We start from the raw sequence: 70,118 nt of genomic DNA on the forward strand, positions 1-70,118 counted from the left end.
AGAAGACCAGGACCTGGAGACGTCTGGTGACATAGATAAGACGACATGGTGAGCTTTGCTCCTCTGCCACTGGGCATGTGCACCTGTCCCCCACTTCCCCCCGCCATGCCCAAAGCTCCCCTCTTAGTCACCAGAAATTATGATGATTCCTTATCAAGTCCTGATTTTTCTAGCTTTTCTTTATTTAACCTTCAATTATGAAATATTTCAACCATACAGAAGATAATATGATATTACTAAAGCTACCACACCGATTTAAAAAATGTGAACATTTTAAGATTTTCCTCAGTTTTTTTAAAGCTAACAAAACGTGATAGGTAGAACGAACTGAACTCCCACATTCTTCTCCCTTCCCTCCTCACAGATACAATTATCCTGGTGGCATGCTGTGTTCTTTCCACTTGTGTTTTTATACTTTGACGTGTACACTCAAATTTATAATTGTTTTGTGTGGATTTACATTTGACATAAATAGTATCGTATCGTATATTTCCTTTTGCAACTTGCTCTTTTCACACAACATTGTGTTTCTGAGGTTTATCCAAGTTGATACATGAAGATCTAGCTCATGCTTTTTAAAGCCTCTATACAATTTCATTATACAAAAACGTATAGATTTTTCTTTATGTTTCCTCCAATAATGCATTATTGCATTATTGGTTATTGACAGTTATTTTTTGCTGCTTCAAACAATGGGGCAATGAAAAATGTCAGTATGTATCTCTTCGTGTGTTTGTGTAAGAGTTTCTCTAGTGTATATACTTGGAAGTAGAATTACCAGGTCATAGGGTTGTGTTGCTTCTACTTAACTATTGCCAAATGCTCAACAAAGTGGGTGGGTGACCCAGTCATGCTCCCACAAGCAGGGTTTGATGTCATTCCCCATCCTCCTGGAAGCTGCATGTTATTAAACTCAAAAAGTTGCCAATCCAACAGGAATGAGTTGTTCTGTTTTGCTTTTGTTTTTTGAATTTGCATTTTCCTGATGACTAGTGAGAATGGGGCTTTGTCACCTGTTTCCTGACCATTTGTGCTTCCTCTCCTGTGAACCACCTGTTTCTGCATTCTGCCCATTTTTCTGTGTTGTTTACTTCCACGTACTGACTTGGAAGAATTCATTACATATTCCAGATACCACTTCTGTGTCCGTTATAGGCGATGCATTTATTTTTTTCATGCTTTTTTATGGCAGCTCTCATCGTACAGGTGTTTTAAATTTTAATGTAGTCAAATTGACCTCTTTTATTTTTTTCATTATAGCTCTCCCTTTCTGGGTCTTGTTCAGTGATCCTTTCCCTACTCAAAGTCCTAAGGTTGCTCCCTAATATTTGATCCTAAAAGTTTAAGGATTTTAATCCTGCTGGAATTTATTTTTGTATGTTGTGTGAGGTAGAGATCCATTTTCCCCTCCATAAAGATGGTCTGTTGCTCCGGAACTATTGCTAATAATGCTTTTCTTCAATGATACATGACGGCACCCAGGTCAGAGTCAGAGTTCATCTCTATGGAGATATATTTATGCACTCTGTTGTGTTCCACTGGTCCACTTGTCTATACATGCACCAAGAGCACACTTTCCTGCTGACTGTGGCTTTACAATAAGTCTTGATATCTGGAGGACCAGTTCTCCTTTCTTACTCCTCTTCAAAATTATATTTGCTATTATCGGTACTTTACTCTTCAGATAAATGTGAGTATTAGCTTTTAAAATTACATAGAAAGCATCCTTTTTGGGCTCTGTTTCACATTGCATTACTGTATAGATTGCTGGGAAAGACAGCTTTTAAAATGAAACCGAATTTTCTCCTCAGTGAATATGGTATAGCTTAATGAGACAGGCTGGGACCTGGGCCCCTTTGTTGCAAGTGCTGCAGTGCTTGCACCTGGACACCCCTCTCCTCAAGCAACAAAATATAAAGAAACTGTATGGGACTAAAAATAACTGTGTGCATGGTGCAGTTGGGGCAAATTCTGGACCCAAATGATACAAAGAGACCAAAAAAACCCAACTGCCACTTTTTTTTTTTTTTTTTTTTTTTAGCGGTACGCGGGCCTCTCGCTGTTGTGGCCTCTCCCGTTGCGGAGCACAGGCTCCGGACGCGCAGGCTCAGCGGCCATGGCTCACGGGCCCAGCCGCTCCGCGGCATGTGGGATCTTCCCGGACCGGGACACGAACCCGTGTCCCCTGCATCGGCAGGCGGACTCTCAACCACTGCGCCACCAGAGAAGCCCCCAACTGCCACTTTTGAAGAGCCTGGAGCAACAACAGGGCGTAGGGGGCGAAAGCAAGATACTGCACATGCCCCCTCCACACACCACCACCTAAGGGGTGGGCAAAACACCTAAGCCGCCCCTCTGACCCGACCCCTGGACACACCCCTACCCTCACCCCATATAAGAAGCTAGGTTGCCCACCCGCCTTGGGGAGAGAGCAAGCAAGGGAAACTGTTGTTTGTTCTCGCTGCCCCCTGCTGCAGCAGGAGGGGCCCCAATAAAGCCTTGCCTGAATTTCTTGTCTGGCCTCTAGTCAATTTCTATTGATTGGGGAAGGCCAAGAATCCTGGTCGGTAACATCATGATCTGCATATACGTCTTTTTTTTTTGTGGTGGGGCTGCATTGGGTCTTAGTTGCGGCATGCGGGATCTTCACTGAGGCATGTGGGATCTTTCATTGTGCCACACGGGCTTTCTCTAGTTGTGGCTCTCAGGCTCCAGAGCGCGTGGCCTCTGTAGTTTGCAGCACGTGGGCTCAGTAGTTGTGGCATGAGGGCTTAGCTGCCCCGCGGCATGGGGGATCTTAGTTCCCCGAACAGGGATCAAACCTGTGTCCCCTGCATTGGAAGGCGGATTTTTACCACTGGACCATCAGGGAAGTCCCCTGCATAAGTCTTTTTAAAAATTATTTCCTTCTATAACATTTAATATTTTTCTTCATAAAAGTCTTATGTAGCTTTACTTAGATTTAGTCCTAGGTCATTTTTGTTGCTATTGTAAATGGGTTTTATTTCTTTAAATTACATTTTGTAATTGATGACTACTTATGAATAGGAATGCTATTGATTAATATTGATTTCAGATCTAGCAACTTGATTAAACTCTCTTACTTGTTTTAATTGTATATTTTCTAAGTATGTAGTCATATTATTTGCAAATAATCCTGATGTTCTTTCATTTCAATCATCATATTTGTTATTTTTTATTCTTTTATTTTGTCCTATTGCATTGGCTAGAGCCTTCAGCACTATGTCGAACAGCAGCAGTAATAATGAGCGTTTTTGTTTTGTTGCTGACTTTGAAATTATGCTTCTAAAACTTAACCTTTATCTATTATTGGGTTGCTGCTGGTCTGATTCAGCTCTCCATTGCCAGATGAAAGATATTTTCTTTTATTCCTACTTTGGTACTTTAAGGAAAGTCATGAATGGGTGTTGAATTTTACAAAATGCCTTACCTGTTTCTTTTGATTGATAAAACTAAGACTTCCAGCTGTGCTGAAAAGTAAGTTGTCTTCTTCAATAATTGGTTGTAGGGTTGGTTCTATGTCCCAATTATGTTGTTCAAATCTTCTATATCCTTATCAACTTCTGTCAGCTTGATCTAGCAATTTCTGTTAGTGGATATGTTAAAATTTCCCATTCCTCCTTATAAAATTCTGTCCATTTTTGATTTATGTAGTTTTTATGTAGTTTTCTTAGCTTGGGAGCTCCCACTCTACATTTAAAGTTTTTTATCTATGACACTAAAGGATTCCCCTTTCTTTCAAGGTAGCCTATCAAAATAATTGTTGTATTTATTTATTTATTTTGGGCTGTGCTGCGTGGCATGCAGGATCTTACTCCCCCAACCAGGGACTGAACCCAGGCCCTGGCAGCGAAAGCACGGAGTGCTAACCACTGGACCGCCAGGGAATTCCCTGTTTTACTTTAATTTTATCCAACATGTCTGTCCACACGGCTAAAGGAAACCCTAATTAGCTTGCTGTTAGATTTGCCAGAATTGGACATGCCAGACGTGCTTTTTTCAAGTCTGGTCACCTATTGTCAGCAAACACTTGCATCTGTGATATTCACAAGAGACAAGACCACAGCTCCATCTCACTCTCGCTTCTGGCCTCAGCAGAGCGGGAGCCCCCAAGGGCTCGCTTCTGAGCCATCAGCCCTGCCCTGTCTGATCTGCCTGGGAGGGGAGTTCAGAGTCAGGGGCACAGTGAGCACACCGTGGAGTTTTCTGGGCATTGACAGATGTGCCCTAATAGATGTGAGGAAGGCCTAAGCTGGGCAGTGGACACTTCTGTCCTCCTTTGACTTTTACCTTCCTATGGTCTTCATCCTGAGAGTGCTGATCTCCTCTTCTATCTGTGAGATCAGTTCTTTCCAAGCTTCTGAGCCAATCCTAATGATGCAGCTGGTCCACCACCCACCCACTCATTCATCCATCTACTCATTCATTTATGCAGCCAGCCAGCAGCAATATCGTACAAACACTACAAATTGTGTGATCTTGGAACTTCAGTTACATCATCTATAAAATGAATATAATAATAGCATTGACTTCATAGGACACTTACGTGTTTAGAATTAGACAGTGCTTATGAAGCACTGGCAGACACATACTAAGTACTCTATTAATAATAGCTAGGATCTTCATCACACACTCACTGATTCATTCAACTAACATTTCCTGATCACGTACTGCGTATTAGTACCAGAGATACGAGACACAGTCCCTGCTCTCGGAGCTCACTGCCTGGTGGGAGGGCCAGGTGGACATCAGGAGAGAGGATGATATTATGAAACTAACAGCCACAATACACCATGAATAGTACATGCCACAGAGACCTGGCAGAGGTGCTCCAACAGCACAAAGGAGACACAGCCAGTTTAGACTAGAGAAGCTGAGGCTCAGGGAAGGGCTTCCTGGAAGAAGTGAAACTGAAACTCAGCCCTAAAGAATGAGCAGGGGTTTGAAGAAGGATGTAGGGCATTCCTGGCTGGAAGAGAAACACATACGAAACCTAAAATCAGAGCGTGGCTTCTCAGGGCCTTGGAGGCATGTGTGACTAGTGTGTAAGGTCAAACGGGAGAAAAGGTGAGCCATGACTCTAGAAATGCATGGCTGGCCCTGAGGACAAGTTAAAAGTTCAGACACTGTGCCTGCCCAGGGCCACTGAGGGGCTCCGAACAGGGGAGTGGCGAGGACAGGTGTGCAGTTTATAAAGGTCCCGCGTGAGTGTATCAGCCGGGTAAGGGACCCAGATCACGTCCAGTGATCCAGTGCACAGAACCCCAAGTCTTTGGATGTTAATTGAGGTAGGGACCTAAGGCCTGGGACCCATCACGGGCAGTCTTGAACTGCAGCTCACCCCCTTTATTTCCTCCTCGTCCCCCCGCCCCTCCTGCCTCAGGCCGGAACTGTGGGCTCTGCAGCTCCCTCCTCCTGAGCTAGAGCAAGGCAGAGGGGAGAACTAGGTGGGGCGGGGGAGGGGCACGGGGAAGGATATGCCCTTACCCCAGGCCTTAGCACATGCTGTTCCTTCTGCCTGGAACACTCTCCTCCCCACATCCCTTGGGCATGGTACCTCTGCATTCTTCTAGCCTCAGTTCAGCTCACTCCTTCCAAGAACCCCTTGCTCTGACTCCACGTCCTGGGTGATGTCCCAGCTATGTGAAGTGACATCTTTTGGTTTGTGCCTTCACATCTCTCATGGAGCGGCAGTTGTCCGTTTATGTGACCGTTTCTGCCAGCTGGCTGAGAGCTCTGTGGGGAGGGCAGGCATCGTAGCACCCAGAACCATGCCTGGCACACGTCAGGGTCTCACTATAGAAATGTTGGTTGGATGGATGGGTGGACGGAAGGATGGCTGAAGAAATGAGTAGATGAGTGAGTGGGTTGGGTGATGGATGGATGGAAGCATGGGCAAGATGGGTGGGTGAGTTCTAGAGTGTTCTCAAGGCAGGATGACTTGACTTCCATGACTACTGTGGGCCATCTCCCTTCCATGAGGAATTTCCTCACCAGTCCTCTTGAAGAAGAGGCAGGAGGCGTCATCCCCTGGATACTAATCCTCCAAACAGTATCATTCAGTCCTGCCCACCGGGCAGCCCCTTCACTAAGGGTGGGCTACTGAGCTTAGGGGAGGGGGAGGTATGAGTTGCAATCTCAGCTCAGGCTGTGTCTCATGGTGGGTTACTTACCCTTTCTGGGCCTTAACTGTCCCATCTATCAAACCAAGGTCTCAGGATAGATGTCTCTTCAAATACAAAAGGCCCAATTTTGGTGTAACGTTTAAAAATACCTCATGAGTACGGTACATTTTATAGAGTACGGTACATTTTATAGAGCACATTTTCTATTGTTGTCATAAAAAAAATCAAATGATGCCTAACCGTGTAAATAAAAAAAGGTTCATCAGGTTTGTTTGCTATACTTTATGTTAAAAATAGCTCATTCTCAAACAGTGTTCTTGAAAAAACATTTACACTCCAGCATCACGGGAGAGTCCGTGGGCAGTTCATAACATTTAAGAGTCTCGCCAATAACACTTCCGGCTCCAGCATCCAGACCTCTGTATCTGTTCTTTCCCGTAGACCCTGTAAGTTAGGACAGTCACTGCCCCTGCTGGGGCCTGGGCTGCCTAGGGGTGGGGAACAGGGATGGCAGTGACTCAGAGAGAGGCCTGCGGGTGACCTGGTCTTAGGATAATCCTGTCACTGCCCCTGCTTGGTCTGGCCTGGACCCTTGTACATAATCTGATGTGACCTAAAACCGTGAAAGCTGGCTTCTGACGACCACGCCCTCTTCGTGTGTTTCAAACAGATCTCCTTGCTTTGAGCAAAGGCAGCACAACAGAACTGAAGAACTGCAGAAACCAGTCCCTTCTCTGGGCTTCAGCGGTGAGCACTGTGACAGCCCACTTGCCCTGAGATACGGGCTAATCTCAAGCCAGTGAAAGCTCATTCTTTATTCACTAGTTACAACCCGGAGCCTATGAAGTCCTGGGCGCTGCCCTCCAGGGAAACTAGTCTAGCTGTGCAAACAGGTGTGTGAAACGCTGCAATTAGTATGAGCCTGGATTTTTGCAGCAATAGTTAGGGGGTGACTTTGAAAAGGGCTAAGAAAATGTTATCAAGGCTTTCTACCATCCTGTGGAGGAGGAGGTGTGGGCAAGCTCGGGGGATTAAGGATGAAGTCAGTTTGTTTACAATACTTGGGTCTCTCCCCAAAGACTCCAAGAGGCCTCACAAACCTGAGTGCAGAGGAATCACCTGCAGAGCAGTAAGAGGGGGAGCTGAGGTTCTGCAAGGTGGGAAGCATGGGAATGAGAGGGCAGCGGTGGGCGGGGGAGAGAGGAGGAGAGGAAGCAGGCGGAGTGTGAGGCTCAGCGTGGACAGGCTTGGTGAGCTCCTTTCAGGACAGTGGCCGTGATGACAGGAAGGGGTCAAGGCACCAGCAGCCAGGGCCCAAGGGTGTGTCCCCAACCACACTTTCACAGGTCAAATGTCTCTCCCCACCCTCGACTGTGAGCTTCTAGCGCTCAGCCTGAAACTTGGTCATCTCTCCATCCTCGACGGTGCCCAGGAAGTCTTGGGAGGACAGCCTTTCTGAGGCAGGTCGCCTCCCCTTCTCAGAAATGGACCTGACATCGGTCTTCACTCCCAGCAGCACAAGACTGGAGGTAAGCGTTATGAGAGGTGTTTCCTCTTCTACCTTGCTGGGGCATGCAAGCCTCAACTCCAACCCTATCTCGGCACCGATGGGCAACCCACTGGCAAACACAGAACTTTCTGGCCAGGGCCTGCCATCTGGCCCCTCTGGCCCTCTGCTGTGACGATAAGACCTGGACAAACAAGGAGTGTGGTTCAAAGGGGTGATGCTTTCACTCAAGTTTGTGCAACCAGGACAAGACAGAGCTGTCAGCCAAACTGTAGCCCCAGATGGGCATTCTTGCTACCTGCTGGAAGCTTCTCCGCTGTAAGCGTGAGAGGACAACCGGCTCCAGACAAATGACCCCTGTGTGTGCAGTCCAGCTGTCCTTTCTTAGGCTTAGAATAGACTGCTTTATCCCGAGCGTCACTCCTTTTTTCAAATGTTCAACTCCCTTTCTTGTATGAAATAACTGTAGGCAATCGTTTGTGCCGATTTACAATGACTGACAAAATACGGAGTTGGAAACCACGTTAGTCCCTAGTTCTAGAGAGATTTTGCCCATGGCTGCGTGACAGCCAAGAGCCTGGGAACCATCCCGGGCCAGCCCTGCCTCCCTGAGGGCACTGCCCTGCATTTCCTATCCTGCCGCTTCCGTAAATAAATCCCTCTTCCTTCAGAAATGCACCCTTAGTGAATTAGAGAGCGGGGTCAGCCCACAACATCTGAATCTAAGCTTAAAAAAGACGGTGGAGGTTTTCAGGGTCCTGATGTGACATCACAGACACTTTGCAACTTCACTGGAAGTTCATCACACTTCATTTTCTTCCCAAAAAGTTTTGCAGTGACAGCCGTAGAGGACTTTGGTGTTACCTGTGGGCTTCCCCTCAGGGCAAGTTAAGCACTCCCCTTAACTGTCCCGTGCGATCACTTTCTAGGGGCAGGGGCAGCATGGCAGTGCTTTGAAGAGAGAAGAGCTCACGTTTATGGATGACAAAGGAAGCTGCCCAGGATCCAGGACATGGGGGTGACAGCGCCCCGCTCTCTTCTTGGGGGCGGGGGAGGCAATTAAAACGCAACAATCAAACCAACCTTTAAATAGTAACTTTTAAAAATATAAAAACAGCTCATTACAATGACTTTTCATTTTCTCTTTTCTTCAGGAATCAACTTGTCTTCCACCCTCGCCCTCCCTTGTGGGGAGAGCCTTAACAAGAGGTCGCAGCTGAGCATCTGAGACCCAGAGAGAGGAGGGAGAGAGGGAGGGAGGGAGACAGAGAGAGAGAGAGAGACACAGACAGACTCTGGATACGTCTCCCCAGCCTTAGAAAGGGAACGCACCTTGCGTCTCTGCAGCCTCCCATGCCAGGTTGGGGGAGGGGCTCACCCAGGAACAAGAGCGGGGGTGGGGGTGGGGGATGGGGTGGGGGGGTGAGGGGCGTGGTTCACCAGAGCCCCTCCTTCCTTCTCACCAGACAGAATCACACATTATAAAATAATCCATAAAAATGCAGTATAAAAATTATCTTCCATATGCTACATCCATGGAGAGCCCACCACCAGGACTCACGACGCCCTTTAGCTTTTCCTTAGAAGAAGAAAAAATAAGACCAAAAGGAAAAAAGGAAAAAAAAAAAAAACCCCAAAGACCAAAAACCCACCCAAATCCTAACACCTCAGAACATTTTGGTACCAGAAAGTGGCACCTGCAGGAGACGATATTCTAGCTGTAAGCTGTCTGGGCTCCTAAGAGAGACGGGAAGCTACAAGAAGTCAGCCCAGTGCGCCCCCAGCCCAACCCCAAGTCCCCTCGCCCCAGGCAGGGGGAGATAAACCTGACTCACAGCTCTGCAGGTTAAATACACACTTTCCCTCTAAGGAGAAAGGAGGTCAGAGGCAGGAAAGGGGAGAGGAGGCATTTTATGAAAGGACATCACTTCTAATTCCTTTTATTCAAATTAAAAAAAAAAAAAAAAAGCACCCACATCAGTTGCTATTTTTTCTCTGGTAGCTCCCTGAGCTGAGTCGCTATGCTTTCCTCTAACTTCGTGTCCTTTTTAGGTTGTGTCCGAAGATTAAGAAGGGCCGGAGACAGAGTGGCTTTGAACTTCCATTTCTCACCACGATAACCAAATGTGCACCAAAGAGAGATGGAGGTCAGGGTGGGTGGGAGGGAGGGAGGGAGGGAGAAAGGGAGAGAGAGAGAGACAGACAGACAGACAGACAGGGGGTCAGACACCTGAAAGGGGAGCATGGAGCTCAGGGGACTACAGAAAAACCCACCATTTCTGCTGCCGTCACCCGGGCTGACACCCATCTCAAGCTCTGTCAGTCCGTCAGTCTGTCTGGAGCTTGGTCCTGACACGCCTCAATCGATTCCCAGGTCCACACGGAGATACACTTGTCCGGGGGGGTACCTGGTAGCCAACCTGGCTGCCAGCCGTAGTGCCTCTCCTCCACCCCAGGAGTTTTCTCCCCGTTCTACTCCCTCTCCATTCTGCACCCCGCTCCCTGCCTCCCCTTCCCAGATGGGAACTTTTGTTTTTGTTTTTTTAAAAAAAAAAAAAAGAAAAAGCCACCACCACGAGTGGATTACAAATACAGCAGGCGAAATACACGGCTGGCGTTGCCGGTGGGAAGGGGCCTCCTCCCCCCGCTGACCAGTCCGAGATAGGAGTCTGTTATTTACACTTTTCACAAACCTCGTGCGCTGCACAGTCAGGGACGTGAAACCCCCCCTCCCCTGGCACAAACGTGTGGTCCACGCTCCAGTGTCCCCGAGCCAGGGCAGGGGAACACATCAAAAACAAGAGGGGAAGGAAAGATTCATGAGGGCGGCTGTGGGGAGCCGGAGCCACGAGCCCCCGAATAAATCTATGTGTAGCATCTGCCAGGATCGTTAAGGGGAGGAGAGGAGAAATCCATCAGAGTCCGTGAGTCCCATCAATCCACGCCTGGGAGTCCCGACTGTGACGGGGGCACCTTCTCAGCCGCCGGAGCACAGCGCTGGCCCGCTTGCCGCCCATCCTCCACGTCCACGGAGCCCCTCGCCGGGGTCTCCCCGGCACAGCTGAGTCTGTTTCTCCCGGAGTTTGACAGCCCTGTTACAGTCCTTGTTTAGTAGATGACCTCATAAACCGTGGCCTTCTTGTCACCAGAGCCTGTTACAATATATTTGTCATCCGCTGAAATGTCACAACTCAAGACAGATGAGGATTCCTTAGACTGGAGGAGGAGAGGCAAGAGAGGGCGGCGAGAGAAAGGACAAATTCACTTTGTGGGTACTGGACGCCCTCCCTTTCAGTGCTCTCTGAATTCAACCGCCCTCTGCCCGCCCTGGAGCCCACACTGCAGGGCCTTCAAACACAGCCCTTCCCGTTAGAGGGGCCCCTTCCACCTGCTTCCCCACAAGGAAAAGCCCGTTAACAGGGCCCAACGTGATCTGTACAGTCTCTGAGGAGCAAAACAGAACACTTGAGCCTCGTGAGCTTTGATCCTGAGTTTACAAACAGGAAGAAGCTTTTCTGAGCTGGGAGCAGGTGTCAACAGGCCAGACCCTCAGCCTGGTGAGCTAAGAGAAAGGATTTGCACCTGAGTTTTGAAGCATCCAGTGTAACTGGAGACTTGAAAGTTACGTGCGTGACACGCTAGACGCCAGACTTCTAGCCTGAATCCAGAAAGTGGCTTGTTGGCTCTGAGAGCGGGTGTGACTGTGTGTGTGTGTGTGGCACGTCTCTGTATGTGTGCGCGTCTGTGTGACCAAGTGAGAGGGTACAGCATCAGGCCCCAGGTCTTGAAAACTCACAGAAAGCCTCTTCCTTCTCTCCCATCTCCTTCTGGATCTTTCTCCTGCCCCACCTCTCTCCCTACTTGGAAGTGTTGAGATGAAATACGAACTTACTTGAATATCAGACAACACTGCTCAGAGAAAAAGCTGCCCAGTTTGCTCAAATGCCCAGCACCCCTCCTGCGAGGGCTCAGCGTGCAGGCCAAAGCCAAGAGCATGTTTTCACTTCTCCTTGCTCTAGAAATCCTACAAGAGCCCCTGCTTAAAAGCCCTCACCCCGAGGGGTCAGATGCCATTAGCAGCAGAGTGTACGGCCCACGGATGCGCCCAAGTCCAAGCCCTTGCCTCTGGAGAACCCATCCTGGACCCCCGGCAGGCAGGGGCTGGAAGAGGCCGAGGCAAGTTCTGCTTCACCTCCCCCAGCCCCGCCCCCATGGCCGCGGACGGGCCCTGACTCTGGGCAGGATCAGGAGGGGCGCTCGGGTGGCGGGTGGTACCTGGAATATGCTAGCTCCATACGGTGTCCTCCAGGCGTTGAGAAGGTTATCCTTCCCGGTGCTCACAAACCACTTGCCTGCGGGCGGGAGGCAAAGGAAACGTCAGGTTGTGGGCTGCTGCCCTCTAAAGTGAGACCCGCCCCATACATGGCTGGCTGCCATGGAAACACAGTGTGAACCGCTAACCAGTGCTGGGCCAACTCTTCACTCGTGAGAGGCATTTTGTAACCGAGACACGGTAACACAAACATCGACACCCAGAGAATGCCTTCCTCTGCGATCAAGGGGAGGGGTGGGCAGGCTGGGATGGAGTAAGGGAGGATCTGCAGTTAATCACAGGGCTTACACTGCCCGAAAGATGCTTTTTAAAGCCGCTAAGGTTGACTGATCCATCTCGATTCTACTGCTGGAAGACGGCAGGAAGTGCTAGGAATGACAAAGCTCTGAGTGTCTGGAGACCCAGCGGAAGGCGGGGATCGCTGCAGGTGCGCTGCCAGGGCTCTGCCTGCGTTAATGCCCCAGGGCTCCCAGAGCCACGTGGGGTGCCTGCAATTCCTGGTCCACAGAAAGACCGGTCGGGGTTTAGAGAGGACGGGACGCATCAGAGCTGCACAGCCACAACTACTGAGTCCGCGTGCCGCAACTACTGAAGCCCACGCGCCTACAGCCCGTGCTCTCCAACGAGAGAAGCCACCGCAATGAGAAGCCCGCCCACCGCAACGAAAAGGAGCCCCCACTCGCTACCACTAGAGAAAGCCTGCGCGCAGCAACGAAGACCCAACGCAGCCAAAAAGGAATAACTAAATTTTTAAAAAAGTAAATTAAATTTATATATTAAAGAAAAAGAAGTGGGTCAGCAGATATTCCAATTCAGAGCCATGGCCACCAAAGCCTGGGGTCTGAACCACAACCTGGAAGCACTGCCGGCAGGGCTGTGAGTACTGTTCCTTTGCCCCAAGCCAGCAAGCTCTGGCTCTAGCCTGGTCTCACAAGTGCTTGGTACCCTGTGGCAGCATCTGCATCCGAGGATGCAGGGGGGGGGATGCCAGATGGGGGGTACCGGTCAGGGTCAGGGGGCCTGGCTCTGGGACCGTGCTCACTTTGGGGCTCTGGCCCTTCTCTAAGCTTTGGGCCACATCTATGCACAGAGGGCAGGCCAGGCCTCCCGGGGCTCCCGCTCCCCCAGGCTCACCGCAGTAGGCGAATTTGAGGGATAGCACGCAGCTCTCGTGCAGGTGCAGCTGGTACTTGTCGGGCTTGGTGTGGTGCAGCACCTCCACGTTGCTGCTCTCCATGCCCACGGCCAGCCACTCCCCGGTGGGGCAGTAACCCAGCGAGAAGATCTGCGGGGGAGGGGCATAAGGAGCTTAGCATCCTCCAGAGCCACAGGGGTGAGGGTTCTTCGAGGGCCCTGCTCTGGGACCCTGAAGACTCAGCGTCCCACCACTCCTTCCCCCAGCACCTCCCCACCTGCCATTTGCAAAGCCAAGCCCGATAACCCAGGGGAATGGGATCTCATGTTTCATCCCCATTTGATAGGTGATGAAGTTGAGGCCCAGAGAGGTTGCTGGCTCTAGGAAGTAACTGGCAGAGCAAACTCAGAGGTGGCACAGATATTTCACTCTCACAGTTATTCTCTCTGCCTCAGTGACTTCTGCCTTTCCTTAAGAAAAATGTGAGTAAATAAAACACTAACGTCTTGAATAGCAAGATTAAAATATTAAAACAAGTAATAAAACAACAACAGAACCCAGTAACACCTGGCACTTATAGAATGCTTTCTATGAGCCATGCTTACAGCCAAGGCTTTTAGAGGGACCATTTCAGGTGCTCCCACCAGACCCATGAGGCAGCTATGACTATTCCCATCCCACGTAAGAAAACCAAGGCCAAAGTGCTCAACGGCAGAGGAGCTGGGAATCAAATCCAAGCCGTTGGGTCAAGTGTGTCCAACTCCTAAGCCTTGTCGATTCTGTTTCATTGCCACTTCCTCCAGGAAGCCTTCCCAGATGGCTCAGGTTGGTCTCAGGTCCATTTGCAACGACCAGGTGTGAGGGCTCCTTTGTCCCCTGACTCAGCCACTGGGACCTGGGGAGGGAAGGCCCCACGCTGCTCCAATGGAGGGAAGGGGGGGTCTCGGGGGCACACCTGGGAGGTGAAGTCGTGCTGCTGCAGCTGCCGGCCCTCCCGCAGGTCCCAGGAGCGCACGGTGTTGTCCAGGCCTCCGGTCCATAGCTTGGTGCCGTCGTGGGAGATGTCTATGCAGCTGGCCCCATCCGTGTGGCCCTGGAACTGCCTAGGAAGGCCAGGCAGGGATGGGGGTGAGCTCCGGGGAAGAACCGATGCCAAGCGGACAGCCATCCCAGGGGGTAGCCCAGCTCCGCCTGAGCAGAACAGGAAACTGAGGTCCATCGTCCCCCCGGGGAGCTTGCAGCAGAGCCAGGCCTGGGCCCCTCTCCTTCTCTGCTCAAGGGTCTTCGGCAGGGGCAGTTTTGGGAGAGCAGGTACGTAACAGGGGAACCCCCCCCTTAGCCCGACACCCCATGCCTCCTCAATTTGCATTCTTGATCCATCCTTGTCACCCCGCATAAACCACGCGGCTGAGGCCATAAACCAGCTGCATGGCGCTATGACTAACGCAGACGGCCACACTGCACTGAGGGCCGATGCTGGGCCCGGCGCTGGGGTCCGACTCTAAGGAAGGGGCTTCACTCCGCCCGTTGCATGCAAGGGAAACCGGGGCACGGAGGTTAAGTGACCTGCACAAGGTCACACGGAGGCAAGATTGAAACCCTGCAGCTTTGCTCCCGAGGCCCCACACTTAACCACCAAGAGGTACTGCTCCTCCACTCTGGTCTCAACGCCTCTCCTTCTCCTGCCCTCTCCGTGTGTCCCCAGCTCCCCTTCTCCCCAGAGCCTTGTGCAAGTTCCTGGGCCAAGGAGCCCTCCATCGTCTACCCATGTCAGGCATCTGGCACAAGCTGTTTTCTCACCTGGGTGCCCTCGCCCGCGCTGTTCCGGCCGGCCCACAGCACCTCGGACAGGCCAGTCGCAGCAAAGATACCAGGCACGGCCAGCGAGGCCTTCCCGAGGACAAGGACCCCCGCTCCCTCCCGAGCCTAACCTGACTAGGGTCTGGTTGTGCAGGTCCCACACGGCAATGTTCCCGTCGCTACAGCAGGAGAAGCAGACTTTGGCGTCGGGGCTGATGGCCAGGGCGTAGCAGGCCGGAGCCGAGGAAGTCAGCTCGGCCTTGATGCGGGGCGTGGGTGACGCCAGGTCCCAGATGGTGAGTGTGCTGGCCTCGCCGCCCACGATGAGCGTGCGCCCGTCGGGGAGCAGCTTGCAGGAGCGGATGTAGTTGTCCCTGTTCTGGAGGGGGAAGGGGCGGTGTTCAGCACCACCCACCTCCCCTCCTGGGGGCCAGGGGGGTCCACAACACTGAGCACCCTGGCCGCTTCTGCCCACTTCCTGCCCTTACCGAGGGCAGCTGCCAGTCCGACTCGGCTCCTCATTCACTCCTCGTTCACCCCCCTTTCAAACTTTCACTCGCTTCTTCACAGACCCCTGGAGGTCGGCATCACCTCCGCTTACAGACGACGAAAGTGGGGCTCAGGGAGGTTTGCCAACTTGCCCAAAGTCGCCCAGCCAATACAGGGCTGCACCTGGCTGGGGGGATGGGGCTCTCCCCCTGACCCAGGCTGTCCCGCTCTCCTAGACCAGGTGGAAGGGATGCCCCCAGCCCTGGGATCCTCACCAGGCAGTCCAGCTGGGAGATGGGGCTCTTGCTGCCCGGCTGGCTGATGTCCCAGATCTTCACGCAGCCCTTGCCGCCTGTGTAGACGTGCCGCGTGGGGTTGCTGATGGTCACTGCGCACACCACCTCCCCGTGGCTCAGCGTGTTGATCTGCCGGGCGTGCCTGGGGATGCCGGGGCCTGCCAGGGCATCGTGGGGGAAGGGCACGGGCTGCATCTGCCCGTCAGCACTCACGTGGAAGGAGTAGGCTCTGGGAGGGGGAGAACCACACTTCTGCCATCTCCGATCCTCTAATGACAGTTTGCACAGCTCCTGCCTAGTTTGACCGGCACCCGCCCCTGCCTGGCCTCTTTGCCTCCAGGTGTCCCCTCCCCCCAGATCCGAGGGCACCTGGTAACCCCAACCTCCTTGGCCTGGCTCCACCGGGCCGGAAACCGCTGCAGAGTCCAACCTTGGCTTCTGCCCCCGCTCACAGAGCCTTGCTGCAAACCAGGCTGCTGACCCCAGACTGGCCGTGGGAAGGGAGCACCCTTCCCCCACCCAGCTTGAACGCCACCCCTCCTCTAGGAGCCAGTGGCATTGGGGAGGAAAACCTGTCTGCGACCCTCCAAATGAGTCCCAGGGCGCACTTCAGGGCCAGGGCCGAGCCAGCGTGGTCGGCCCGCTGTCTTAAGTGCCAGCTGTGGGCAGAACCCACGGGAGCCCCCAAGGCCAGGGCAGCTCCACGAGAGACCGCAGTGTCCGAAGTGTTCCTTCCCTCTCAGAGCCCAAGGGCCACATCCTCCACCCCTGCCCTGTCTCGTTCCCCTTTCGGAGGGAGCCTGGGGGCCGTTCAGGAGCGCGGCCAGGCAGCTTTGCTGGGGTTGCAACCCGGCCTATGGGTACCCCGAGAGGGGCAGACCCCTTCCCTCAGGGGAGGTCCACCAGGGCAGGGGACGGATGGGTGGGTGGGTGGTGTGCTCTCCCCTGCCCTCCCCAAGAAGCAGAAAACAGCCAAAGCTTACGGTTTTCCACCAGGAATGGAGGCGAGGCTGGAGGGCAGGCCCGTGGCCCGCATTGGGGGGTGAGGGTCAAACCCAACCTGTAAGGCAAGGCCAGGCCAGCCCTTAGTGCGGGGTGCCGCCATACGTCCCCCCACCGCACATCCCCCTCCACCACCTCCTGTCCCACCCGCACGGCGCTGCCTCTTCAGAACCCGAGACAGCTGGGCAGAGCACGGCCCCTTGTTCCAGAGAGAGCACGAGCCCAGGAGGGCCAAGTGCCTCGTCCAGGACAATGGCAGGAACAGGATGATGGTCCAGACCCCGAACTCTGAGCCGGTTATCTTCCACTCCCACCCCCAGCTCATTCTCCCTGCTCTGCAAGGCCGAGCGGGCCCCTCCTCACTGTGTTCCCTCCCCTGGTGTCCCAGGGGGCTTGTCATGTGGAGAGGAGGCCAACCTGGGTTCAGGAGATCAAGAGAAAAACCGTCTCCTGGAAGAGGACCCACCTCTCCAGTCTGAACTGCTCTCAATAAACGGCAGACAAAGCTTGGTATAACGGGCTGCCCCGTTTGCCAAGTCCCTGCCTCGTGGAAATCACCCGACTCGCCGTGGGATTCCCACCCCCACAGAGCCCAGAAAGAGAGGTGTCAGCCCCGCTTCCCAGACGGAAAGGGGCAGCCCAGGGAGGCTGTGTTGTGTGAGGTCACGTGGCAACTGATGGGCAGGCGGGGTGGGACCCAGGTCTGCTGACCCCCAAGTGTGTTCCACTCTTATTCCTAATAAACACTCTACCCCAAAGGCAGCTAGCTGCCTGGTCGCTGGGCCCAGGTCCCCTTTGGTGTGCAGGAAGGGCCACCTTCACCCCCTCCAACTCCCCCGCTCCTTACCCAGTCCCCCCAAAAAAGGAGCCAAAAGGTCTACGTACAGCTCCAAAGCTCACCATTGGCGATCGGCCATAGGCGGCGGCAGCAGCGGCGGCAGCCGCGCTCATCTGGGGTGGGATGTTGTGGAGGCCGGCGTAGGCGCTGGGGCTGGTGAGGGAGCCGTTCATCTCATGGTGGCTCATCATGGCAAAGGGCGCAGCGTAGGAGCTGGTGATGGAGATGGGCGTGCGCAGGGCCGAGGCTGCAAGGAGGCGGCCGTCAGCCGGGAGAGGCCACCAAGGGGAGTGGGCCCCACGCCCCCATCAAGGGCAAAGCTCAGGCCACCAGGCTGCCTCCCTGCCCAGCAGCAATCCCTCCTGTGTTCTAAAGCTGCCTACTCCAAGCAGTCCTCCTGGACTGAACCCACCTACCAGAGAACCCCATCTTCACAGCCTAAGAAGGTTCGAGCTGAGAGATGTGACCACCGCTTTTTATAGAGCAGGACTCGGAGGCCCAGAGGAGGGGGCTGTTCAGAGCCTCACAGAACTAACAGCAGAGGCAGACAGATCATTGGTGTCCCGACCTGTCTGAAGCTCCTTCCACACACCGAGTGCACAGCGGCTCCAGTAAGCCCTGACATCGGTGCTGAAGCACCAGGCACTCACCTTCTCCTCAAACCTGACCAGGTCCCCCAGAGACGGGCCCTGGGAGAGCCCTGACTCTGACCCCCCTCCCTGGCCCCCATCCGTGAGGCTCCAGCCCTGGCCTGGGGCAGAGCCCCTCCCCTCACACATGGTCAGCCCAGCCCCATCGTGCCTACCCATTATACCTATCGGGTCCATGCCTGGAGGCTTGCCCGGCATCGACCGGAGTCCTGGGGTCGTGCTGGTGCCCGGAGTTGGGGCATCGTTCCTTGGGGTTGGTGTGTTGGACTTGAGCCCAGGGGTGGAGGATTTGTCATTCTGAAGAGGGTAGATGCAGAGACCAAGGGAAGCCATGACGATTCCTTTCTCCCAAGAGCTGGGCACCACATGAAGCCCAGTGCTGGACCCAGCTCTGAATCTTCTGCCCCACAGCTCCTCAATTCTTGCCCAATCTTGTTTGGCAGGGACTGTGGTAATTGTTCCCATTTCATAGATGCAGCAACTAAGGCTTAGAAACGTTAACTAATAATAAGCACAGGGCTCAGCCTGTAAGTGGTAAAGACAGGATTTGAACCCAGGCCAAGCCCCAATCCGTGTACTTTCTACTCCAGATCCAGACCCTTTTCCAGAACGTTTTCCCTCTGCCCCCACGTTCCCCACCCTCTCCCAGCCTCTGCGGCGCCAGGGGCAGACCCCACATACATGACCAAGGTCTTTGGTCTTGGAGGAGGGCGTGCTGCTGGAGGAGGCCACCGAGGCGGGGCTGGTGGGAGCGTCCTTCTTCAGGCCACGGGCCTTGTCCAGCCCATTTTCAGGAGGGGAGTGTGCCGGGCTGACCCGGGGCGTCGCTGGGTCCTAAAAACACAAGTGATACGGGGATGTGCCGAGCAGTGACGAGTCTGGAGTCTCTCTGCTCTGGGGACGGGAATGGAGTGGGCACAGGGCATGGGAAAAGAGCCTGGTCCCAAGTGGGGACAATGAGTTTTTAATGACCTAGTCTGACCCCTTCATCCCACAGATGGGGGGAGACTGAGGCCTGGGTGGGTGGAGGTGACCTGCCCAAGATCAAATACAGGTTCAGGACTCCAAGCTGGGCAGCTGGGCCTTGGCCCTGGGTAGGTCCTTTCCAGCTCCCCCTCCCTCGCTAAGGCTGACCCAGGAGGCTCACAAGCCCAAGATCCCAGGGGTGGTGGGGAGAACAGAGCTGACCTGGAGGACCATGGTGACTGGGAGCCAGCCCTCCCCTGGGGTCTTCAGGGGCCTCTCTCTGGAGAACCAGCCTAGGAACCCCAGCAGTGTGCACGAATGCCCAGCCACCAGGCAGCCAAGCCCTGCCCTCCTCCTCCTGACCAGCTGGATGCCCCAACCCCAAAGGCCTCGTCACCCAGCTGGGGCTGCTGGTAACGGTGCAACAGCTGAGACACGACAGCTCCCACCCAGGACAGGAGCAATCGTCAACCACCCTGCACAGGGACAGCCGCCCTGCGACCTGGGCCGGCCCTTACCTCATTGGAAACGTCCACCACCAGATCGTCACTCTTGTCCCCGTCACTGTCCTGCACGGAGAGGGAAGCCAGTGAGAGGCCACGCCCACCCCAGACTGAGCCCAGACCACGCCCCTGCTTCCACCAGCCAGGATCTGAACCCCGGCCAAACCCCAAAGTCCATGCTCTCCCCACTCAGCCCCACCAAAGCTGACCTCTTCTCCTTGCTGTTTGCTAGCCCAGCCCCCAGCCCCACGGTCACTCTGCTCCCACGCCCACAGGCGGCCTCACCAACACCTGCCCAGTCATAATATTTCTAAGGCTGCTTTAACATGTCGCTCTGGAGCCAGACACCTCTCTCCAGCTGGCCTGATATCCACCACCATTTGCAAGTGAGTGCGCTGATCTCGTTCCATCATTCCCATCACCGTGTGTGTGGGGAGGGGATTAGCCTTGTCTCCCAGAAACGCAGCTGAGGCTTTGGCTGTGCTACGTGTCCGGAGCCCCAGAACAGCCAAGGAGCTGAACACGGAGGGCCGGGCCCAAGGGCACCAGGTCCCACACTGCACTGCCCCCTGCCCTTTGCCCCAGCTCTCAGCCCTGCTCGGCCTGGCACAGAGCAGACACCATGACCAACTGTAGGGTCGAAGTGTGGGGATGCCAGGAACGGTCCCCAGAGCAGACCGGAGGTTCTGAGGGGGCCGTGACGGCAGCAGGGGGTTTTTGGCCCATCGGGGGAGGTGCCCCTAGCTCTCCCCAGGCCCTACGGAGGCTGGGATGACTTCCCTGTCCACTGCCTCCTGGCCACGGTCCGCAGGCTCACAGGACATCGGTCTGTGGACGCTTCCCCTGCCCGGGCCACCTGCCCTCCTCAGTGCGGCAGTGTCTCCTGCCCCCACCTCTTCCTGACTCTCCCACGACTCAGGCCCCGTGGGGTCTCCCCCAGCCCAGCCCACCCAATCCAAACCCCGGCGGAACCCGCCGCGCTCTCAGACGTACGTATCGGCTCAGACTGTCCTTCTCCTCTGCTTTCCGCTTCTTGGCTTCCATGCTGTAGTCGGCGGAGCCCCGGTGCTTCTCGCTGGCCCGCAGGCTTTCCGAGGGCGACACCGAGTTATTCTGGAAGCAAGGAGGAGAGTGAGCATGAACGTTTCATGCACATATCGACATAGCTAAGTGACTCAGAAGGTCAGCTGAGGTGTCGTGTGTGTCCTGCAGGTCTCAGCTCCATCGGAGGTTCCCCAGGGACGCCTTCCCAACTCCCCAGACTCGGTTCCCCTGGGAGCACGACAATTCTCTTTTATAGCTGCTGTTAGATAATTAACCCAGCACGGGCCGTTTGCCTCTGGCCTATGAGACTGCATGCCTCATGAGGGCGGGCGGGGGGCACGCCTGTGTCCCCAACCGCCCATCTGTGCCTGCCACATATATTTGCTCAAAGAATGGATAAGCTCAATCCGCACTGGGTCTCGAAAGATGGATCTGAGCCGACAAACAGGGGCCAAGTGCAATACTTCACCTGCGGAACCCGACAGGAGCGGGGAGACTGACCGGGACGGGGATCGCCGGGGTGCCAACAGGCCTCCTAAGTGTAGGTGGGCGATGGGGCATTTTGTGCGAACACCCTACAACTACAGCATGGCCTTCTACAACTTTAGAGAAACTCCAGAGTTATAAAGAAACAGAAAATGCAATGTCATGAAGCCTTTCCCCTCTTAAGACAGGAAAAGGTATAGAGGACAGGCAGACTCCCCCGCTTTGTAATGACGGGAAAGGAGGGGCCCCAAGACAATGGGCAACGTGCCCAAGGTCCCCCAGCAGCAGGCAACACGAAGGAAACCCAAGTTTTTCAGGCCTGGAAGAGACTTAGCAAGTTCTCCCTTCAACTACAAAGCAAGTGAGAGTTTGGAACTTCAGGCCTGGGAAGAGGGAAGGTGGGCCAACAGGCGAGGCAGGAGAAGCGCCAGCCAGCGGGCCCGGGGACGGAGCGGTGCTGGAAAGGGGAGAGCTGCCCGCAGAGGAGGACCCTGGCTGGTGGTGTGATGGGTAACCAGGAGCGGGCTGGGAGCAGGGAGGGAGGCGCTACGGGCAGGGGTACCTGCCAGCAAACCTCTGTGCCGAGAGAAGAATACCACAACCCCCTCCAGGGGGCTGCCGAGGCTCGCCCCTTCCTGAGAGACCACGCGACCCCGTCCCCGCTTCGCTCGGCACCCTCTTCAGGGCACCTGCCCTGGATCAGGCCTGGGGCTGGATGCCAGGCGTGGAGGAAAGAACGAGACACAGTCCCTGCCCTCCAGGAGCTCACAATCCAGCTGGAGGGAAGGCCAAGTCCGCTTCATCCCCATCCCCAGGGGTGTGTGACGAGGCCACATGGGGACCCAGAGGGACGTCTGCTCAGAGGAGAAGGGCATCAAGAGGCAGCTGGAAAGTCTCCCCACGTCCCCAGAGGCCGGGGACGGTGTTCCGGGGTGGGGTGGGGGGGAGCGGTGTGGGAACCAGCCACAGGACTTTATTTCCTCCCCTAAGCCGGTTTCTGGGCAGCCCTTCCCTGCCAAGCTTCTGCCTGAAGCAAATTAAAATGGCAGCGTTATCAAGCCTTGAAGAAAATATGGAGGTTATAACGGAAGTGCAGCTCAACCCTCCCCGCAGCCGGGCAGGCGCGGCGGCGATCCACGCACAGCCGTGATTCAATTAGCCGGGGCGAGCGCCGGCAGAAAAACCGCCGTCATTTCATTTCAGTTCCTCTGACGGTGGCCACCCCGCGCTAAGCAGAAGCGCTCCCAGCCCCTCTGCTCTCGGGTGGGCAGGCGGGGAGGAAAGGGGGGCGCGCGGCTGCTCGTGTTTCTCCCCGCGACCAGGGCCACGGCTCAGAGAACAGCAGGCTCTTTCTTCTCCTGCAGTCAGGCTGAAAACCCTCGCTGCTACCGGAGCAGAGTCCTGTCAGGCGTTTAGCGGCATCGATCCAGCCCGCCTCTGGCTGGCAGGCGGCCAAAAAACTAAGTATTTTTTATTGCTTCGGCTAGGCAAGGAAATATGAATGAAGCTACCTCTAATTGGACTCCAGACTAACCCCTCTGGGACAGCTTCCAGCCCATCCAGCCGGTCCCCCTCCCACTCCGACACGGCCCTGTCTTTCCTGCCGGGGCCTCATCTGTTGACAACCTGGTTTCCAAAGGGCTGATTACGTTTGTCTACACTCCCTCCGACACCATGGCCGCGTGCACACATGTGAGCCCCTACTGCCTGTCCCCGGGACGCCCCACACCCCCTCCCGGCCCAGGACGGCGTCCCGATTCATTTCCACGGAATTCTCCAGTGGCCCCTCTGCCCTGAGTCTGGGTGTCGGCGAGCACTGAGGAGCGAAGAGCCCAGCTCTTAGGGGTTCCCCATGGGTTCCTTCTAGCAGAAATCGTTCACAGATGGGGGCACAAAGCCAGAGTCAAGAGCGACGAGGACGAGCATGAGAATGTGTGAAGGCAGGGAAGGGGCCGAGCACCCACTTCTCTGTGTGGCAGGTCCCTGTTAAGCAGGTAAGCTCCGGATCCTGGGTCCCGTTCTGAGCAGGGGGTCTTCCTAGCTAAGCGGAGAGGCTGGCTGGGCAGGAATGTTGCCATGTTACAGATAGAGAAACTGAGGCTCAGAGAGGCCAAGAGGACTACCCAACGTCCCATGAATCTGGGACCAGACTGAGCCTTGAGGTGTCCAGCCCAGCCCTCCAACAAGGCCACCTACCAGGATCAACACGAAAGCAATCAAAATGGATGTACAGTTTCAGCTGTTCCTTTCTTACGCACCTAGCCATTCCTGGGCCCACATGACCTGGATTTCTGAGCACACAGGCAAGTCGAGAGGGGACGTGAGCACTGCTGCTAATGGGAGGTTTAAAGTCCGCCCGGGTAGAGGGCTGGGAAGGGGAGGTGGGTCGGGATGGAGGAGCTGCCCAAGGAAGCTGCTGTCTAGATGGTTAGTTAACTGCCTGACCTTCCAAGTCCCACTTAACACGAGGTAATAACCAAAGCCATCCTAACAGATTAGATGGCCCCAGATACACGGACGGCGATGAGGAATAAAATAGCTGTGTTAATCGCGGGAGGATTTTTTTTATCCAGACTCCACTGTGCTTATTCAGAGGCTTATTCACTTGAAACAGAACCTCTGAGCCTCCATGTGCTCAGAAAGATTTACAGCAAATCTCAGAGCTGACAGACACGCAGGCAGCCTGCCCTTAATGCTCGCTTGCTAGCACTTTCTCAAACCGAGTTAAAGCCTAGAACAGGAAGAAACCTCAGGTGTTGGGAGGAAATGAGGAGGATATAGGATCATACAGGGGTCAGCCAATCTGGGGGGCAGGGAGGCACTCCGGCCCCAAACAGGGGGGGGACACCAGGGTCCCGAGCTCTGGGTTCAGCCTGTGACTCCACAACCCCCCCTTGGAGGGCCCAGGGCTGGCTGGCTGACCTCTCCAGTAATCACCTCTCCTACAAAAGGCGTTTGGTTAGCGCGCACTTAGCCCAGCTCTTCATTTAACAAATGATGGCCCTGAAGCCTGGAGAGACGAAGGCTTCCCCAAGTGCAGGTCACTCAACAGGGGACAACACCCTCCTCCCAGGAGCCCACACAGGGTTAGGGCTGACCCTCCCCCAGCACCCAACCCCCCCCCCACACACACACAGGTTCCAGAGTGCTGGACTTACCGTGCTGGATTCTCTCTCTTTGGGGACAGAAGGCCAGGACAGGAGGAGGGTCACGTCCCCCAAGACAAAGAAACAAAAAAGAAAGCAAGGTCAGTATCGTCCGGTTGCCTTTTATGCTTTGCTAGTTCACGGGTTTTAAGACGGGCAGCGGCCTGGCTCTCTGCGTCACCGCGGGTCAGCCAAGGTAGGGCTATTAGGTGACGTGTCTCAGTTTGGAAATTAACCGCCCCAATCCCAATGCTTCACTCGGCCACCAGGCCCCGGTGGGGCAGCAGGGGGGGGATCTGTGGCCTAGCTCTCCCTGACATGCGGAGAAGGGCACCAAGATTACTGGTCAGCAGTTTTTAAAGCCGTAAACTTGGGAAGGATCATGCTACGCAAAATAGCCATGGGATCTGGGAGTTGAGAACATTATTGTTATTATTTTTTTTTTAAAGGAATTATCAGAGTGGTATTTTGGTGGTGGTGTTTTGCGGTACGCGGGCCTCTCACTGTTGCGGCCTCTCCTGTTGTGGAGCACAGACTCCGGACGCGCAGGCTCAGCGGCCATGGCTCACGGGCCCAGCCGCTCCACGGCATGTGGTATCTTCCCGGACAAGGGCACGAACCCGTGTCCCCTGCATCGGCAGGCGGACTCTCAACCACTGCGCCACCAGGGAAGCCCGGTGTTGATGTTTAATTAATACTCTTCTCTGTTTCTTTACCAAGACGCCCCAGGAAGCTGAGGCCTCTGATTATTTGCCCAGCCAAGCACTAGCTCCCTGATCCTCCTGTCTGTTGTGGGGAGGCCCTCTTCCTCTGCCAGGAGGACCATCCTACTGCAGGGGCAAAAAAACGTAGTCTCTGGTTCCCACGACCTGCTACTACCGCCCCATGGCCCTGGCCAGGGCAGGATGGTAACACTCCAAGCCCCCCGTGCCCAGGGCCGGCTCATAACGCATTGGCCATGTGCCCCAGTAAGTATCTAAGGGCAAATCAAACCATCACATGGTGCACCTTAAACAGGGTAGTATGTGCCGACTGTATCTCAATAAAGCTATAAAACTAACATCTAAGGGCAGACCACACAAGGTGGCAATCTTTGCAGAGGGTCTGCTAGGAAGCCAGGCCCTCTCCTTTCCCGATCAAACTAGGCCCCCTCCCGAGGCCCTTCTCAGCACAGCTTCAGGGGTCTTCGCGGGACAGGCTGGGTTAAGGGTAGAGGACGTTCTCATTCCCAGTCTTCCCAATCATCTCCCTGCAGCAGTGTCACCACCACCTCTACTTAAAGACAGTCCCCTAATGAGGCTTTACTTGGAGCACCAACCGGGTATCTTTTTCAAAGGACGTGGTCCTCAGAGGACTAACGATCCTGGTGAGGAGAAACCACTTTCCAGGGTAGGAAACAGAAGAACGGTAACAAAGGGCTCCGTCTTGGGACCCCCAACTCTTGAACTCTTATGGGAATTTGAAAAGAGAACCTCAGCTTGGCCAGGAGGGCATCCTGCAGGGGTGGGACTGGGGCTGGCCCTTGGAGGGTGGACAAGGTGTGGCTAGGAAGATGTGAAGGTATTCCAGGAAGAAAGGACAAGATGTCTTCCAGGGCAAAGAAGAGAAGGTACACATCAGGGATTGGGGGGTGGGGCTCCGGCTTCCGTGGACCAGGATCTTAATAGATGGCCCCAAGCCTTTTGCTAACTCCTGGTCCTAGGGTGACAGCATCTGCTGTGTCTGTTCACAGAGGGGCCTCCAAAACCTCTGCCCCCAGCCCTGCACTCTGCCCTCCGCCCCTGCCCCGGGCCGCACCTCTGTGATCCAGTTCATGGTGGTTCTTCTCGTCCTTCACCGACAGGTGGGCCTGGCTGCCCAGGGCACCAAGCGCCAGCAGCCCCGAGCTGCTCCCCGTCACCGGGGGGATCCCTGGAGGCTGGAGGCCTGACGGGTGGGGCGGCAGCTGCACCGGGGGGCCGTGCGTGGCGTGGGAGAGGTGCTGCGCCTGGAGCTGCTGTTGCTGTAATGAAGTTGGTGGTGAGCGCGGCTGAGCGGGGAGGGCCGGGGAGGCCTGGGCCAGCCCTCTCGCTCCTCCAGGAAGTGCCGCGGGCACATGCCCCCCGTACCTCTGCCCCCAGCTCAGGCCACACATGCTGTCATGCTGGAGGAAGTCCGGTAACGGACCGCAAGTGAGACACAAGATCTATGATGGCAAACGCTCCACCTCCTCTCCAACCCGTCTCAGGACAGAACTTCTCAACGCACGTCTCCAAGCCCAAGATAAATACAGCATGCGTTTAAAAGCCAGTCGTCGGGGCTCCCTCTCCGTTGAGGGCGATCCACTTTTACGCTCCCGACGGCCACAGTTTTGCTCATGCTTGCATGCCTGCAAACGTCAGCAGCCAGCGCTTCCCACCCTGAGCCCGTACCCTGGGGAAGACTCCCTAATCCTGAGGAACTCCACGCCTGTCTTACAAAGCGGAGGCAGGACACGGCAGAGGAGTCCCGAGATCGAGAGGAGTTTGGCGCCAGTGGAATGAGAGCCGACGTCACCGGACATCAGAGTGGAGAACAGGGTAACAGGAGAAGTGGGGGCTTTGGAATCAAGACAGACCAGGATTCAAATCCTGGCACTCACTAGCTGGGTGACCTCAGGCAGGTTACTCACTAAGTGATCTCATAACGATAGCTAAACGTTTCCCAGAGGCCCTTCCAAGGCTCCCTCCCCTTCCCAAATCTAGTCGTGCATTAAGTCACTTACTATCAATAGCAAGGGTAACAATCCCTAATTAAGGATTCTGCTCAGCACTAGCCTCAGTCTTCTTTTCCCCCTTCCCCTTGTGCTCCCCCAGCAGCCAAGAAAAAGCGCCCTTTATCATTCCCAAGATTGCGTCAAGAACCACGGGCACTGTGGCGCACGCTACGCCACGGCTGCATACTTCATAGGGACTGAAATACGTCTTAGGAATGGCTGGGCCCTTGGGTACACATACATCTTTCTTCTCAACGAGCACAACAGGAGGGAAGAGAAATTTACTGAATGCCTGAATCAAGGCCGGGGCCCTCTCCAAATATTTTCTCTGACCCTTCCAACTACCTGGCAGAATGGGCCAGAAGGCCCATTTTACAGATGGCAAGCTGGCACCTAGGGGCCGGAGGGGGCGGCCAGTAACTAGCCAAGTCTCACCCCTAGTGTGGTATCTGGACTCAAATCCGTCAACCACCGACGTCAGCCAAAGAACGTTCCTAAAGAGACCTCCTCCCCAAAGCAAGGAGAGTCGGTGGGGGTGACAAAGAGCTAAGACGTGACGAGCTCGCCTGTCAGTGTGGACCGTGGCTCTCAGGCCACTGATGAACAGACAACAACACACAATGCAGGCCCACAGCTCTGGACAGACGCGAGGCTCCGAGAGGCAATGAGTGTGTCTGAGGTCAGGGGTTAAGAGCCCCACTCTTCCCCAACTAAGCCGCCAACCGCCAACCTGGTGCACCCCCAAATTAATGGCACCCCCAGTCACACCACACTCCTGGCCCCAGAGAGCTCACTTCTCAGTTTGGGGAGAAAGGCTGGGACCCACGGCCATTGCTCCAGACCTAGGACATCTCTTGGTGGGCAGTTTACAGAAGCCGCCGGTGGGCACTGGTCCAGGTTGCAGCCTGACCCCAGATCTGCCTCGAGACGCCAGAGCAGAAGCGAAGCCGAAGGGCCCCCTGGAAGCCCTCCCCATCATCCGGGTCAGAACCGGTTCCTCCTTTCTGAGAGTTATGACAGCTCAGACTCTGGAGCCAGACAGACTAAGGAAGATGTCCCGCTCGATCTTTTATCAGTTCTAAGAACTTAGACAACAGTGGACCTCTCTCAGTCTCAGTTTCCACATCTGCAAAGCGGGGATCAGAATGCAGCCCATCTCTTCAGGTTGTACAAGGATCACATGCGTTACTACATGTGAAGGCAAAGTAGGTGTTCAACAAACATTAGCAAAAACAATGAGTGGACCACAAACAGAACTGCATCTTTCTCTGATCTTGGCAACTCGTGGGCTCCAGGAAGAAAAGACCTTGTTTCATCCATCCCAGCACCTCGGGTGGGGCCTGGCATGTTTGCCCAATACACATCTGCTGGGTGAATAAATGAAAATGTTGGAAAAGGGTTTACACGGAGAGGCTGGGAAGTAAGTCAGCAGAGTGGCTCTGTCCAAAAGCCATCCACCTGCCCAGATCCAAGCCTCCTCTTGGTTGGGAAGAGGGGCATCAGTGGCGCTTCCTGCTTCCCAAAACACGAACCAGTGAACCAGCATCAGAAACTTGGAACAAAGGCTGTAGCTGCAGTGGCTGTTTGGAAGACAGTGACTTTCAAAGCTGCTGAGCTTCCCAGACGGACAGGTTGGTTTTCAGCTGTGGCCCGTCAAGCAGGAGTGTCTCTTCTTTGCAACAGAGGAAAGGCAGCTTCCATGTACTTCTCATCTTCAAATACAAGAGCACCCCCTGCACAGCCAGAAACTCCCCTGAGGTCTGCTCTGGGTGGCTGGAAGGCATCGTCGGGAACGGCCCAGCAGGCTCCAGGAAGCAGGGACAGAGAGCCGACCTCCTCCCAGGCTCCTCTCCTGGGCGAGGACAGACGCCAGGGCTTGTTGGGCCAAGGGTCTGCTCACAACAGTCCTGGTTGTGATAAAGGGTGAGATAAAGTCTTTGCCGCAGCGGGGCAGGGGGAGCCGGCTGGCAGTGATCCACCTGTCTCTCCGTCCCCGTGTCGCAGGCAGGGTACAGCCATCCTCAGGCTGCATTTCTATCCCTGTGACATATCTGTGACTTCAGAGGGCGATGTGCAGAAACAGTGACATCCGAGTAGGAGGGTGACAGCGTTTTCAACTGGGGACAAACGGGATCAAGTCCACCGTCCGAGGAGGGAACTGGGCTTCACCACTCTGCAGCAGCCTGTCCCTGGCTTCCACCATTCCCTCCAAGACCAGGATTTCTCCATCCACCATAGGAAAGGAAGTCAACCACCCACCCCCCAACCCCAAAAGAGGGGTGGGGCGTCTGGAGGCAAGCCCCCTCGTGAGCACGCCCTCCTCCCGCCTTTAACATTTCACGCTGGGACAGCAACCTGTCAAAAAACATGTCCCATGGGGCAGACGTGTGTCCCTGTCCTCACGTGTACCAGATGCCCAGTTCCCGGCTCCGAAAGTACGGCCACTTACACGGGAGGCTGTCGGGGAGGCCCGCGCTGGCCGAGTCTGTGTAACTGGACTATGCACACCACGCTTCATGCCTCTGCAACCTGATTTAATGCCTCGCTTCTCAGGTTCATGATTTGGGTTAAACCTAGTGAAGCTGTCTAAGCATTTCCAGGGCTGAGACTCACCAAGGACCTCCAGACAGAGTCCTAACTGCATAAGATGCAGACGCCCTGCCCTCCCAGGAGAGGGAGGGCAGCCCCAGCCTCTACTTCCTGCCCACGGAGGTGGCCCCCCAGCTCCAGGCTGAATTGTGCCTTCATGCTCTGTTATAGCTTGGAGAGCTCACAACAACCCCGTTATCCCCATTTCAGAGACGGGAACAGGCTCAGGGGGAGGTGAAGGAACTCCGCTAAGCCAAAGTAACCAGAGCCAGGACGCAAACCCAGCACGACTTCTCTCTACCCCGGCCCCCTGGCTGAGAGAAACAGATGCGTTCATTCTAAGGCCCGCTCGCCGCACCATCCTTCTCCCAGTCAACTGAGCCCAGCTCGTCGGCGTCCTGGAGGGAACGCGAGAACCTCAGGACTGGCTTCAAAATACCCAGTGTCGTTTGTAACAAGCGAAAACCTCCCCCTTCCTCACCCTGCTCACCCAATTTAAAAAAAAAAATAAGTAAGCACCAACAGGGACCTACTGTACAGCACAGGGAACTCTGCTCACTATTCTGTAATAACCTAAATGGGGAAAGAATCTGAAAGAGAGTGGATACATGTATACGTACAACTGAATCACTCTGCTGTATGCCTGACATTAACACGTTGTTGATCAACTATACTCCAATATAAAAGAATGAAAAGAAAACCCAATCAAGCCAACACTTGTATCTTCCACTAATAATTTCCAAGGGAATGCAGGCCAGATCGTCAGTGGGGCCAGTGAGGTACGTGCCCCTCCACCTGCCAGGTTCAGTGACCTTGGACTAGCACCGAGCAAACTAAAACACGAGTTCTGAAGATGGTGGGTAACTTCGGCTCACAGGGTCTCTAATCTGCTTGGGGGGGCCTTGTGCAAGCTGTTGACCAAAGGACGATATTTCACCCCTCACGCTCAGGAACCTTTTGACCCTCCAACGATCCCCCAATAACTTGGACCCAAGAAAAAGGGGTGTGTCACAGGTCTGCAGTAACTGGGTCCCGGCAGGCCCTGGCGAACAGACACACACCTTCAGGCCTGCCTTCCCCAGACGGTCACTTGAGTTCCCCGTGGCCCTGTGTGTGGTGGGCGGACTGGGCCAGCAAGCCTGGGCTTCCGTCAGCCCCTCTGTCCTCTGTCCCCTCTCCCCTCACACCAAGCTGACGCTGGATTCTGGCCTCTCTCACCTGGAGGGGAGGCCCTGGAAATACTCTAATTCATGTGATAAACACACACCACTAGCTGCAGGTATGCCCATGCCAGACGTGTCTACCTGACCTCTCATCTCTCTCCGAAATGAGCCAAGATGTGAACCCAGAATCCTTCCACCCCATGCCCAGGAGAGCCCCAGATGACTGACTGAAAAGGGCACGTCAAAGGAAACTTGCCCAGCCCTTTTCCATCTTCTCACAAATGGGGAACACAGGCCAGAGGAATGAAGTGACTTGCCCAAAGCCCCCGCTAACTCCCAGACCAGGGGGCTGGGCTACTTCTCCCCCAAGAGGGGCAAATCGGACAGTACCATGTGGGTAGCCACAAGGCTTCTGGGTCCTCCCCTTCACCGCCCTTTCCTGCTGGGGCAGGACTCCTGCCCTCTGGCCATCAGCCCTCCCGGCCCCCTGCCACCCTCCTCCCATCGCTCTCCCGAGTCAGCCCGGCCGCAAGCCCGCTGTCCCTCTCCTTCCTCCTTCACAGGATGCCCCGGCTCGGCGAGCCACCCTCAGCCGTCCGTAATTCCTGCCTTGTGAGGCTCTGTCAGGCGCACTGATTAGACGGCTGCCTTCTTAATGACAGGGAGACGGCCGCATTCACTCAGAGCCGGAGAAGCAATTACCTCGAAAATGGGGGTCACAGGCCCCACTCGTTGGCTTTAATTGAATTCCAATATCTGCCTCTAGCTGCCTTGGCCTAACGTGTAGCTTCCTAAATACTCCTTGAAGGAAGTGGAGCTAATCCAAGCAGCGCTTCTTCCCCCAATTCCACTCTTCTCTTAGAACTTAAAAAAAAAAAAAAATTTCATAAGAGGATTTTAATTCCAAAGTTGGGGAGGGGGAGACAGTGGGGGAGAAGGGACTCCACCGCGGCCACGGAGGGATGGGAAGGCTGGGCCTGGAAAGCGGATAGGGAAGAGGCTCTGAGAGAGGAGAAGCATCAGAGAACGCACTTCCCACCCCGAGCCCTCATCTGCCACTCTCAGCAAAGCCCCCACGCTGTGAACTGGCCACTGAGGAGGACACGGGCGCCACACCGGGGCCGGACTGGACGGGAGGTGGCGGGGGGAAGAGCCCTAAGCCGAAAGCCAGCCCGGGGCCTCTGGCCTGGCGTTGCTCCTGGACGGTGTGTGACCATCTGTGAGTCACTCCCCGTCTCTGTAAAGCAAGGGCCTCGGCTGGATCAGTGGTTCTCTACCACGGGCCGTTTCGTGCACTGCCCCTGCCCCCTGCCGGGACATCTGGCAATGTCTGGAGACGTTGTGGGGTGTCACAGCTGTGTGTGGGAGGGTGCCACTGGCATCCAGTGGGTGGAGGCCAGAGCTGCTGCTGAACACCCTACTGCACATCCTCACAAAGTATGTGGCCTCAAAGTTCACGAGTCTTGAGGCTGAAGAACCCTGGGCTAACAAGATGGTTTCCAAGGAGACTTCGAATTTTACCATATTACGACTTCCCTGCTAGGGGCTCTGCCTCCCAAGCTCACTAGCTAAAAGCAGTGACCAGTCGCTCCCGTTCCCCTTTCTGGCCTCCTCTCTGCTCCTCCCCCCTCAACACTGCCAGGATTCAGACAAGGCTACTGCTCCCGCCCTGGCCGTCCTCCAGCAGCTCTCAGCAGCTGCCAGGGGACTCAGACCGGAAGGACAGAGCCCAGTAACCATCACGGGGTCCCAATACTGTGTGGGAGGATCCGTACCCGCCAGCATCACTCTGTCACTCCAAAAGCCCACCCTCCCGGCGTTCCTGGCCCAAAGAGATGAGCTGGTCCACCCCCTCCTGTAACAGACGCAGAAACTAAGGCCCGAGGAAGAGATGGGACTGCCTGAGGTCACCTGGGGAAGAGGCTTAACTAGAACACAGGTCTCCAGGTTTCTGCCCCAGAATGAAGAGCCCAGAGTCATCATTCATCCCACCAAGCAGAACATCCTAGGCCTTCAGTTCCACCTTGAAATAATGACCGTACTTAAAAACAAGCGGAGGAATGAGGACCCATCAGAGGGCTAGAGGGACCTCAGCCAACCAGTCCACTGCTTCCCAAGCCTGACTACCCTTCCGAATGATCTAGAAAACTTCAGAAACACAGATTTCCGGGTCCACCCCAAACCTATGGAAAAGAACTCTGGGGTGAGTGCCCTAGAATGTATTGCTCAGAAGCTCCGTTGGGGACCTGGACTCAGCCATCTGTGGATGGGAAGCAGTGATCTCACCCACCCTGTTCATTTTAGGGACCAAAGGTGGACAGGTGCACCCTGAGGCTAAAAGCCTTGCCCAAGGTCCCCTTAAAAAACCTGTTTCTCCTCAGATGCTCGTCTTAAATATCCTTCAGCAGCCTCATACCAGAGCAGCGAGCAGGAGGAAGATGCTGCGTGAATCCCACAAATGCACTGAAGATGTAAGCCAGGCAGGAGCACTAAAGGCGAGAGACCGGGCTTCCTCCTTTCACTGAGGGGCCAGACCAGAGGTGGGCCTCACGAAGCGCTCTGCATTATCTTTTCCTGTTCCCGGGTGAGACGGGACTTCTAGAACATCAGGGAGACCTAGCCAGGGGCCCTGGCTGGACCTGACATGGGCCCAGGATGAAGACTCCGCCAGGCAGCTCAGCGCATGGGACAGCAAGGCCCAGCCCCAAATGCCACAGCACGTTTCACATCACAGTACAGCAGAGACAGTTCTGATCCCAGGTGGCCAAAGAAGGGTAGACCTTTGCCAGTGAGGGGACAGGCCCCTGGGGAGGTGGGAGAAACCAGGTTGGCCTCCAAGGTGATCCCAGAGTCCACCCCCGGCTCAATGCTGGAGATACCGAAAGCCGGGAAAGGATGGGGCTGATGAATTTCGAGGCGGATCGGGTCGTGTCGGGCACCGCTTTAACTTGGGGAGTGAGAGGCAACCGGGGAGCCACAGGGGCAGATCTCTAGGCGGGTCCAAGCCCATGAGATGCTGGGAGAGGTCGGAGCCCTGGGGCTGCCATTCTTTGAGGCCAGCTAAGGTCAGGGTCCATCTCTGGTTATGGTAAGTGAGAGGAATAAAAGGGCTATACACACGGTGAGAGGCAGATTGGGGAGTCCACGTACCCCGATGATGGCGTTCAGCTCCGTCATGGTGACCTGCTTGGCTCGCTCCACCGCCTGCGCCACCTGCTGCTGGTGCTGGAGGGAGCGGGTGTGGGTTAGAGGCGGCCGCCTTCCCCGACCGACCGCGGAGGCACCGGGGTAGGGGACAGGTGGTGACACAGGAGGCAGAGGAGGTCCACTGACCAAAGCAGGACACAGGGAGGACGGGGGACCCATTAAACCCTTCTCAACGCGTGCCTATTACTTCTGTAACCCACACTTCCCGGACTTTTAAGTTAAAATATAAAAGAGCCCAAAGAGGGCAATTTGTCGACCGTCTCCCTCCGCCACGCAGACAAAAAAACTTCCTTCCAGGCATGTGAGACCAAGAAAACTTCCTTCCAGGCATAAGTCCCCAAACTAACATCCAGGCTGGATATTAGAAGATGCTACTGAATGATTATTCATTTCCTAAATGTGGTGACAACAGTGCAGTCCCGTAGGAGGGTGTCCTGTTAGGAGAGGCAGCTGGAGCAGTGAGTGCTGTGAGCTGTCAGGGTGTTTGCAGCTCACACCCAAAGGGTTCAGAGGAAAAGTACGTGTATCTACAGATACTCACCCTGGATCTATCTAAATAGAAAACGAACAACAACAAAAAAATGGCACAACGTTATAAGCTGGGAATTGGGTGATAATGTGTCGATGTAGGTTCATCAGTTACTCTGGTGTGGGATGCTGATAGTGGGGAAGGCTAGGGGACGTCTCTGTACCTTGCACTCAGTTCTGCTGTGAACCTCAAACTATAAAAAATAGTGTCTATTTTAAAAAAACATTTTTTTTTTTAGTGCATTCATTCCCTTCAGCCTTGAGGTGAAACCTGCTTCTCCCCTAACGGGTTGCAAGCTCCTAGGACATCACTATATCCTGTTTTTACATGAATTCAATCGTGTATGGGTCACTACTGCGACTCAAGAGACCCAGGAATCCCAGAGGGAGCGAGGGTGGTCTAAGCCACTGACGGGGGCCTGGAAGGCAGGCCTGCCCCAGGCTGGAGTGAGCTCTGCTGGATGGAAAGGGGCCCCTCTCGGGCAGCCCACCCATCTGCCCTGCACCACGGGGCCTCCTTGCAGATGCTTTTCTCCTACTGCCCACTGGTCCAGCCATGCCTCAGGCGGGAGTCTCTTGCAAAAGTGCGCTTAGAAGATGATGTGACTGACTTGGTCATGCCGCTGATGAGGACACTCTGTCCTGGGGGCCGGGGTCCCCTTTGGGTAGTGGTTCTCCTTGCAGGGTCTGGCCCTCGGTGCTAACTGGCCAGGCTTCCTTGCTCTTAGATGTCTCCAGGTGTGGAAGCTGGGGCACGGGGAAGCAGAGGCTGGGAATGCTGGTTGGGATGGGGTAGGGCCGGCGGTGGGGGGAGGCACAGCGGTACCCACTGCCCACTGTTAGCCCCTCCACAGGCCAGGACCCTCCTCTCGGGCTCAGGCAAGGGCAGAGAACAGGTTCCACTGAAGGAGCAAGTGGCCCCTCTGATGTACCAGAGGAGCTTCTGTAAAGCCCCAGGCTGTCAACTTCAGTCCACGTGAACGGACAGGGGCTGGGGCTCCGGTGAGACCTAGGCAGCCACTGGGCTGCTCTGCAAGAAACGGTGGGCACAGTAAAGGAAGGGCTTACCTCTTGTGACAGGAAAGGCATGATCTGTGCTAAAATCGTGTTCAGTCTCTTCGCAATCTCTGTCTGCAAAGGAAAAGAGACTGCGTGAGGCTCAGGCCAATAAATCAAGTCGCCAAAATGTCAGACGGTGGAAGGACAAGCTCCCCCCCAAACCGCAGACCCCCGACGGGCTCCATCCTTCCACCCTCGGTGGGCCTCCTGCCAGGAGGCCTCGCTAAATCCACAGCGTGAAGCAATCTCTTCCAACTCCCTCCAACCGGGCTGCCTACATTTCAGGGAGCTCCAATTTCCTATCAGAGGTGGTCTCTGTGTTTGGTTCAGAGTATCCAGTTCGCCTCCTCTGGATGGAAGCCCTAATCAAAACAACGCAAAACTAAACAAGAACCACCTCCACACCGCCCACTGTGGTGAAACCCATCACAAACAAGAGTGAAATGCAGTGTGGTGAGAAGGAATTGCTATGCCGTGTGGCCCCAAGGGCAATAGCAAGCCAGGCTCTCGGGCTCCCAGACAAATCAGGAGGTGATGGAAGACGCCCGGCTGCATGTGCCAAAGTGTTCCCTGGGGCCAGCCTCACACCCGGCGGTATGTGTCTTAAAGGGTCTCCCTCGCCCTCCACTTTCCACTGCTGCCTGTCTCCCACCAGACTGCTCCCTCACCCTTATATGTGCTGCCCAGCCTGAAATCCCACCGTTGACACTTCCTTTTGGGGGGCATAAAGCACTGCCTTCTCTAACATGATGCTTGGGATGTAACTGATTGGATCCCTAGCCCTTCATCTAAGTTGACCACAGAAACAATTCTCTGCCCCACTGCTAACCCTCCAGAAAAGATCACATTCAGAAAAACATCAACTGATTTTGCCACCCGTGTTCCATGTGAAACCATCTCAGATGAAGAATGGTTTAGAAAAAAAAGAAAAAAGAAAAAAACAGTGGGGCTAAATGGTTAACTGAATCCAGACAGGAAGGCCGAGGACCAGACAGACAAGTCTCAGAATTGCTTCTCTTATCTCCTTCTGAATCCCAAGGCCACCAGGACTGAGGTCCCAGAGCTGGCTTCAAGGCTCTCATCAGCACATAGCCATCTTTCAGAGACAAAACCATGACAGCAGCCTTTAAAAATCTGTGATCATCTGCATGTCAAATGACTCTGGATGAGAAATCCTCGTGCACTTAAAATAAAAGCAATGTTGTCTGAAGGCTTACGAACAGACCCTGGCCCTCAGGAGAATTCCTGGGGCCAGCACCCCCTCCTCCCCCCAGCCCCAGCCACTCATGAGTGATGAGGATGCCCCTGGCTTGTGAAGAGACAGGCCATGGACCAGGAATCTGATGGGCTTCTGTGGTCCCACGTCCTGGGGCTGCTCGCTGCGGTGCAGGCTCCAACTCAGAACGCCTGTCCGGGGCATCAGGGGCTCCTGGGTGGGGATCAGAGATCACCGCTCTCTCCTGGAACACTCTAGATTCTCAGGAATAGGGCCAGTCTTGCCCACTGTGGGCATCGGGGGTAAAACAAGTCTTTGGTGTGAAAGACTGTCCCCCATATCCTAGACCAACTGAGTGCCAATAACGGTCCCCACATTTCTAAACTTCCGGGGTGGAGAGGGTGTATCATCCTCGCTAAGCCCCATGGGACTCACAGCCACATCTGCACATTCAGGGTATATTCCAGCAAGGGCACTGTATAACAGTTTGTCGTACAAACTGGGTTTGTCAGCAACAATGCTATTGACATTTGGGGCCAGATAATTCTTTGTTGCGTGGGGCTGTTCTGGGCATTGTAGTGTTCTTAGTAGCATCCCTGGCCTCCGCCCACTGGACGTCCGTCATTCATACTGTAAGGAACCTGGGACGATTACTAATTATTGTATAAATTATTAATCTAGGTAAGTGGGAAGAGTTCTACTCCAAAACAAGGTCCTTCCTCACTTATGTTCATTTTCCTTCCTCCAAATTGACTGACAGTGGGCAAGAGGGATAAAATATAAGAGTCAGGGTTGTACATTGTACACGTCGGGAGTTCTAGAAACAATCAAATCAGTCCAAACCCGTAAGAGCAACATCATCACTCAACTGTCACATGTTTATGTGCCAAATAAGAACAGAAAGTTTTATTTAAAACAAAAAGCAAAGAGAAATAAACAAAATAAACCATCCTCACTGCTAGGGAGCTCATCGGTCCAAGGCTTCTTACCTCAAATGACTGGCATAGCAGAGCCTGGTACGTAGTAGGTGCTCAGTAAATGTTGAGCCAAAAGAATCTCGCTGGCCTCCCCGCATTTATTTTTCGAGACTTCAGATTGCAGTGGCCCCTGGCCAGAGATCTGGGCCTGCCCCACTGTGGGGGGCATCTGGGGGAGGGGCAGTGGCAGACGGAGCGCTGACCTACAACCAGGAGCACAAGTCCTTCATCGACAGGGTGAGGCAATGGTCAAGCCAGACCAGCCACAAGCCGCCCGCTGGGCTCTGCCTGCTGCCCCCGCTACAGCCAGCGAGGCAGGCGCAGGCCCGGAACCTTCCCCGTCACTCTGGCCTGCTCAGCAACTACAGCTCTCACCGTTTTTGGGGTGGGTAGTTGTAAAGGAGTCCCAGCTGTTGCTTACTTCCTCTAGCAAACAGGTCAAGTGGCAAGATCTTAGGAGGTAAAGGAACAAAATGAAAAGTAGCTGACCTTCCCTCTCCCCGCATCTTTTAGCAAATGTGCGGCCACAGGCTGCCCCCAGGTGGGATCTTTCCCCTGCGCGGCCTGGTCCAGAGCCCAGCATCCTCTGGTTATGAGGAAAAATCTGCCGGGATTTCACATAGCTCTGCCTGGTTCAAGACCGGTTCAAGCCTGGCATCCAGGCTACTAGGTGACCACGGCTGGGTCGCTCAGAAGCCCTGTGGGGGGCTCAGACCAAGTCCCCTCTCATCTCACCTTTCCACCCACAGGGAGCAGTTCTTGCCTCCCAACCCCACACATCATGACCAGCAGAACAGATATGCAATATTCCGGAGGCCTGGGCTATCAGCCTTCAGGCTCTGTCCTGGGGCCCAGACTTAATGAAAAGCGGCCTCCCCGAGTGACAGGAAGGACTCTGGCCTGCCACGAGTTAGGACTGTACAGTGTTGGGGGAGGGCAGAGGAAAGGGGGTAGTGTCACACTTGGTCCCTGTCCTCGTGTCTGGGTTTTTTTTTTCTGGGAGGAAGCGGGGGTGGAGAAAGCATGCGATCCCATCCTTCCCAGCTGGGACCGTCCCCTGCCGGGGAGCAGCTCTCCCCTCCTGGTCTCCCCACCATGTGCGAGCAGGAATCGAGCCTCGGTTTCCTCTACATAGACCATCCAACCCTGAGAACGGGCTCAGCGCACGCTGGTGCGTCAAAGAATGAACAGGAAAACTGTTCCCTAAACGATTTTTCTTTTCATGTTTATTTTTTTGAGGGTGGTGACGGCAGGAGTGGAAGCTCCCGCAAACAGAAAGTCGACCGGACAGAACCACTCTTAACAACAACGATAATAATAATGGCTAACATCCGCCGACCCAGCTGCTCCAAGCATTTTGCATGCGTGAGCTCACAAGAGCCCTACAGGGAAGGCACTCCTTATAAATCTCCAGTTTTCGGATGGGGAAACTGACGCTTGGCAATTAAGCGACGTCACTAACCGACTTCCTACCAAGAAGCCAAATTTTGACATTTTGAGGGAGCTCAGAGAAGTATTTTTCAAAGAAAAACTACTGTCAGGGCTAATAATTGACAGCATTTCCGATTAGGGCAGCTGTTAAAACAGCATCTGATCCAACTCAAACAAGCTCTAAACATCACTTCCAAGAAAGGAAAGAAAAAAAGAATCAAGACGTGTGACTTTTAACAATCGGGACAGGTCACAAATCACAAATCGGAACTAGATCCTACGTTGGAAAGCTCCTTTTGGCCTTCGGGGCACCCTGTTATCAATAAGGCAGCTGGGGCTCACGGGGTGGACCTTCATCCTTCCTCCATCCTGGTCCCAAAAGGCCACTGCCTTTGAGTCAGAGCCTCGGAGGAGAACCTGGGAGGCGGCGGGTGCCAGGCTGCGGGAGGACGGCTTCCTTTGGAAAAAGGTGTTTGGGGAGCCTGGTGCCGCCTTTGAAAGTTTCTTTTCAAGTGTGGTTCAAAGAAGGCAGCTTTGCTGGTGGAAAAACATCGTTCCTCAGAAGGAACTAAGCCACTCGACGCAGACAGAGCAGCCGCTCAGAGAGAGAAGCGTGCACAGAGATCCCGCGACATCCGGAATCTGCGCTCTCAACTAGGCGCAGGAGGTACACCTGCCCTGTGTCCCCGTCCAGACTGTTAGGCAGTAAGTGACGGAACACAAGATGAGGGGGGCGGGGGCGAGTGTAGTTTCCCAGAGAGCAGTCGCTCCACGCGCCTTAGTGACTCCCACTCACGCGATCATCTCATCAGAGCAGAACCTCTAACCATCCCTTAGTGACTCCCACTCACGCGATCATCTCATCAGAGCAGAACCTCTAACCATCCTGGGGTAGACGGAGGGCGCCAGACTTTCTCAAAGTACGCCGCTCCAGCCACACCCTTGCATTCACATTTGCTGCTGTTCCCATCCGTTGGGCCTTTGACCCACGACACTGAAGGGAGATGGAATCTGCCCTTGGTCCGCACCCCGAGCAACCTCTCGCTCCTGACCGGCAGCACCCAGCCAGGCCTCGGCTCTTTTTTTTTTTAATTTAACTGCCTGCTCAAGTCACAGCTGACAGCCACTTCCAGAAGACCGTCTCTCCAGTATTTGAACTGCCAGGTCGTCTGGACCGATCAGCTCTTGAAAATGCACACTTCATTCTAATCTCAGCCCAATAAAAACGAGGAGAGGGAGGAACCTGGCCGCTTTAAAGAGCACGTTCTGACCCCGGAGCCACACAGAAATGACCTGGCGTCGCCTCCCAGCTCGGCCTCCAATCTAGCTGCATGGCTTTGGGCAAATCCCTTCCCTCCTCTGGGCTTCAATTCTGTCGTCTGCAAAACAGAGGGATGGACTGAATAAATGATAAGATCCAGGAGCCATCTTTCAGAGTCTGAGAACGCTAAACATTCCTGAGTTGCTCTGTGACACATCGATTCCTCCAGAAAGCTCAGTAAAACAGAGCAGAACGTAAGTTCAGAGGGTGAGCAGAGAAGAGGCAAGCCGACTTGAGCCATGGATGGATGCCGGGCAGTGGGCTAGGCTGGGGCTGGCTGGGCTTGGCCCCCAGGACCCGTCTTCACGGCACAGACCGTTCGAACGTGTCCATCAGCCGTACTGCGCCCAACGGTCACAGAGCAGACAAGAGCAGTGATGTCCCATCTGTAGGTGCCGAGCACCTCCTGTCCGGGTTCTTGCCGTGATTCACAGGGAGCTGAAGACAGCCAGGCAAGGGCTCTTCAAGGTGTCTCACTTAGTGGGAAGTAACAGCAATGAGGCAGCCAAAGGGCCGCTCCTAGGTTCCCGGTTTCACTTCTAAAACAAGCATTTCTTCACGGGACAACCAGCGTCTTGGGAAGAACAGAGTGTGTGATGCTGGGGCCCCGTGTGTGGACGTGTGCGAGAAAAATGAGCTGACGGAAAGATACCTCCGTGAGACGTGAGTTACACCCCAGGTCCCGTGGGAATGGTGCTCCCCCCCCAGCTCTGCGTCTGACAGGCCATGTGACCTCTGGACCGCTGGCTGGGCCTTGGGTGACTCCTCTCGAAGCATGTGTGTCTGGGGTGGACACCTGGTCTGCTCTGGGGTTCTTGAATTTGGATGGGGTTTTACCTGGCTCTCTGACTCGAGTCCTGGGGTGCTCAAAGGGAGGCTGCCTGTCTTGAATTAACATCACAGGGGCACAGGGAGAGGCTGGGGGCCGTGCAGAAGCAGGAAGCTGTGGTAGCCAGGTGTCACAGTCACCCCGCAATCAAATGCTGGGAGATTCCAGAACAATGCATCCAAGCAGTTTTACCTTCAAGTATCCCACTGCATTTCCTAGGCAATTCTAAACGGACAGGCCCTCAATTATTGGACTACGAGATGAAATTCCTTGCCAAGCAGTTTCTCCTCAGACCAAGCTCAGAGAGCTCGGAAACAAAGCAAGTGGACGTGTTATCACCAGAGAGAAGGAAGTCCAGGGACAGGGAGGTGTGAGACCTCCAGCAAAAGCCAGTGCCGGGTTCCCAGGCCCTGCTCCATCCCCGCCAGGCACTGGCTCTAGGGGAGAGCCGCTCCACGGTGTCTTTAAGGAGGGGGGAGTAAATGACCTACTTGGCAGCCCGGGAGATAATGACCCCTGCTCCTGCAGGGGCTGGGGAGGTTTACATCACAGATCACTCAATGATAGGTGAGCCTCCTTAAAGGCCCTTTTAGCATTGACATATTGATCAAATTATATATAACTACAACGCCATTAAATATTTATGCTTCCGAGGAAGCCTGCTGAATTCTTTATGCAGGGAGGGCTGGGAACAAAAAAAGGCCCAGCCCTGGTGTGACCCTGAGGATCTGTCTCCCGGGGGAAGGAAGGGGACGCTGGTTGGGGCCAGCCTGTGACACTGGTCCCCGTGCCCTTCACACAGAGTAAAGATGGCAGAGAGGATTTAACACACTTGCCCTTACCCAGCGAGGACAGATGAAAAGCAAGGGAGTCTGGGGGCCCTGAGTTGTGACATGACCTTCCCAGGTGCTCCCCTGAAAGGAATCCCGCCTTCCTTTTCTGTGCCCACCAGAAGTCTTGGACATTTTCTGCCAAGAGTCTAGGGAGTAAGGGAATTGGGAATGGTGACGCTGAGTGAGGAAGCGGGGGAGTGGCGTGGGTGGGAGAACAGAGGAAGCATCTAGGCCACTGACCCTGGAAAGAGTTGGCAACGCAAAGTCTGGAGACCTGCATTTCCGCCCCAGGTGTGTCTTGCGCTAGGACCTCAGCTTCCATTGCATGAAGGAGGCAGACTTGGGTCCAAGTTAATAATCAGAGCTCTCAAAAACAAATTAGGTGCTGTGTGCAAGTGAGTACCCCGTCCCGGGGAGCATTCAATGGCAACCCTACAGGGACACGGGCGTGGATACCACTCCATGGGAGGGACTTGGAAAGGTGACAGCCAAGTCCCTCCCTGGCTCTAAGACTCGAGACTTTCATTTCTCAGACTCTCAGTTTCCATCCACCGGGCTTCCTGTTAACAAGATCCAATAATCTTTAAATATTTGTTCACCTTAATTTCTTGGCTCCCAAACACATTAAACTCTGCTTGCCTCCCACCCCCACTCCAGGGAATGGCCCTCAAAGAGCCTGCTTGTGTAGATGGAACAGGGAAAGCCTTTTCAGATTACAGCTTCTCCCAACACTGCCCATTCATCCCAGGCGTGGAAGACCCCACCAACCCCCCCCAATCCCTCCCTCCCTCCCCTCAGATAACCCCCTGGTCCCCTCCCCCACCTTCCCAGGCTCCACAGGCCAACTCCCGCCAGGAGGGAAAATTCTCAATTCATCCCTGTGGCGTTGCTATGGCAACCCCCAGCCACCTAATCCCCCTTGGAACATTATGCAAATCTCCCTTTGCCCCTCAACAGGCTGTAAAAGTCACATTACCCTTGCAGAGGCGGCTCGTTAAATTTTGGGAGTCTCCCTGTAAGGTCAGCGCTGTGACTTTTTAGGGACAGGGGCTCTCTGGGAAACCTGGGTGGTGGGAAGGGGAAAATGAGGTGTCGGGGAAGGAGCAGAAAACAGTCCCCTTTTACCCACCCCATCACTGAGTCCACAACCCAAGCGCGTGGCCCTTCCTTAGATTAAAAGGGTCAGAGGGGCCTCTCTTCCCCAGACAAGGATGGCAGGAATGGTGGCATTTCACAGGCCATAAAAATCAAGATCAGTTATTTAGAAACTTGCTTAAACGATCGGCTCCCTCTCAGACTGGCCCCCTCCCAAACCATCAGCGCATTCAACATCTCATTTCACAGATGGAGAAAAGGAGGCCCAGAGAGGGCCCAGCTGCCCCAGGTCACACAGCAAGACAATGGCTCTGGAGCCAGAATTCCTCCCCCTCATCAAGGGTTCTAAACCAGGGCAGATTTTACTCCCCCAGGGACACTGGCAGTGTCTGGAGACATTTTTGGGTGTCACAACTGAAGTGGTGCTACTGGAAATTAGGAGGTAAAGGCGAGGGATGCTGTTTAATATCCCGGGAAGCCCAGGACAGCCCCACCACAGAGAATTATCTGGCCCCCAAACGCCAACGGTGCCCAGGTTGAGAAACCCCAGTCTACACGTCGCTGACACTCATGTTTCACCGAATTCTTAAAAAGCTTTGTCTGAGGACTTCCCAACACTGGAATCAAAGCCTTGATGTACAGGTGGGTCTGAGAGTGGGCCAGCGTGGAGACCACAGAAGACCACACCTTGATGTGGCCTCTGGATAAAGATCCCTGGTCCAAATGAAACAAGCCGAGTTACCAGTTCTGAACCCGCCCCTGATCCACAGGGAGAGCGCAATCGGGTCACTGAACCTCTTGAAACGTCAGTGCTCCTACTGTCAGGCGGGGCTCCTGGTGTCCACCTTGTAGGGCTGGCATGTGGAGCCAACAAGTCACAAAGGAGAAAGGGCTCTGGGAAGTGTCACGACATGTGCAACACCAAGGAGCTGGTCCTCGCTCTCTCAGGCCTTGGCAACTTCGGGGACTGTCCCGCTGTGAGGATCCCCTGCTGAGGTCTCCCCACACACAAGGGAGGTACTGTGCTAAGCAGTTAGCATGCGTCATTCCACATTATCCTCAAAACACGCTCTATAACTGCACAGTCCAATACATGAAGCCAGCGGCCATGCGTGGCTAGCTAACGTTAATTAAAGTTCAATTTGAAACTCAGTTCCTCGGTCACAGTAGCCACATTCCAAGGCTCAACAGCCGCACGTGGCTGGTGGCTACCGTACTGGACAATGAGACAGCCACTTCCACGACTGCAGAAGGTTCTCTCAGGCAGTACCACTCTAACAGGTAGGCATTCTCACCATTCCCATTACACATTCAAGTTCGCAGAGAGAAATGGCCTGACCCAAGTCACACAGCCAGTAGATCCTAATCTAGGACTCAAAACTAAGTTTGTATGACTTCCAAGCCTGTCTCCTAGCCACCAGGACAGGCCATCATCTCCCAGCTCCTGGTGCTCTGAACCTAACTTCCCAGGATGCCCCTTCGAGAACCAACTGACTTCTTCGAGAGACCAACTCTGATTCCACTGGCACCTTCATGAAAAAGGGTTTATCAAAGACCCACCACCTGGAGGCCTGGGAAATGCCCAATGTTCCTACAGCACCAGAGGGGGATTAAGACAGGGACCTAGTCAGGGGGATAGCGAGGGAGAGCCAGGTGGAGATCCCTTGAGAAGTGGGGTGAGAACCAGGTAAGAGATTAGAGAGAAACCGGAAAAGGCTAAGAGAGAAGACCATCCACGCACACACCCCACACCGCCACCTTCAGGAGTTCCTGCAGGCTAGGCTCCCCGGTGCCACACACAGAGCGCCAGGTGACAGAGACCAGCGTCAAGCCAACAGTGGGAGAACTGTGGCAGGGGGAGGGCAGCTCTTTGGGGGCTCTAATGCTTCTCCTCGTTTCGGGCTGGCTTCATGGGGATACCGACTCTCTGGGATAAAGCGTGAGGTCCTAGGAGATGGGGCCATCAACCTCAACTCCTCCGGAGTCTTGCCCGAGGACTTCTGCTCTTAGGCAAAGCAAGATGGGCACTGGACCGCAGCACTCTCCACGGGTAAGGCATCTCTGAGGAAGGGCCCCCTTCTCTTCTCAGAGTAAGGGTTTAAGGAGAGGCTAAGGCACCCACTGACTGATCAGCCCCGGCCCGCCCCCTACCTCCATCTGCCCGATCTCACGGGTACTCTCTTCCCACCAGGCTTTTAGCCCCTCATTCCAGACCATTTGGTATCACCGGCAGCTTCTCCCAGGCCCATGAGTCTGCCCGACCTCTTCCCGGGCAGGAAGTCTGATAGTCCGCGTACCCCGCTTGCACCTCAGCTGGAGGATTGCCTCCCATCCCTTGCCCCCCAGACACACTAAACTGCCCCGCTCCGCCCTAGCAGATCTCACCACTGGTTCACAAAGCACGTGCCTGCCGGGATGCTCAGTTTCAGACCAGGAGCAGGACGGACCTGTGGAGGGCTCTCCCCTGAGAAGTGTCTGGGGACTGGGTAGAGGCCCTTTGTCACAAAGTCCTCACCTCCTGGCTGGGTGGTGTAGGAGTCTAAAACAGAGACCTCCCCAGCCAACCAGGCAGGAAGAGTCCCCTGCCCTGCCCCCAGGTTGCAGGACTGGTGGAAAGAACTCTTTCCGCCTTTGAGGGAAGATGTACCCTCCCAGTACAAACGAAAGAAAAAGTTCTCATTCGGAATTAAGGGGGAAGAAAAAAAGTCGAAGAGCTGTGAACAATGGTTATCAAGGATTTAAAAGGGCAATGAGATAAGGCCCCAACACTTGGAACTCCAGGCCCAAGTAGATAGCTGAGGAATGACAGGCAGCGTTTACTAATTTACCTCCAAGCCATTAACCCTTGCTTCCTGCTACTCGGGTGCTCCCGGAATCCAAATTCAGCATGCTTTCCCTAGTTCTTCCCCATTCCTCATCCCGCCCCCCCATATCTCTGCTTTATCATCTTTCCCCAACTATCTCGTGCATCACTCCCCTCCCTTCCTTCTCCTCTCACACTTCAACTGTCCTGTCATGTGAGACGGAAAAAAAAAATGGTTAAGCCTATCAAAGACACGTTATAATACAGGTTTATGACACATATTTCTTGCTACCAGCACGACTTTCGCAACCACAGGTCTCTCTCAGAAACCTGAGAAAGCCTGGTATCCTTCCCAGAAGGTCCGTGATGCTATCCAGGGTCAGGAAGACCCCCAGACCGGAACATACAGTCCCGGAGTCCCCAACAAAATGCACACCGTGCACCCGGTACGGGCTCAGGGGCCTCCGTGAATGCAGAATGGTCTCGTCCCTCAGGGTGCCCAGAGCCTCCACACCGCTCTCCTCCCCTCTTAAACCCAGCCCCAGTTTAAGAACACAGCCCTGCGGGCTTCCCTAGTGGCGCAGCGGTTGAGAGTCCCAGCGGGTTCGTGCCCCGGTCCGGGAGGATCCCACATGCCGCGGAGCGGCTGGGCCCGTGAGCCATGGCCACTGAGCCTGCCCGTCCGGAGCCTGTGCTCCGGAACGGGAGAGGCCACAGCAGTGAGAGGCCCGCGTACCAAAGAACACAGCCCTGTGGCACCCTTAAGTATACAGGTCATCTTCACACGCCAGGCCTTTCGTGCCAGGCTCTGATGCTTTCCTCCTGGTGTGTGTGTGTCCTGGAGCCAAATGCCTGTGAGTTTAGGTTTCTAAGGTGAAAATGTCTAATCTGCTCTGCAAACAATCAAGTGCTACAGAAATACGAAAGGCTATATTATTATAATCTACGATATCTGGTAGATCAAATTTTCACTGTATCCTTGATGAAGGCTTTCCCCTGGGATTATCTGGAGATGGCGGCAGCTGCCCCAGCATCCCGCCTGCGTCACTCACGTGGCGGGTGAATGAAACGGGGCGCCTCTGAGAGGACAGGGCAACGGGCACAGCCAGACCCAACCCCAAAAGGGCTCCCCTGGAATCTCAGCCCCACTCCTGGGAACTTGGTTCTTCCTTCACCCTTCAAAGGACGCAATTGGTCAGGGGAAGTTCTGGTGATAGCAAGCGAAGGGAGCCTCTTCCTAAAAGGTTGTTGAACCTTCAAAGTCGTGACATCACTGGGGTGAAGGGGAGGGAGGTCTTTGTTCCCAGGCAGAATCTTCAGGGCTGAGTAAATGGGTCCCCTGGCTCATCCCAAGCTGGGATGAACCTCCCCTGAAGAAGGCAAGTCCCTGACCTCCCCATTCTGCAGCCTCTGCAGAAGAACGGCCTCCTGGAATCTGATTTGAGGGACTTCGAGGCCCCTGATCTGACTCCCCAAAGGCTGACCCCTCCCCCGTCAGATGGCCTCTGCCTGCACATCCACGGTGACAAGGTGACAGTTTGGAAGCCTGCTCGCTCCACCCGCATGCTCACCAGCGCAACAGCCCTAGCAAACAAAAGAACTCAACGTCACTGCTGGGGAGAACTACAACGCCCCCATTATCTCCTCCAGAAGACCCTCGGGGGCGGCACCAAACCTTACTTCTGGGGCAGCAGGAAATTCCCCCCCTTCCCTAAGTTTCCCCTTAGCCTCAACCTGAGAAGGAACATTTCTTTTGAAAGGCAAGAGAAAAGCAAAAGCCAAGGGAGAAAAGCAAAGAGAGAAGGGGAGAGAAAGCATCTTGGCTGTGATCTTGAAAACAAGATATTGTCCCTTTAAGCATATAAAAACAAGGCCCTTGAGTGCGCAGTTCTCACTCTGGTACACAATTATGGGTGCTTTCAGCTGTCTAGCACTACTTCAAGTGCTCTCTTAAACCAGACTGTCAATGGCATGTTGAAAGCTATTTTGCCGGCTGCTATCATTAATAGCAAAGTGGAGAGCTGGGCTGATGAGAATTAAATATGGGGGAGGGGGCGGGTCATAACCAGTCATTACAGAATTACCAATATGAGCAAGAAGACAATGCCACTTTGGGGAGTAAAGTTCAAACCAGCAGATGACGGTGGGGAAGCAGGCCACAGACTGCAGCAAGTGGCCCCCCGGCCCGGCCCGGCAGATGGACCTGGGCCAGCCCTGGAGAGCCATCTGGGGACCGAAGAGCCACGGAGCGGCGAGTGTGAGAGCAGAGAGGCCTTGGAGATCGCTTTGCTGCAACATGTCACCACCTCACCTCCTGTCCCAAGTGGAGCCGCCCCTCCCCGCCCCGTTCCCAAGACTTGTGGACTTGTGGCTTCCGGGACACACCTGGCTGCCTTTCCAAGCACTGCTGCTCCCACCCCCGGAGGAGCCTCCACTGGCGGCTCCTGCCTAACGAATGCGGCCCTCCCTTTAAGACGAGGCTCAAGTAACAGCCCTTCGGTGTAGTCTTCTCTGACCCGGCTCCCCTTTCCCAGGAAGGATGAGCCCTTCCGTCCCGGGGGCTCCTCCGTTAGTACTTACTTCACTGCATTGCAATGACTTATTTAGATGCCCGACTCCCCCGTGGAGGGAAGGGTGTCTGTGGAACAAGCCCCAGACCACACCCGGGACACCCCAGGCCCCTAATAATCATTTTGGGGATCAGTCCAACCCCCTCATCTGACTGATGGAGAAACTGGATGGTGAGCGGTAGGAAGCAGTAGGAGGAAGCCTGCAGAGCCGGCGGCCAGCCCGCAACGAACAACCCCCATCTCGACTCACACCCTCTGACTGCCCAGTAATTCTGAGCAAAGGAGAAGCAACGTGTTCACTGAGCACCCAATATGTGCTAAGTGCACGTAGGAGTCCTGAGCAGAGGGACTTGCCCCCCAGCTATGGGGGTGTAGGAGGACCTCCGGCATGCAGATCGCAGCAGGGCACCACACTGAGGTCCAGCCTGATCACCTTTTTGCCCCTGGCATCCCAGGATTTTGTACAAACGGGATGGAAAAACATTTTCCCCCCACGCAGGAAGGAAAAGGGAATTCATCCCTTGGCTGACTCACTCCTACACCAAAAAAGGAAACAAAGGGCCTCTGACCTAGGCTAGACCCTTCCTGTCCGAGCTGGGGAAGGAGGAAGCCACAGACAGAAAGAAGAGCTCCGTGCCCTCCAGGAGCTCCTGGTCCAGCAGGATTCACGGAGAGTCTTCAGTAAGGAGCCAGGTCCCCATCTAGGACCAGTTTCCTTGATCGGAGGGTAAACACAGGGACCATGTGCCCATCTCCCAGGTCATTTCAGTGATCAAATGGGCGAGAAGGAAAAGCGCAAGGAAAGCACACAGACCCTCGCTCTGACAACTCCATCAGCAAGAAGGAAGAGGGGGTCCCGAGAAGGCTGGTGTGAGATGCAGTCTTGGGGGCCTGGGAGGCAGGCTCCTCCTAGGTGGACAGGACAGGGTGAAGGGAGCTTGGAGCTTGGTGGACCCCAAACTGGAGCAAGGCAGGCACCCCAGGCCAGCATGACTAGAGGAGAGACTGTTCCGGAGAAAAGCGACAAGGCAAGAAAGTCAGAAGGAAATCAGGGCGTAGAGCGGTTCCCGGATGCCAGCATTCTGACCAAAATAAATGATACTCAAAGGTTTTTTTCTTAGCTCGACTCAGATGCCACACAAATAGGCACCGCCCTAGTAGGAAGACCCACATCCCCTTCAATTTCAGTGCTCCACCTTCTCCTCACCAAGACGGACCCGATTCCTGGGCAGGGTTCTGGTAACCTCACCACCTGCTGGCCCCCTCTGGCCACACACACCTTCACAGCAGCCACAAAACTTCAAGCTGTTATCCCCTAGAGGTCTTCCAGCCCAAGCCCCTTTTTATGTAGGTGTGAGGACCCAGAGAAGGGCAATGACAAATGAAGATGTCCCATCTCCATCTTCAGCCATGTTCATGGCCACCCCCATCCTTAGATGAAAGAGTCACAGGTTTTATCACTTTACCTTACCTGTGACCCTTACCTCTGGGATTGCTAGTTATGCATTGCGTTTATTACTAGGCGCACTGAATCACTGGTTGTGCAAATAGCTAGCGGTTCAGAAGAGCACCCTGGGCGGGCAGAGATGATTCATCTGATATGGTTATAGAACCAGAAATGCGGGACTTTGGCGTTGCCAGGTTTGTGGCCTTAGCCTCCTGAGATAACGCAGAAAGAAGCAACAATAATTAAAGACACAGAGTGCTATTAGTTAGTAAATAAGCGCTCTCGTTTCTTGAGTTTTGCTAAGAGACCTGGGGTCAGGAGGAAAAGTGGCAGTGGCAGTTCCTCTGCTAACATGGGGCTGGATACCTCGGCTCCCCTGCCTGGGCCTCAGTCTCCTCATCTGTGACTTGAACGGTCTGCAGGAGATGCCGAAGGGCTCTCCCAGTTAGAACAGAAAGTTAGAAGAAGTGTTGCTCAGTGACAGAAAAGTGGGGGCATGACACTGTCCCCAAGTCAAAAGGCCTCTGGTGCTCTTCCAAAACCTTAGCGCTCACCAGCAGGGGGTGAAAAGAAGGCCTGCCCCAGCTTCTCAGGGCACCAGTGCCTCAAACCCAATGCACTACGATCGCTCTGGAGGGCTTGTTTCTACGCTGGCGATTTGTGGCTGACACCCGAGAGCTTCAGCCTCTGCGGGAACAAGATGGGAACTGACGAGCTGGCCAGCCATCATCACCTCCCCGGCCTTGCTGAATCACCCTTGACATCCTGCCTGGAAGTAGAGGCTTGGACGAGGTGGGTGACCTCTTGAAATCTCGGGCCAGGCCCATGATGCTGTAACCTCTGCCTTGCCACAATGAGGGAGGGAGGGGAGGAGAAACCATTTACTGCTTCTCTGGGATCTGACAGCTTGGAAAAAGAACAGAGAGGGAGACAGAGAAACAGCTAGGAAAGGAGCCAGCCACAGTGAGTTTAACCTCTCGGTAGAATAAAAACGGGCTGGACGCACCTCATCAGCTGCCCTCTGTCAATACTCAGGCCCATCTGGTAGAACCTGAGGTTCCCAACTAATAGGCGTTTCCCATAGAGCCAGCAAGCGGCTTTTAAAGAAAATATGTGGGGGTGCTGGTAAGAGGTGTGTGTGTGTGTGTGTGTGTGTGTGTGTGTGTGAGAGAGAGAGAGAGAGAGAGAGAGAGAGAGAGAGAGAGAGGGAGGAAGAGCAGGAGCACGCAGGCTGAGGACTGCCACACTCCCCAAGGTGCTAGCTCTGGAGAGCAGCCATTATATAAAAGTACAGACAGTCCCCGCCCCCCCGCCCACCCCCCCAGCTTCAAGATGAAGAATCCAGCCTGTTTGTTCCAGGCAGATGTAATCACACGAACAGTCAAGTCTAGAGGGCAGGACACTGCATGAATAATTCAAGCACTCCAGTCACTTGATTGTGTGTGCAGATAAAACACCAGTCAACCGCTAAACAGGTCAGCTGATAAACTTGTTTGCTCAGGCCTAACCACCATCCGCCAAATGCACCCAAGACCCACACTACAATTAGTGGCCGGTTTTCTTCTGCAGAACCCTTGCATGCCTAGGGAGTGGCCAGCCCCAGGAGGTCAGGGCTGCATTTCTCAGTGCAGGGTTGCTTCACCTCCTTGCCTCTTTGTTCCTACCCAGCCACCGGGCGATTGCACCCAACTCAGAGATTGCCATAAAACCGGCAAAGGCACTGAACTCAGAGCACGGAACACTCCCGCTGGGAAGCAAGTGGGAGCTGAGGCTGGAAGGCAAAGGTGAGTGGCAAACAGGGTAAAGTCCTGTTTAAAAGCCAGAGGCCCAGATTTGAGTCCTAGGTCTGCCCTCCTCGCCTCCCTGAAGCCTCAGTTTCCTCGCCTACAAAAAGAGGGCAAAGAATACATCTATCTGCCTCTGGCAGCTGACAGGATTAAATGAGACCATGTCGCCAAACCTCAGGCATTCTCCCCCTAAGAACCTGGTTTGGGGACTGGCCAGAAGTCCCAGATGCACACAGCTGCTCCTTATGCAAACCCCACCACTCAATGTGCTAGGAAGGCGAATAACTCTTCCTGGGTTCAGAGTGTCCCCAGGACTCCAGGGACAGCTTCGCTCCACCAGCCGAGGTGGATTCTTTGTGCCAAAGAACCATCCACTCACAGACACGGGGAACACCACCCATGCAGATCTCGACGTGCAACGACATATTACACCTTAACCACGAAGCTCTTAGAAGAACGGCTGCTGTAACTTTTAAACCTGGGTGCAATTACCCTGTTCAATTTAAACACACCCAAGATACCAAGCGCTGAGCACAAAAAAAGAGGGGGTGGAGAAAGGGATGAGGTTGCATCCTGCATAAGAGCCCAAGGCCCTTGAACACCTGGAACCCCGGTTGCACTGCACACATTCTTACTGGACCAGTCAGACCCAGTCAGTCCCACCTGAAGTTGGGCAGTCTCTAGCCCCGACTCCCGAGGAGAGACGGCTTTACTTACAAAGTGGTGTCTGTTTACAGTTCCTGTGGGTCAAGAAGTAAAAACCTGGTAGCCTTCATGTGCCTCCCCAGATTCCTCAACAAACTCAGGTCCCTTTCTGGCTGCCCTTCACCCAACACTGGGGTTCCCTCCAGGAGGAGAAAGGAAACTAGATTCCAAAGACTCTGTGCGAAGCCACTGGAGTGGGCAGACAGGAATCTACAAGCATTCCAGAGGTCACCTGCCCTTCTCACCTGCCCTGGGTCCTGCCCCCTTAAAGAGCGAAGTTTAAACCTTGTAAACCACTGTTCATTTAGAGCAGAAAAGTCCATTCAAAGCACGGTCAACGAAGACTAGAATAAGTCAACAGTCTTCTGGGATTTCAAGAACACCAATTGTTACAGAGAACCACCGGCCTGCGCCATTTCTCCTTGCCAAGTCAATGCTAATCACTGGCCAGGCCAAATTATAGGCGGCCTCTCCTCGGAAAACAAATACACAAACGGGCCTCTCCCACAGCCCAGCCCGGCACCCAGGATGAGTTACTGATATGCAGCAAGATAAAGGTGTTTGTATTCGCCCGGTCTGAGGTATACTGTTATTAGAAGAGTGACAATACGGGGTAGTTTACATATCCATCGCACACTACCACACTAGCTAAACTGGTTTGACTTCAAACCAGGATTTCAAAGCTGAGCTCAACCCCCAGCCATCTCAGAAGTCCTGGCGAGGCTGCCCCAGGCTCGTTACTTCACCTCTCGGCTTCATCTTCCTTCTCCGAAAAATGGGAAAGGCTGTGGCCGCCTTCACATTAAGATGGAGATAAAAAAGTTGCCTCATATACGTAAGGCATTGGGCTGTATTTCATTCTGGCTTTATATTTTTAAGCAGTTGGTGGCTTGTTCCCTTAAATTTTGACAGCTCAGCCTGGCTTTTAAGACTCTTGAAGTTTAATCTCATCAAGGCAGAACATATTTTTGTACACACACACACACACACACACACACACACACACAAACTCTCCTGCCTTTCCTCTTGAAAATTTTACATTAAAACAGGTAGCAGCCAGCTACCTCTGGGTTTCAGGAGTTTGTAAGGAACAAGTTTCCTTTGGCTCCTTCCTCCTCCACCAAGACCCAACACCAGGACAAACTTCACAAGCTCGGACACTAGAAGCTCAACGTGTCCAAGAAATCAGCCAAGCCTCAAACCCCGCATGTCAAGGGCTGGATCCATTCACTCTTCAAGGAGGAGGAGAAGGAACAGAAGAACGAGGCTCATTTTCAAACAGGAGGAGCCATTTTTAAACATCTGTGGATTAGGTAAAAATTTTAAAGCTAGACATGTACGGTAAAGCACTTACCTGCTTGTGCATTTCAATGTTCAATCCATAGGACATCTCGTAGTACTAAAAGTAAAAGTAACGGCCGTTAATGCACAACACCAAAGTCTGTTTGTGTTCCACAATGAGCTTTGGGGAAGGTTTCGGCCAAATGGTACTTTTATGATACATCTGCTAAAGAAGTTTAAGTCAAAGCCCAAAGCCGGCTATAAAGGGGTTGCAGAGCTGAAGACCGGCTCATGAGTGCTGTTCTCACTGCAACAGAACATCCTATACGCAAAGTATTATGAAGAGCGGGGCCCTCCCTCCCACCAGCCCTGCCTGTGCCATATATCCTGTTTATACAAGGTTCTCGTTCAACAAGGAATCGTGTGTACACTGGGACCCTCTTGTCCTCTGAGAGTTATTTAGCAATGTGTCGAAGGCCTCTTATGTGCAAAGCAGTGCAGGGAGCCTCACTTAAGGACCTCCGGTGCCTTCCTCACCAACAGAAGATTTAAACTTGCTGGAAAAGACACCGGGAAAAGGGCGGACGTCTACACACTGTCCCAGGGCCTTTAAGGTTCTCAGTTGGGGGATCCCTGAGTGTACAGTGGAGGCAAACGCCTGTAAAAGGCTCCTCCACTGTCAGAAACCCCCGGAGAAAGGGGGTAGGCGGAGGGGCCTTACGCCCCACTCTGGCTAGATCCCAGGGCTGCAGAGCAGTGAAGTTTTCAAACACTCCCAGGAGATCTCTAAGAGAGATTTTTATCCAACCCTGACATAGGCTAATCCAATCCTATCTTACTAGCCAAGATAAGACAACCAGCCCTCTGGGAAACCTTCAAAACACAAATTAATGGGGCACAAAGGAAGTGCACAAGTGCTTGGCCTGGGGTTTGGGTTTCTCTTTCTGCCCCTCCTCTCACCCACCCTCCTCCAAGTGGCCGGGCTATGGGAGGCTGGTGAAGGGTCAGAGGGCACACTCGGATTACACCCGCTCCGGGGCTGCCCGGCGGAGGCCGGTCAGGGGACCCGGCTCCAGGCTCCCCAGGCCCACGCCGCCCCGGCCTCTCACCATCACATAATGGCGCTGCATCTCCGTCTTCTCGTTCGCCAGCTTGTCGTATTCCACTTTGAGGCTGCGAGGGCAGAAGGAGCCGGCTCAGACTTGGCGCCTGCACAGCCTCCTCCGAGGCCCCAACCCAAGGGCCTCTGGGAGCCACTCTGTCACTTTCCTGACACCCTCCCCCCGGGGGGAACCCCTTATCCCGCAGCCTCCGGGGGAGGGGGGCTTGGGTCCCCGACACGCGGAGATGGAGTGAAACAACTTGAAACTTCCCGCGGCCGAGAGAGTGGACTTATCCGATCCGCGGGGGGGCGGGACCCCGACGCTCGCTCGCGACCCCCAGAACCCGGAGCGAGCCGGCTCGCGACCCGAACCCTCACCCTGGGGGCGACGCAGGGAGCCGGGAGGCTCTGCCGGCAGCAAAGGGTTAAGGCGCCGCGCTCGGAAAGGGGAAACAAAAGGAAGAGGCCCGGACTGCCCCGCCGCCCCGGGGTCGGGGGCCCGCTCGGTCCCCTAGGGGTGGTGGCAGGAGCTGCGGCGGAGACGCCCCCGCCCCGCCAGCCCCGGGGCGGCCCCCACTGGCCTTACCTGTGATATTGAGCTTGCAGGAACTGGAATTCGTCTTTGATCCTGTCACAAGACTCAGCCACCGTGAATTTAAATCCCGGCTGCCCGGGTTGATGGGGAGCCTGAAGCCGGCGAGGACAAGACAGCGGAGGGGCGGGGGCGTCAGACCCGGCTCCAAGCTGCCCAGACCCCTCACTGACTTTCCCCGTTCTCCCCCCGCACCTCCCCCACCCACCCACCATAGGGGCCGCCCTCACAGCCCAGCACCTTTCCAGCAAGTTTCTCAGCTCCCCGACGGGGCGGGGGGGGGACGGGGGGCTAACCTCTCCCTATTGGCCGCGGGGCTCCCATCCCTTTCACGAAGGGGCTCCCATTCCCTTCTGGGGCGGGGGAGACACAACGAGTGAGTTGGGATACTTAGGCGAGGGGGCGGAGGACAGCGTGAAAACAGTTCCCCAGGACGACTGGCAGCCCCCCACGCCATTAGGGCGGAATTAACCTCCTCTCGTAACGGCGCCCCCCCCATCCCATCCCCTTTGTGTGAGCGCGCGCGCGCACACACGCACACACTATAAAGGTAGCAACAAGCAAAATGGAGGTGCCAGATAAACTGCCTCGTTTACCCTCCCATGATAGATGCTTAAATAAACCGAATTGCAATTACTCACCGGATGTCTGCCTTGCGGATACATGGCAGGGAGGGGTCGTGATTCCGAGAGCGTGGAAGCGCTGAGAGCCCGGGCAGGGGAGATGCGGGGGAGGGGGGAGCCAAGCCCGAGCGGGGGGCGGCCGGGAAACCGAGAGCTCGTCCCCGGCCCCCCCAGCCCGCTCTCACACCGAAATCCCAGAGTCGGGCGCCCGCCCCAAGCGGAGACAAAGAGCCGCGAAGCAGGCGGCAAAGTCGTCGGCGGGCGCCGAGGCCGGGCGGCGGGCGCGGGCTTTGTGCACCTAGGGCTCGGCGGGCTGTGGCCGGCCGCCTTCCCCCCGCTGCGTGGAGCGCGTCAAAGCCGGGGGCTGAGCGGACATCGTCGTCTACCCGGCGGGTCCGGCGCGGGGTCCCGAGGTTAGGGGGCCCCTCCTGGGGCAAGCGCGGGCGCCCTCCGGTTCACTCAGCGCGTCGCGCCAGGAGGGAGGCGCGCCGGGGCAGCCCCAGCATCCGGGGCGCGCGGGTCCGATCCCAGGGGCGGCTCTCGGCGAGAAGAGGAAGGAGGCAGGCACCGGGGTGGCGGCTTGGGGCCGCAGGAGTGCCGGAGGGTGAGGGCGGGAGCCCGGCGCGGGCGCTTCGACCCCCCCCCCCTCGGAGAGGAGAGCCTGCTGTTCTGTCTGTTACTGCCGCCGCCGCTGCAAGCCCTTCCCAGGGCCGAGGAGGAAACTCCGGGCTCAGTAGGTGGGAATCAACCACCCTGGCATCCTAGCTCCAGCAGGCACAGGAAGCCGCATCAAAGGGGTCCTCGCTGCTCCCTGCTCGAGCGCCGAGTCCCCAGCGAGGAGCGCTCGGTGCCGCCACCGCCGCCTCGGAGCGCGCAGGCAGGAGAGCGCTGGAAGGGAGAAGCAGCCCGAGACCGGGGAGCTCTGTGGCTTCCTTCCTTCCCCTCGGCTCGGCTCTCCTCTCGCGCCCCGACAATCCCCCCAAACACACACACACGCACACACACACACACACACACACTCGCACCAAAAAAAGTGCCCCGGACCTGCGGATACCACACACAGACAGGCGAGGGAGACGAGCACGAGGTCTGAACTGCCGCGAGAGCAGTTCCAAATAGGGACTGAAAAGTAACAAAATAATGTGGCAGCTTCGCCCAGCGCTGGCCAATGGGAGCGCGGGGCCCCCACGTGGGGCTGCCGGACTCGGCCTGCGACTGGGCGCCGCTGGGCGCGACGTCACAATGCCCTCTTGTGTCTAAAACTATGCATGAAAAGTAGCAATCAGGCCCTACCCGCTGGTGACTTTCGCATGGGAGTGAAAAACAGCGCTCCTCAGATCAGGAATTAACCGAAAGACATATAATAAATAGATATATATTATAGTCCTGGGCTGCTAGAGTTTTTTTCCCCTCCTCTCTTTTTTTTTTCCCACGATCTACTAGCAAATAATTATTTGGCGGGAGGGGGAAAGAGGGAAGACAGAGGAATAATAACAAAAGAAAAAAAAAGCTGTACAGTCCTCAAAACCTGTGGCTGGTAGTAACGTATCAGTTTATTCTGCAGTGGCGGCAAACGATACCTCCCTCTAATCCCATTAGGTCTGCAAAGCAGCCCAATTAGATACTATAAAACAAACAAAATCACTTTGTCACTTTAATGTTTTCACAAGATTTCGGACTGATAAAGTGGTGGTCCCAAAGTTGCCCCCCACCTTAAAAAATTTGCTCGGAACTGAGGGTGTCCCTTTCTTTACGCCTTCTCCGGCCCACCCCCGACCCCACGGCCCCCAGCTTTTCTTCTTTGTTCATTTGTCCTTCTTTTCAGAAAGCCAAATAAGCAGCCTCTTTGATGTGCGGCGGCTGCCCCCGAGAAGTCGGAGGAACTCTAGCTTGGCGGGCACCGCAGACGGAAGAGCCCGACTCCCGCAGACACCCTGCTCAGTCCACGCTGTCCCCACAAGGGGCTCCTTCCCGGTGGAGACGGCTACGCCCTCGCCGCAGCTGCTCACTGAGAGCCGGGGCCAGGGAAGCGAAGTCGGGAATGCGGTGGCGGCCTGGCCGCACCACGGCCCGGGAGCTCCGAGTTCCGACCCGGTTTCCTCAGCCTGCCCTCGGCAGTGTCACCGCGTCGGCGGAAACCTGCGGAGCGGCGCGTGTGCGAGCCTGTGGGCGTCTCGGCCGCCAGCCTCGACGCCCCGCGAGGCGAAGACGCTCATCCGCCCCCGCGCACTCCTCTCCTACCCCGCCGCCGCGCCTCCGGGACTCCCCGCGCGGTCAAACAGGCCGCTCGACAACGGGGGCCAGTTTGCCCGCACAGCGATAGCCTCCACCTCTGGTGCTCAGGGTTACGTCAGGGCAGACGGGCCTGGGGGACGCGGCCCTCGAGAGGCTGGGAAGCTGGAAGGGCAGCGTCCCAAAGCCCACGGGCACCGCCGGGTGGGCGGGCCCAGGTGGGCCCCCGGACCCTCCCCTCCAGCATCTCCGCGAACCCGCACGCACCCCGGGGCCGTCGGCGGTCCCCGGATCTATATTTTCTCCTCATTAGGAGCTGGAGTTCGCTTTTGCATCTTAATGAGGAGCTGAGAGCGAGCGGGCGCTCGGAGGCCGGTGCGATGGGAGTTACACGTGAACACCCGCCTCGGAGTTGAACCTCCCCGCGTCCGTTCCGGCCGCCAGCCCCGAACCGTGCTCCTCTCTTCATTTATTTATTTTCCTAAATAAAAACATAAATCGTGTGCGGCACGCACCGAAGGGCGGGGGAGGAGAAGCCCGGCTCAACAGATGCGAGCATCTGGCCGCAGCATTCATTAGACACAAAATGGCTCCGCTTTGGAGCTTCCTTTCCCCCTCCCCCTTCTCTGCCCTCCCCTCTACGTCACGGGTGGGCGCACCCGCTTCCCACCCGCCCCGCCCCTTTCTCGCCCCTGCCCCCACGTGGGGGTCGCCGACCCCTCCCCCGATCAAGGCCCGAAAGGCCAATCAGAGACGGCTGATGGGAGTCTCTGTTACCGATTGGTGAAGCTGCCGAGCGCTGTCAGTCCGAGACCAAGGCTGTCAGTCAAAACCACGCGGGGTGGGGGAGCGCTGACAAATGCCGAGGCTTCTGAGCCTCCCGCTTGCAAATAGTGCTTGGAATGGCTGCTTAATTAGCTTTGAATGGCTTTTCCTTCCAGCTCAAACAATCTGTCACTACCATGTGGTATAAAGGAGCCATGCATAAAAAAGTAAGCAGAGGCTAAATATCAATTTGATTTTGTGTATCAAAGGAATATTTTATTTTTCTCCCTAGTAATGAAACGTATCAATTTAAATAATAAAAGGTAAAAACACACACACACACCAAAGAAAAGAAAAAAAGAAAAGAAAAAAAGAGAAAAAGGAAAAAAGCCAAGCTCCACGGTTCTCCGACTCCTGTGCAAGCCTGAAACAGGTAATTTCTACGGCCCACGTTCAGGAGGAAGCCTGAAGCTTCCCCCCAGCCTCCCCCCACTTTTAAACTTGCATTAAGTGTTCTGTTGTCGTCCAGAAGTCTAGAAAGAGTGATGGGGGAGGGGTGGCAATGTAAAAGGAGGTGGGGACGGGGAAGGGGGCAAACTTTAAAGGGAGCTCTTTGAAGCTGCTAATCAAAGTGGAGGGGGGGTTTAAGACCCCATAAACTGGGGCTCCCGCAGCAGGTCTCGATTTGGGAGCTGAGAGAAGGGGGGGGGAGAGCGAGTGTGCGTCTCGCCCGGATTTATTAAACACAATGCCTTCAAGATGCCCGGGACGCGGCCCCTGTACCGGCCTTCCCCCTCTCCGCTCTCACTCGAGACCGGCTCCGACGGCGCCCGCCCGCAGTCGGCCGACGAGCCCGGGCCCTGGGTCAGGTCTACGCAGACCGTGGCCAGAAGAGACGTCTCGGGTTTGGCGTCGCTCCTGCCCCGACGTCCACTCTCCTAGGGACCCCATGAGCAGAGCAGACTCACGTCGAATTCACCTGTGAGCCACAGCCCTACGGCCAGCGCCAGGCCTGAAACCTTGGAGGAGCCCGCGGGGCGTGTGATCGACCTTGTTTTGCAGGGAGCCGCCTCCTCTGCAGGGCCCGAGTGGACTACTCCGCCACCCAGACCGAAATGATAACGGCGCCCAAGCACTTTCTGTGTACAGGGCAGGACACAGCTACCTAGGCGAGAACTCTCTTCATCCTCACCTCACTCCTGAAGGAAGCGGCCTGGCTGGTAGTCCATTTTATAGAGTAAGAAAGAGAAGCCGAGAAAGTTCGGTAACTTGCCCCAAGCTGGGCAGAGGTGTCAGGATTAGAGTCCAGGGCAGCGGGCTCAACAGCCAACTTCAGCGCCCCTTTGCTAGCGCGAGCTGGACCGGGGCGAGCTTTTGCAAAAGGAAAGGCATTCATTCATTCATATTCACTTATTCATTCTGAGGTTCTGGCGATGAGGTCAGAGGCCCAGCTCCCCAGCCCCTGGCTTCTACTCGCTCTGCACCCAGCATCACTCCCAGCTCTGCAGGGCTGTCTGGGCCTCCTGCCTCAAGAGGAACGGAGAGGTAGGCAACCAGGCCAGCACCCCTTTCAGCTCGCCACCGCTCTACCCCCCACCTTGCCACCCCACAAATTAGGAAAAACAAGGAGAAAAATAATTTTTTTATGCTCGAGAGAGAAAAGAAAAAACATGTATACAACACCCCGTCCAAAGCGCTTGACAATTATTTTTAAAGAAGGAGGGGAGTGGAGAGAGAGAGTTCAAACGTCTCTGTCTCCAGTTCTAATTGGAAACGTTTCAACTGTTTATGTTACAAGAAGTGTCAGGGTCATTTGCTACCGGAGAGCTGACTTTTCATTGGCTGCTTAATTGAGTACCTCGGAGTCCACCCCACGTGGGAGAGGAATTCCTGGCATAAAAAAAAAAAAAAAAAAAAAAAAAAAGTCACCCGGTGAGACAGAAAGTCCGGCCTGGATTTGCAGAGCGGAGGTTCCCCAGCCCCTCATTTGAGGTGCAGGGTGGTTGGTGGGTAGCAGTTTGCCAGCTCCAAGAGCTGCTTTTCTGGTTTTTTAAAAATAATTGTCAAACACTTTAGATAAAGTGTTAATATATGTTTTCTCCCTTTCCCAGCAATCAAAGGGTCTGACTGAGGTCAGCCACTGGGCTGTGGCCTCCTATTTGAGGAAGAGCTCAGTACCTTGGGTGGGTTTCAGATCGCTCTCTATCATCCCTCCCCCGCTCCCCCCCCAGCCCCCCAGCCTCCACTGGCTTTGATTTTCTAAAGGTCTGTTGTTGGGACTGCCCAAAGGGAAGACAAATCTTTCTCTCCCCTCTCCCCTTTGGTTGATTCTGTAAGGCTCCTCTGATGGTTGGCCCTTGACTCTATTGCTGGGGCAGTTCTGTCCCCCAACTTTCAACACCCCTACCCCACCCCCACCCCCCACTCAGTCATCCCCAGCCTTCTTCCACAAGTGAGCACCTCACCACAGAGTGAAAGGAAAGGGAATTTTTATTTATTTAACATACTCTTACATAGTGCTTAACTCTGTCCCAGACACTGTTCTAAGCACTTGACAAATATTAACACACTTAATCCTCTCACAGTGAATGAAGTGGGTACTATCAGTATCACCCCTATTTTACAGAGGGGGCAATTGACATGCAGTGGTACAATGACTTGCCCAGAGTCACTTCAGTGGCTGATGGACTTGAACCCAGGCAATCTGGCTCCAGAGTCTTCAGCCCCCACACTCCACTGTGCAAGCTTGGCTTTCCTGGGAATGGAGATCAGGGCTGCAGGACAGACCACAGGAAACTGGAGGGGCCCCGGGAAGACCCAGAGGGAGCTCATCCTGCAACCACCTCTTTTCAGGGAAGGGAACTGAGTTCTGAGAGGCTGGGGAACTTCCCAGGGTCTCCTTACCCCTCTTCCAATTCTCTGGCTGGTCCCAGCTATGTGACCTTGGGGGACTTATTTCATCTTGCTAAGCCTCCATTTCCTCATCTGTAAAGTGGAGATAACAGTCCTGTCCACCTCAGAGGACTGTTTTGAGGACGGATGGAGATAGTGCATGCAATGTACTTAGTACAGAACCTGGCACATGAAGTGATCAGTAACAGTTAGCCATGTTGGTCATGATGATGATGCAGAACCATCAGATGATTCGACTCCATGCACGTTTTGTGGGTGCCTGCAGAGATGAGGAAGGTCTAATGTCCCAGCCTTTGCAGGGAATAATCCAGGCAGTAGCCAAGCCCAGGTGGGAACACCCAGCTCGCTGGAGCCCCTCCTGAGGTCATCAGGGGCCTTCCCCTCCCTCTCTGGAATTCCCATTCTTTATCGTGGTCCTCAGATGACCTTGGACATCCATACTGCCCAAGGACCCTTGAGGTGTGTGTGGGAGGGGAAGGGCAGAAGGGAGGGGGCAGTTCAAGGCTAAGCCTTGGAGGGGTGAGGGGTTCTGGAGGCAGAGAAGTCCGACTAAACAGCAGTGGCGTCCATAGCATTTCTGAGAAGACAAGCCACAACAATGAAGTGTATGAGTATAAAGTGGTCTGGCTCTGAGGGAGAACGGGAATTGTGAAGGGGGCGTTCTCTGAGGGCTCCCTGGAAGGGCGGAGCTTGAGCTCGGTCAAGAAGGATGGACAGAAGCGCCAGTGGGTAAAGGGGACCAAGGCTGAACAAAGACTTGTAACGGAAACCTTTCCCCCTCAGCCTGCGCCAGGGCGCTTTCGGCTTCCTCGGATCCTTTCTGTGTTTTGCCACCCGACAACGTGCTTTGGCTCCCTTCCTTAAGACCCCTGCCCTCATCCCAACTTCTATTTCAGACTCCAGTGAAATCTGGCTCTAAAGTCTCCTAAGGTCAGGAGAGAGGAATCCACTCATTAGTACTGTGCGGCAGCCCCAGCCTGGGCATCAGGAGGCCTGAGGATCTGCAAGATCCTGGGCAAGACCCTGAAACTCTCAGAGTCTCGGTTTCCAGATCTGTAGAATGGGAATGATTGCTTACCCGGCAAGAATGTACAGAAAGCCTGCTCTGTGTAAGACCTCTTTGGAGGTACCACAATCTAAGGGAAGCCTTTGCCTTTGGAACGTACACAAGGCAGGACAATCCCTAACTCCAGGCTGTATGTAGGCCCTAAGAACCAAATAGAGTCTATGCAGGGAAGCAGTATTGGGTAGAAGGGTGGAGGTTGACAGTCAGGGAAGCTGCCTATAGAGGGTGGCCCTCGGTGTGGCTAAGTGGAGAGGAAGGGGAGAGTTCCAGACAGGGGCAAAGGTGCCCAGCCGGGACGTTCTAGAGCATGCTGGGGATGGTTTGCTTGCCTGGTGGCCCAACTGGCGGAGGAGGCCACCACCTCTCTCCGGAAAGCTAAGGAAGCCGGGCAGTAATTTAATGAGCCCCTCACGTCTACCTGGGACTTTGTGCCGAGTAGGCATGGAATGTGTTTGTTCACCTGTCTTTAGCAGAAGCTTAAGTCTGGAAACATTCTCCCAGCATTCCATCCGAAGCCGAGCCCCACCGCATCCCGCCGTTCCCAAGGCGCACTTTGCTGACCTCCACTGACTAAGGGCGCAGGGTTTCTATGCCTCATGCCGGAACCGGGTAAATATTTATCGAAGTGATTGGGCGTCCTAATTAAGAGATTTGTGCCATTTCTTTCTTTCCTTTTTAAGGATTCAAAAAGGAGGCTTAGGAGATTAAGAAATATTTTGCTGGTATTAATGCATCCAACTTCACAAGGGTGAGGCCCATGCCGCAAGAATTATCCAGGCCAGCAAGCAGAGGGGAGTGCTCCGGGTCAGGCTGGGTGATTAAGGGGGGACTGTCACCGAGCACACTTGGTCTTTGATGGTGGGTGCGGGTTGGGCGAGGAGAGAGGAGAGGATCTGTATTTGCCTCACAGCTTTGATTTTCACTTCCAAATCTGCTCTCAGCTTTATATCCTTTTAGTAAATGAATTGATAAAAGTCTGTTTGTCGCATACAGGCAATAACAGTGAAGAGTTTGTTCATCCACTGTGCTCACCTATACTAGTGGTTCTCAACCGGGAGGGATTTTGTTCCTAAGGGGATGTTGGCACTATCTGGGGACATTTTTGGTTGTCACAATTGTGGGTTGCGGTGCTACGGGCATCTAGTGAGTACAGGCCAAAGATGCCTCTAAACGTCCTACGGTGCACAGAACAGCCCCACAGCAAAGAATGACCCAGTCCCAGATGTGCATAGCACTGAGGTCCAGGAGCCCTGACGAACCTGTCTCACCTAACCTTAACAAGCAGGGGATCTCTCTCCGTTCCTATTTTGCAGATGAGCAAACTGAGATACAAAAAGGTATCACTCGTCTAGGATGTGAAGAAGTGGTTGTTGAACTCAGACCCTCTATCTTCAAACACGGGATCAGGGTCTTTAGACCCCTTTTCTTCTCTTTTCTCTATTCTCAGAGAATAGAGCTCTACCAGAAGGTCATTAGAACCAACTAGCTCTGGCATCCTCCCTTGTGTAGACTTTAAGGCATTTTAAAGGTTGCCCTACAAATTAGCAATTATGTAGTTGTTCAAATAAATTCTCTCTATGAAGGGCTGGCTGGGATTTCCTGGTAGCTCCTCCAAGTGAGGACATTAAACCTGGCCCCTCTGGGCGTCTGTATTACACTGGGAAATAGTCAGGAAAGTAGCTGTTGGCCCAGCTCTGAAAGACATCCAGGTGGAAGGCTAAATAGGGTGAGGTTGTGTAGAGTTCGATGGGGGAGGTGTGGCCCAGGAATGGCATATGTACACTTTGCCTTCTTTGGAGGTGCCTTTGCTGGAAGGAAGGTCCTGCAGGAGGGAGCCTGGGGCAACTTGAGAAGGGTGGGCTGGGGCAAGGCTGGGGGTACAGAGGGAAGAGAGTGACAGAGACTGAGAAGGTCCAGGCTGCAGGTGGACCTGGAATTCTGGGAGCATGGAGAGACGGGGGCAGTAGAAGAGGGAGGGGCTTCTGATGTAAAAAAGAAGGAAATACGGCTGATATACCATTTCAGATGTTCATGCTGGAGTAGAATTGCAAAAAAGACTCATTTTGAAAGTCTGGAGGACCAACTTGCTGTTTGACCACTAACCCACTGCAGAACATCTGCAAGAAGGAGGCAAGGTACAAACAAAACGAAAGCCGTGTGTTCAGTTTACAGCACTGTCATATCTATGGACTCGTAAGCAACACACAGCATGTAGAGCAGGGAAATATCTCCATTTGATAGATGAAAACACTGACGATCAAGGAGAGAAAGTGGTTTGCACACCACCGCACAAGTTGATAATGGTGAGTTTGACCAGAATTAGGCCTTCTGGAGTTGGAATAACCCAGTCAGGTTATTTTATTTATTTATTTATTTTTTTGCGGTACGCGGGCCTCTCACTGCTGTGGCCTCTCCCGTTGCGGAGCACAGGCTCCGGACGCGCAGGCTCAGCGGCCATGGCTCACGGGCCCAGCCGCTCCGCGGCATGTGGGATCTTCCCGGACCGGGGCACGAACCCGTGTCCCCTGAATCGGCAGGCGGACTCTCAACCACTGCGCCACCAGGGAAGCCCCAGTCAGGTTTTTAAACTGTGCTCTAAGGCGGTCCTTGTATCTGCAGAAGTTGATGTGGTGGGAAGAAGATGGGGAAGTGGAGAGGGAGGAGACAGGGATCCCCTCCCCCACTTCCGTTGGAAGCGCTCCAATTTTTTATCTGTTTAATACATTAGGTTCTACAAAATACTTTGGGGAAATAAAGAAGAGGTTCTGGAGCTAAATAAGAAGTTTTAGAATCACTAAACTGCTTGATATCTGTCCAGACATTCTCAGCTGTGACTATAGAATTTTCTCCCGCTTAGTGAGAAGGGCTCTAGAAGCCCCATGCTCCGGGAGGGGCACTGCAGATGCCTCATAGCCCAAGGCCTTGCACTGTCTTCACACCTAGGGAGTCCTTAGTGCTAATCTGGCTTCCCATTTGCGCTTGTGAAATGGCCTAAGAGGAAAGGGAGACTCCGGGAGGCTGAGGGCCACTCTTAAACCCTCAGAGTGGGTTGGATGGCTCAAAGGGGAGAGCTGTAGATAAGTCTGGGCCACCTCCCTCCCCACCTGCCCTTTTATAGAGGACAGAAGGGAAACCCAGGGAGACCCAGGGATCTGCTCAAGTCACTCAGCTCAGGGGTGGGAGCCCTGGGGTTCCACCCCAGCCCTGTCCAGCTGCAGAGTCAGTGCTCATGAGCTTTGAACTGCTCTACCCAGTACCACCCTGCCTCATCGACCCACCATTCCTCTGTGCTTGGAAAGTCACAGTGAACGAATGCTCCACTGTCTGCTAAGCAAGGCCCTAGCACTTTCTGATACATCATCTCATGTGTTACCTTGGCCCCCCAACACTCATCATGCGTTCCAACTTCCTTACTAGGCACCTTCCTATACTGCAGAGGCTGACAGCTAAACATCACACTTTTACACTCCTTCATTGCAAGGGCCCTGAACAAAAAGACAGTTCAACAATTAGATGCTCTCAAGCAAGATAGGAAAGCAGCAGTACGGCAGAGACCATCTCTGGCTACCCCAGTCGTTTCCGAATGGTGATGTGTTTGTAAAGAGGGTGGTTTTTTCTGCACCCCTGTTCCAGTATCCAATCGCTAGCTTCTTAAGTGTCAAGGGTAAGTTGTGATGGGTAGGGCAGCTTTCTAAGCTCTGACTCTTGGTAACAGCAGGTATTCGTCAAGTCAGACATGCTAGAGGTGGCCATCTATTTCCCCATCCTCCTGACTGTGCCAGGCAGCCCTCCCACCAAGGCTCCTAGAGGAAAGCATGGGGGAAAATCCTTCGTGACATTGGATTTGGCAGTGATTTAGTGGATGTGACACCAAAAGCACAGGCAATAAACACAAAAGTAGGCAAATGGGACTATATCAAACTTAAAACTTCTGTGTGTCAAAGGAAGCAATCAACAGAGTGAAAGGCAGCCTACAGAGAGGCAGAAAATATTTGCAAATCATATATCTGATGAGGGGATAATATGCAGATTATATAAAGAACTCCCACAGGTAAACAAAAAAAAAAATAGATAACTGGATTTAAAAATGGGCAAAGGGGGCTTCCCTGGTGGCGCAGTGGTTGAGAGTCCTCCAGCCGATGCAGGGGACACGGGTTCGTGCCCCGGTCCGGGAGGATCCCACATGCCGCGGAGTGGCTGGGCCCGTGAGCCATGGCCGCTGAGCCTGCGTGTCTGGAGCCTGTGCTCTGCAACGGGAGAGGCCACAACAATGAGAGGCCCGCGTACTGCAAAAAAAAAAAATGGGCAAAGGACTTGAATAGGCATTTCTCCAAAGAAGATATACAGATGGCCAACAAGCACAGGAAAAGATGCTCAACATCACTAGTCATTAGAGAAATACAAACCAAAACCACAATGAGATATCACCTCAACCTCATTAGGATGACCATTATATTAAAAAAAGAAAATAACATAACAAGTGTTAGTTATGATGTGGTATGATCTGAACCCTTGCGCACTGTTGGGAGTGTTAGATGGTGTAGCCACTATTGGAAATAGTATGGAGGCTCTTCAAAAAGTTAAAAATAGAATTACCATAGGATCCAGCAGTTCCACTTCTGGGTATACACCTAAAAACCACTGAAAGCAGGATCTTGAAGAGGTGTTTGCACACCTGTATTCATTGCAGCATTATTCACAATAGCCAAGAGGTGAAGCAACCCAAGTGTCTATCTATGGATGAACGGATAAACAGAATGTGATATATACATGCAATGGAATATTACTCAATTTTAAGAAAGAAAGAACTTCTGTCGTGTGCTACAGTATGGGTAAAACTTGAGGACATTATGCTGAACGAAACAATCCAGTCACGAAAAGACAAACACTGTATGATCCCACTTACTTAATGTATGTAAAGTAGTCAAATTCATAGAAACAGAAAGTAAAATGGTGGTTGCCAGGAGCTGGGGGGAGGGGAAATGGGTACTGAGTTTCAGTTTTGCAAGATGAAAAAAATTCTAGAGATGGATTGCACAACAGTGAGCATTTAGTTAACACTGTTGAACTGTACACATAAAAATGGTTAAGATGGTAAATTTTATGTCATGTGCTTTTTACCATAATTGAAAAAAAAAAAAAAAAGAGGCAGCCCCTCTGGCAGACAAGTTCTGTGGAGTTCTAGGTATGATTCCCAGAGGCCCAGCCCCAGCCCTCTGCTCTAGCCCTTCCAGTGGTATCTCAGATACCAATTCCTTCCACTGAATGCTGTCTGTGTCACATCGCTAAAGTGGCTTCTGTTTCCCGCACCTGACTCCTGGCTGGTACCCTCCTACTTCTTCCGGCCAACCTCCTGACTGTGCCAACCTCAGTCTGACTTGGGCTTTTGGGGTGTTTTGTCTTTTCTTGCTGTTTAACTGTTTCACAAGAATAATGATATTGAAAATAACAATGACTCAGGGCCATCAAGCCTGAGCATAAACAGATGAATTTATGCAACCTAGTGGAGGGTGCATTCTTCTATTCAGAGCCCAAGTGCTCTTGGAAGACAGATGTGGGTTGATATTCTGATTCTTCTGCTTTTCTTTTTTTTTTTTTTTTTGCTGTGGAACCTTGGGCAAAACACTTGTTTTAGCTAAGCCTCAGTTTCCTCATCTGTAGAATGGGGATATTAATGGTGCCTTCCTGACAGGGTGGTTGTGAGAATTAAGTGGGATAACGTGGGCTGGCATCAAGCTTTCAATGACTGTTAGTGATTCTGAATGAATGAGGGCACGTCAACTGTTTTGTCTCAATGTGTTGAGACCCCTTAGCCTCTTTATCTGAATCCAAACTTAGATGCTTTTCTACTAGAGCTAGATCCTCTGCTCCCAGAACTTAAATATGTCTCACATTAGTGGGAGACATGAAAAGAGGGGAAGCTGGGGACTCAGAGGCCCAAATGCTGGAGGTCAATGTTAATCAGAGGGCCCCTGGAGTCCTTGCAAAGGGAAAATGCAAGTGGGGGTGGGTTTTCAGTGGGTAACAGATGTGTGTGTGGGTGTGGGTGAGATGGGATTGGGGACTTGCTCATCCAGAGCTAGCAAGAGCCTGACATGGATGCAGCCCCTGCCCACCTGCCTGCAGCCTCCCACCCTACAAAGGCCAAATCCAGACAGACACTGGGAACCAGAGCCAGGAGGCCTCCACAGTTGGCAGTGCAGGGAGCCCCTTTTAGCCAATGAGGAGCATGCCTTCTCCAACCCAATTAACTGCAGCCTCATAACGCCTAACTAAGACAGGAATGAGGCCAGACCCAGACAGAGGAAGACCAAAGGCTCCACAACTGTGACTAGGGGATCTGGGCTGGAGGGAGTCTTTGGAAGCCCCGTGTATGCTGTTGGTTGGGACCTGCAGAATTGAAGGCTAGAGCAGATCTGGCCACCAACACAGAGGGGGAACTGTGAACAGAGTCCCCCCCTGCCCCCAGATGGGAAATCAACAGGATTGACTTTGGAAAGGGCTCTCAAGAAGGAGCCGAGGGAGATTGGAAGAGCAGGTAACTCAGAGCTGGATGGTTGATGGCCTTGGAGGCCAGGCTAAGTGACCCGGCCTTTATTTGGGGGATGCTAAAATCATCGACTGCTAGGTGTCAGGCCCACACTAAGCTGTCTACACAAGCGTCTCCTCAAACTGTATAACCATCGGGTCATGGTTGCAGGGGTGGGCTACGGCCCAGACTCCCCCGAGGACGGAGGCCCCAGGCCCCAGCTGCAGGGAGTATTGGGAGGCTCCCAGAACTGCCCTCAGCAGAGGAAAGCCCCCTTGCCCAAGGTCACACTCCTGCCCCACCTGGGAAAGCCAGAACCCAATGACGGGTGGGCTGTGGGAGTGCAAAAGCCCAGAGCCCTGGCCTCAGTTTGGGCAGCT

The 70,118-nt window shown here is 54.3% G+C and overlaps 1 protein-coding gene across 4 annotated transcripts; it reads right to left on the minus strand.

Annotated features, from left to right (window-relative positions):
• Positions 1-9,577: 9,577 nt before the first annotated feature.
• TLE3 (TLE family member 3, transcriptional corepressor) lies at positions 9,578-57,335 on the minus strand. 4 transcript variants are annotated; one of them, XM_060153218.1, is made up of 20 exons: positions 56,252-57,335; positions 55,605-55,705; positions 55,026-55,089; positions 53,990-54,034; positions 35,631-35,693; positions 33,978-34,052; positions 26,139-26,343; positions 24,354-24,370; positions 20,659-20,778; positions 19,681-19,731; positions 18,878-19,030; positions 18,361-18,493; positions 17,609-17,793; positions 16,690-16,766; positions 15,686-15,935; positions 15,053-15,300; positions 14,077-14,224; positions 13,121-13,271; positions 11,929-12,005; positions 9,578-10,869 (listed from the first exon to the last, which is right to left on the minus strand). In XM_060153218.1, exons 1-20 carry the CDS (start codon positions 56,273-56,275, stop codon positions 10,762-10,764), a joined length of 2,295 nt encoding a protein of 764 aa, XP_060009201.1. In that variant the 5' UTR covers positions 56,276-57,335; the 3' UTR covers positions 9,578-10,761. The 4 variants fall into 4 exon arrangements, with proteins under 4 accessions (XP_060009201.1, XP_060009195.1, XP_060009198.1 ...); XM_060153212.1 differs by having other exon boundaries at positions 17,594-17,793; XM_060153215.1 differs by having other exon boundaries at positions 18,352-18,493.
• Positions 57,336-70,118: the final 12,783 nt, after the last annotated feature.

This window comes from Lagenorhynchus albirostris, chromosome 1, assembly GCF_949774975.1.
Source record: "Lagenorhynchus albirostris chromosome 1, mLagAlb1.1, whole genome shotgun sequence".
NCBI classification, from domain to species: domain Eukaryota; kingdom Metazoa; phylum Chordata; class Mammalia; order Artiodactyla; family Delphinidae; genus Lagenorhynchus; species Lagenorhynchus albirostris.

What these genes read in the sequence shown, in the direction of transcription:
- TLE3 (XM_060153208.1), bottom strand. Translation starts at nt 56,275, where the DNA reads ATGTATCCGCAAGGCAGACATCCG. An exon ending in ATCCGCAAGGCAGACATCCG is followed by an intron (nt 55,706 to 56,251) that starts GTGAGTAATTGC and finishes CGCCGGCTTCAG; the next exon opens with GCTCCCCATCAACCCGGGCA. An exon ending in CAATGGTGAGCTTTGGAGCT is followed by an intron (nt 16,767 to 17,593) that starts GTACGTAGACCT and finishes CTTGCCTTACAG; the next exon opens with GTTGGGTTTGACCCTCACCC.